Genomic DNA, 72,089 nt, shown 5'->3' on the forward strand with positions numbered 1-72,089 from the left:
CCGGGTGTTCAGGGTGAAGCCCCAGGTCTGAGCCCTGGTGTTCCTGTGGGGCAGAAGCCCTGAGCCCCCCGCCCAGTGCTCTGGTGCCCCAATAGTTAGAAGCCCCCCCTCCCAAAGCCACAATCTCCTCCCCACCCTGCGGCTGTAGCCCCAACCCCCCATGTGGCTGAAGTCCATAACCTCTTGTTCAGTGTTAACGGACCATTTCAGAGTTATGGACAACCTCCATTCCTGAGGTGTCCATAACTCCAAGGTTCTGCTGTATTAACTTTTTAACTTTTAATCCAACTTTTAACTTGTAGGTGCCCCTAGAATGCCGATGCCCCTCGGCACATGCCTACTATGACTAATTAGAAATCTGGCTCTGTCCTCCACACCCCGTCATGGACAGAGGCATTACTGAAAACAGCACTAATACCCCAAAGGTGCATTAAGGGCTCTGTGCACTGGAACCACAGCATCATGCTATGCTAGGGTCTTTGTGCTGTGGGTAGAGCCTTCATGTTCTATGTAGTTTCCTTGGCTCAGGTCAGCTGACATTGCAATTTCCAAAATTACCATTGTGATTTCCAAAACTGTCATCATCCTGCAACATGGAGTTATTCTTTTTGATATCTTAGGTTAGCAAGTTGTCAATATTTAAGAAATATCATAAAGAGTCCTAACAAATGACCAGAAAATAGTCTAAGCGGACTCTATAACAGCAGATATTTTTGTTGCCGTATGAACTTCGGATGGACAAAACTGTAGCAAAAGCTTATACTACACAGTCAGTAAAAGGAAGACACCCATGAATGTGATATACATAATGGCAGGTTTTAGTGGATTCTGTAGTATCTGTGATCCCTGTAGCATGGGGTGCCAGGATTCTGTTCTAAACCCACAAGTCTCTTGAGCTAAGAGAACTCAATAACTTATTAAGCTTCTGCAATTTATTATTTTGGAACCTAGTCCATGAAAAGACAAGATTAAATGATTCAGTCAATGTTGCAGAGTTAGCTTTTGTCATGAATGCTTTTGATGATATAAAAACACTCAATGACCTATTTATCATATTGCCTACCACTTGATTCATTGCAACTGTTGTCACCAACCCACTTTTCCCTTTGCTTTAAGACCACTAATTAATGCATTAACAGCAATAAATGCACATAAGCTAGCACACATATTTAGAAAGTGGCCAGGCATGCATTTACTAATGACATTATATTGTGTTTCTCTATCATGATGTGAGGATGTTTAGAGAGATAGGAATTGCCATACTGGAACAGATGAATGGTCTATCTAGTTCTGTATCCTGTTTCTGATAGCAGCCAATGGCAGATGCTCAAGGGAAAGGTGTAATATACCTCACAGTGCTGTACTATGTTGGAAAAATTTCTTCCTGACCTCAAGTAGTGATTAGGTTATATTCTGAACAAAGCGATTAATAGTTCACCTGCAGAAGAGGCTACTGCTGTCAGTAGCTGGTTTAGCACTTCAACAAACTTAGGTTTCAGGTATCAATTACTTACAACAGATCAGTGGTCCAGCTTTGTTTAAAACTTTGACAGCAAACATGTACTGCTTAATATTTTTTTTTCCACAATTTAAAATGATTTTGATCTGATTTATGAACCAAATCACAACACGGCTGCTACTCTGAAACCTAACATTAGGAAAACATTTCTAACTGTAGGTATTACAAGGGATGTTGTGGAATACCTGTCAATGGAGGTTTTCAAGAATAGATTAGACAAACACCAATAAACAGTGGGGTACCCCAAGGATCTGTACTGAGACTTATGCTATTCAACATATTCATAAATGATCTGGAAAAGGGCACGAACAGTGAGGTGGGAAAGTTTGTGGACAATACAAAATTACTCCCGATAATTCAGTCCAAAGCTGACTGTGAAGAGTTACAAAGGTATCTCACAAAACTGGGTGACTGGATGACAAAATGGCAGATGGAATTCAAATGTTGATAAGTGCAAAATAATGCACATTGAAAAAAAAAATCCCAGCTGTATATTCAAAATGATGGGGTCTAAATTTGCTGTTAACATTGAAGATAGATCTTGGAATTATCATGGATAGTTCTCTGTAAATATTCACTAAATGTTCAGCAGCAGTCAAAAAAACCAAACCAAAACAAAAAAAACCCTAACAATATTAGGAACCATTAGGAAAGGAATAGATAATAAAACAGAAAATATCATGATGCTATATAAATATACGGTATGGCTACCCCTTTAATGCTACATGCTGTTCTGGTCACCCCATCTTAGGAAAGATATATTAGAATTGGAAAAGGTGCAGAAAAGGACAAGAATATGATTAGAGGGATGAAACATCTCCCCTACAAGGAGAGATTAAAAAGACTGGGACTGTTCCATTTAGAAGAGAGCCAATTAATTGGGAATATGATAGAGGTCTATAAAATCATGATTGATGTGGAGAAAGTGAAAAAGGAAGAGTTATTTACCTCTTCACATAACACAAGGACTAGGGGTCACCTGACTAAATGATTGGCAGCGAGTTTAAAAACAAAAGAAAGTACTTCTTTACACAACATGCAGTCAACCTGTAGAACTTGTTACCCGGGATGTTGTAAAAGCCAAAAAGTATAACTGGGTTCAAAAAAGAATTAGATAAGTTAATAGAGGCTAACTGCACCGCACCGTTAAGTGGGCGGTGTGGTGCTGTTGTCTGGCTTGCCGGAAAAAGGGGTATATAGTGTTTTATGAGCAGTGGATGAGGGAAAGGCTTGGAAGCTGCTGGAAAAGGGGACTGGGTCAGTGTCACAATGTTAACTCATCCCTAGGGACCAGAAGGGCTGGGGAGTTGATAAGGGGAGTGGGAGAAGCCCCTTGTCCCCAAGACCAGACAGAGCAGCACCCCGGCTCCCTCCCTTTGGAAGTGGCAAAGCTTTGCTCAGGACCTGCTGTTAGCATCATGAAAGTCACTCATTTCTAGTGGGGCTGGGAAGGAATTTTTTCCCCCCTCACCACCAGATTGGCCTAGATGGAGGTTTTTTGGGGGGGTGGGTGGGTTGCCTTCCCACAGTGGATGCAGGGGGAGGATTTGTCATATTGAGTAGGCATGGGAGTGAGGCTATGATGTCGCAACTTATCACGTAAGTGTGGGGAGGATGTCCAGTGCCGGCACTCCATAGGGAAGGGATACGGTGAACAGATAAATGGCTTGGTAAATGACTTAAAAAAGGAGCTGTTTGTTAAAGGAGCAGAAGGGGGTGGGGTTTGGATTCCTATGACTGTTACAGCACGGAGATATCCTCCGCCTTCCTTATAGCCCACCTTAATCCTCGTTTGATAGGAGGGATGGTAAGGTCCCAGCAACGGGTTGCTGAGGGACTAGGATGGAAAAAAGTGGGAACTGGCAGAAACTCCTGGATAGATGTTGAAATGATCATGGGGTTACCTGCACTGTACACTTTTATCTGTTGGGTACTCCCAGACATCTAATAATAAAGTTACAGCCTGATTAAGCTATATTCAGTGTCACTTGTCCTTCTTTTGGAATAGTCAGACAATAGGTCCATCAATGGCTATTAGCCATGCTCTAGTGTCCCAAACTTGCAACTGCCAGATACAACTGGCACTCGCCACCATCAGAGACAGGATTCTGGACTATATGGACCATTTGGTCTGACCCAGTATGGCCACTCTTACGTTCTTACCTGTCAGGAATGATCTAGGTATACTTGGTGATGCCTCAGCACAGTGGGGTGAATTGGAGATTCCAGCCCTTCATTTTCTGATTCTAGAATTAAAATGAGCTGGCCTTATCCTGTAATTAGTTACTCATATATGTACAGATACTCCTATCTGGACTACCTTCTGTGAGATTCCATGCAGGAGTAAATCCACACATGCATTTAACTATACGCAGATTCAAGCCCTTAAAGACTCACTCCATTTCAGTCACTGCCTTCTATAGAAAGATATTAAATATTTTATGCTTAACTTTATGACACTTATACAGATTAAGTCTCCCAGCCTACATGGGACTCATTATAATTAAGAACTCGTACCGTAGTTAGTTTGAAAGTAAAACACAAAAATTAAAAAAAAAAAAAAATTAACAATGATTTAAAGTTTAAGAGGCATTTTAAGAGAACTAGTCGGCCTTCACATTAAAAAAATAAGAAAAACCTAATTTATTCTAGCTGATGATGTGGCCCTACTTCAGAACAACAGGATATACAAAACTATTTTATTGTTTATAAAACATTTAAATACACAATTGCCACTTTTGTTTTTATGAAATACCTGAAATCTAGAGACTTGATAAAACGGAATTTTCATCTCTAAAAAGGTCAAGCCTTAAGCACAGAGCTGTCTGCCATTTACCCTAGACATAGGTGAATAAAAAAAAGGTAACATCAGCTATGTTTAATTACTATCTGATAATGTGTTGCCAAGGTTTTAAACATGGGGGATCTCCGATAAACCTTTAGCTTGGGATAAACTGCATGTACCAGGGCTATTTGTGCTTGCAGAAAATATGAAGCTGGAGATGGGGGGTGATGGAAGAGAAATGAGGTCTAGTAGATTTGGGTAAATCTAATGTTTTTCTCCCCCATTTTAAACAAAAATGTTTTCCATAACTGTAGCCGAGGCAGGAAGCAAACTTATGTTAAGCTCCACTGTGCTAGAAACATTTATATTTTATTCTTTAAATATACTAGTTATATTCTGATTGCAAAATACATCATACAGCTTGGAAGGGGAATGATGAGCTGAGATAAACACCTGGGTCCCAAATCCTGCAAACATTTAATCATGAATAATGAATAACTTTATTCACATGAGTAGTCCTAGTGATATCAATGCAACTACTCACACAAACAAAGTTACATAGCTGCTTAAGTGTTTGGGTTCCTTGTAAGGCTCATAAGCAATTATTCTCTTCCCCGCCGAATATTTTGGTGCAATGTGTTCCATTTGGAAGTCAAGAAAATGACTTATAAAAACACTTATGCAGAAGAATCTCCTACAAGGACATTTTAGCAGGATCCAGGGAGTGGTGAACTCAATCAGAAGCCAGTGAAATCATCCCCTCAGGAGCTTGGCACATTAACAGGAGCATCCTTCACCCCCTGAATGCTGGTATTTCAGTATAAAACACTTCAAGCAGTGAACAAAACAAAACAAGCTTTCAGTTAATATATAGTTGCCCAATATCTACAGTACTCTGAATACCGTAATAATGCAGCTAAGGCCTGACCCAAACAATCCCAATCTTTGGGAAAACGCAAATCCAGACCAATTTACCTAGAGTCAGTTTAATATGAATTTATTGTAAAGAAGCTCATCACCAGCTGCAGGGGCTGAATTTTCTACTGTTCCTTAAATTATGTTATAGAAATTCAGAAAGCTGTATAAGAAAATCCAACAAGCACCCAGCTTCGCACACAAATGGAAAAGAAAGAAAAAGGTGGAGGCTGCATGAATAATTAAAAATAAAACATTTGTAGGGTGAGCAGTTTTGTTATTTTATATAATGTAGAAGTTTCCTATCATACTAAAATTATTTTTAAAAACATGTATAAATCAATGGCAGGAAATAATCTCATTATTTCTTCAATACATATGGTGATTTCTGCTCCCCCCCCTTTAAAAAAAAACCCAGAATCGGTCTAACATTAATTTACTGTTTTCTAGATTCCCTTAAAAATAAGAAATCAATAACATGATGCATTAAAAAGTCAAGCTATGCAACCAGCTAGATAAAGCACTGTCCTTCTTTCACTGAGTATTTTAGATATGGCCTATAAAATGGATCGTAAAAGATTTGGTGTATTATTTACATGGAGACAGCTCTCTTTTCTTTCATACACTGGAAATTGAGTGCACTGGGACACAGGGAGGCATAGAAGAGTAAAAGTGAAGCACTAAGAGGTATTGAGCAAACTTATTGATTAGCACAGTCTCGAAAAACTTTCCCATGGAACCAATGCAGTGGCTTATCCCCCCAGTGATTGCTTTGGTGTCCTGACCCTTAACACGGTGACCTGAAGTTCCAGTCTAAGTATCATCAATCACATTTAGACCTGTGTATCAAAAGAAAGTTACTGATGTTCAAAGTTTCTGATCTTGATTTTTTTTCCATCCTATACTATCTTTGTGTGCACCTCTCCTTCTGTGGGTCTCCTGCATGGCAAATATGTTTGTAAATGTTTCCTGCCATCTGGAGATAATTTTCAGGAAACTGAGGTAATCTGCATTGTGATAGTCTTTTTACCTCCAGGTTGGGAAGGCTCTCAGTGATCTGCATGTGTCAAAATGTATACACATAAAATTGTTTTATTTAACTGAAAAAGGGAATATCAACAATTGCAAAATTAACCTCCTTTTCATAGGTTTATAAATTAACTATAAACAGTCATTCCCAACACCCTCAATAAACATGGGGAAACTAATGTATTCTTGCCAAAACAATAATGTTTTACTGAATATTTAATGCTTGTCGGTTTATTTTATTTGACTACTCTTTAAACAGAGACTAATGAGACTATAAATTGGATGTTGAAGTTGGATAACTAACTAGAGAACAATTCAAAAGGTGAAGACAGAATGGAACTATTGCCCAAGTAAGGAGTGGAGGATTAGGTCATGCATAAAGGAAATATAGAAGTATACTGAATCAATATTAGAGAAAAACTAGAAAATCAGCATAAGGTATATTTAATCAGGTATTTAATGCAAACGTTGGACCTGATCCTGCAAACAGATGTGTTGGCCCTTACTTCAATACAAGGCCTGGGTCTCTACAGGAGTAAGGACTTGTCTACACAAGGAGATATTCTGGAATAAGAGTGTCTTGTGCATGTTTAGATGTCACTTTAAAAACTATTATTCTTTAAATCTATACCCTACCTCAATCTGAATTAACTTTTACATGTAGGTAAGTCCTTAGAGTCTCTTTGTCTTATTTTCTAGCGCTGCAAACACCAAGAAATGAGGCAAAAACAATATTATTAAAAGTGTAATAAACCTTTGAGCGTGTGTGTGTCTGAGAGGGAGAGGTATTGGAGAGTGGCTAGAAATACTTGGGCTATTTGAACTCTGTTGCTAAAGACATTGTGTGACCAGAAGTTCTGCAGCCAAGAAACTGAATACTAAGACAGTAAAACTGAAACACTGTATGGGTGGTGTTAATCGGAGCATTTTATTCAAAGACTATCAAATCTTGGTGGAATCGTAAGCTTTGAGAATGTAGGTAAAACTTGTCCACTGAGAAAATTTTGGTTTTTAAATAAACTGTTCAGATTCCGGAGACCAGAGAAAAGTGCTTAAAAAAATCTCTATATTTCTATTGTGCCTTTAAACTTAGTATGAGGATGCCAATGATCATTGTGACAGTAAGTGCTGTTTATCCCAAGTGCTGCCAAGAAATTAAACCTGGTGATATCTGCAATGAAACACAAAAACAATTAGTAAAAGAAATAGAACTCAGAGCATTGATTTTTTTCCCCCTTCCCACCCCTTTTTCCACTTGGCTACATGTATAGGCCGCTAATTAGTATGTCTCATTAATGGGAGATTTCAGACTCGCAATCAGTAAACGTTTCCACATTGCAAAGAAACAGAGGGAACAGCAACAGTGAAAAAATAGCCCTTCTTTCAGTGAGAAGCTCATTAAAACCTGTGGATAAAAAGTCTAAAGTTCCAGTCATCAGTAGAGAAGAGGGAACCGCTTTCAAGACTGAATCAATATGCATCTATCAAACTGTGGAAAAAGAACAGGCATAAGGTCCAGAAAGAGGAAAGCCTCCTTTAAAATATTGCAGAATAGGAGGCTAGGAGGGCCATGACAAAAAGGATCCTCAACCTGTAGTGGTTATTCTGCCTGCTGCATGTCTACTCAGTTGCTCAGGTGGCATCTGAATTGAAAACCCAGAAAATACTTAGCTCCTCAGTAATGAATTGTCCTTCCACCAAAAAAACAAACAAAAAAAACCCCACTTCTCTCTTGCTAAGTGACTGTTTAGAGAACAATGGATAAAATAGAAGATTTAGGCTAGAACAACAACTGTGGGGCAACCTGAAATCCGGCAGCTATTTCACTGCCTCTTGTACACAGGTTTGGTATACTGAATGTTATGAACCAGAGCAGGAGCAGATAAGTAGTAGTATCCCCATGTTGTCCTCACACCCCAAACAAAAACGTGGATGGAACTGGAAAAAATATGAATGAGAATAAAAAAGAAAATAGGACTTCTTCCCTGGCAAAGAAAATCTGTCTCTCTCTCTCTCTCTCTCTGTACATACACATACACACACAACCCCCTTAAAAAAAAACCCACAACAACCCACACCTTGAGATTTAAGAAACAGTGAGAAAAAAAACCCACTAAAATAACTGAGAATTAAAACTAACAAAATCAATATAAGGATGGAACCATTAAAAAAAAATCTTATGAATTAGCAATTTGTATTTCAAATACAAAACAATTGTGTTTATCATTTAATTGGTATTTTAAATTTTAATTTTGTTCTCCTTGAAAGTTATCTTTCTAACTCTTTAAGCACTGGTCTATATCACATGACTACTAATCCAGGGAAACAAAAAAACAAAAATATTAAGGGTAACATTCTCCTCTCAGTTACAACTGGGAGTTCCAGGCATATAAAGGTTGCAGAGTATCAAAGCTGAGATTTTCTTCTTAAATATAAACAGTGAATTTTGCCTTAAGGAGATACCAGAAAGTAAAACTTGCTCCAGTGAGGGTGAGAAGGAACAGCAGTTAGTGTGATTCTGAAAGGGGAAGAGAAAAGTGTCATAAATAAAGGGAAGGGTAACCACCTTTCTGTATACAGTGCTATAAAATCCCTCCTGGCCAGAGGCAACATCCTGTTACCTGCAAAGGGTTAAGAAACTCAGCTAACCTGGCTGGCACCTGACCCAAAGAACCAATAAGGGAACATGATACTTTAAAATCTTTGGGGTGGGGGGGGGGGGAAGAGGCTTTTGTTTGTGTTCTTTGTTTACGTGTTTGTTCTCTCTTGGGACTGAGAGAGGCCAGACAGAAATCCATCTTCTACAACCCATCCTAATCCAAGTCTCCAATATTGCAACCAGTATAGGTAAGCCAGGCAAGGCAGACTGGTTTATCTTTTGTTTTATGTGAATTTTCCCTGCGTTAAGAAGGAGGTTTATTCCTGTTTTCTGTAATTAAGGTTTTGCCCAGAGGGGGAAATAAACAAACACAGATTCTGTGTTTTGAATCTGATTACCCTGTAAAGGATTTTCCATCCTGATTTTACAGAGGTGATTCTTTTACCTTTTCTTTAATTAAAATTCTTCTTTTAAGAACCTGATTGATTTTTCATTGTTCTTAAGCTCCAAGGGTTTGGGTCTGTGTTCGCCTGTACAAATTGGTGAGGATTATTATCAAGCCTTCCCCAGGAAAGGGGGTGTAGGGCTTTGAGGGAAGACGTCTCCAAGTGGTCTTTTTCCCTGTTCTTTGTTTAAAACGCTTGGTGGTGCCAGCATACGGTTCAAGGACAAGACAAAGTTTGTACCTTGGGGAAGTTTTTAACCTAAGCTGGTAAGAATAAGCTTAGGGGGTCTTTCATGCGGGTCCCCACATCTGTACCCTAGAGTTCAGAGTGGGGAAGGAACCCTGACAACAGGTTAGAGTGAAAGCAAATAGCTGCTCTGAAAAAGCTGTCACATAGTTGATTACTTTTCACTTCTAGATTTTGGGTTTTTAACCATTCATTATAACTTCACTTTTGATTACTTAGCACTTTTCATCCCCACAGCTCTGGGTAAATTGGGGGAAAGGTATAGAACTTGCTCCATTCCACAGAAGAAATCAACATCATGTGTGTCTCTGGATAAGACTTATACTCCTTTCACTAGATCACACTTCTCTTTCATTGTCATTGCACTACATAAGGATCAGACTCAGTTCCCCTGGTGTGGAGTAATTTCTTGAAGCTGAGTGATGCTCCCTGGCTTATTCCCACCTTTCTTTCTCTTCCCAGCTCTCACTGTTTTTTTCTGTAATGGCACTGAATACTGGACCTGTTACACTCTGAGTCAAATTCAAAAATTATACATAAGGTGGTGGATGACAAATCCCCTTATTCTCAATTAGATTAATCTAGGCTTCTTTCCCCATACTCTGCTAAAGTGTAAGAGACTCTAAGCAGAGTAAATTGTAAACTAGAAAATGGTGCAAGATAAAGCAAGGGAGTCTCTTTTAAATTCACACCTACTTACACCTTTTTCTGGCTTCTTGAGTTAGGAATGTTTCTTTTTTTGTGGTCAAGTCAGGAAAAGACCAAGGAAATAAAATAAAACTGTAGTTTATTCCTAGATCATGTTGTACAGCCTGCTCTGCCTGGTACAGCCCAGTCTATGGGCAACTTGTTCCCTTCCATCTCCCATTAGCAACCTGTATCACAAAAGTGACAATCATACCTTTTAGTCTGGCTTCTTGAGACTGAAGGTGAGAGTTTAAAAGAGCCTCCCCTGCTTACACCTTCTTCTGGTTCTCTATATGTTAATTACATCCACTTAAACTCTCTTACATATCAATAGAACAGGTGAAGTAAGTCTAGGGTGTCTGTAAGAAAGTGTAAAGGAGGCCAATTAAGTTTAAAGGGTTTATCTTACACCACCTCACATATCACTTCTGAGTGTGCCCTCTTTTCTCTGCATTTTTCACCCCAGCTCACATAATTTGAGGGTACCAGATGTCACATGTCCTGAGGAACATGAAATCTCCTGAGTATCATCACCAGTGAACACAGATTTTTTGGGGTGTGAATTATGCATAGAATATGTTCCCCTACAAATAATCATGAAAGAGGAGTAACTGATCATATAAACGGTCACAAAAAAAAAAAAGCTGTTAGTTTGTTAGGGTTAGGCTGGACGTTGCAGTGTTTCCACAGCCTCAGTCTTGATGCCAGGCCCCCTTTGTTGCATTCCAACTCCCCCCCACCCCCAACCACTTTCCTATTATCCTACTACTAAGTCGAGATAATGAAGTTAGTCACTTTGAACTAATAGTAGGACAGTCCTTGGAATGGGCTGACAAGAGGTACTCTGATGGAAACTGGCTTTGAACTCCATAACAAATGAGAGCATGATACCTGTCATGCATCATAGACAGTTGTCGGACTTAGGAAGCAAATATAAAAAGTCAACCCCTATATCCATTCCAAAATATTATATTAATTACCATTTACTACTGGGGATAAAAGCCTGAGTAAGGAATTTTATCAAATATCCCTGATAATGTGTAAACCCTGAGTGAAAAATGTATGGCTGCTTTCCATAACAAAGACTAGCTGTACCCAGTTCTATCTTTCAGTAAGTTACAAATATCACCACCACAGATTCATAAGTCAGAAGGTGAGTAAATGCTCCCCAACAGGAGTAAGAGCTCCACAGTTTGGCTCAAACTTTAAACAGCAGGCTACTAGAAAAACAACAACAAAAGCTACAGTGCATTGAATTAGGATGGTATGAATTTGAAAATAGATATGTTTAAAATGATGTTAGCTGTAATGCTTCCATGAGAATGACAAATAAGAAAACACCCATGAATAAATTGAAAAAAAGCATGACTGAAATCAGTTTTATGCTCCGCTTTCAGTTACAGTTAGGGCTCCATGTCTCTCACGGAGTTTGCAGAAGTCACGGATTCCGGGACTTCTGCAGTGGCCAAGCAGCTGGCTCCAGGGCCAGCCACACCAGCTGCTGCTCCGCTGGCCCTGGCAGTGGTCCCCGGCCTGCCGGAGCAGCTGTGGTCCGCGGCACCCCGCAGCTGGTGCTGCTAGCCCTGGGCACCCCCTCTCCCAGCAGCGTCGCCTCCACATCCCAGCAACGCTGCCCCAACCCCCGCCCACCATCACCACCCCCTGTTCCATTTTTAGTATAAGTCATGGACAGGTCACAGCTGTGAATTTTTATTTATTGCCCGTGACCAGTCCTTAACTTTTACAAAAAATTCTGTGACTAAATCATACCTTAGTTATAGTTACTGGTGTGGTATCAGAGAAAAAAAAAAAGAACAAAACCTATAGGTTTCTCAGCATGCAATCTGAAATCAATGGGAGTCTTATGTATAACGGACTTTGGATGAGGACCTCATAATGAAATTCTAAATACATCTTTCCAGGGGCTAAAGGAGATAAGACTATGGCATACGATCTTGCAGCAGCTTAGTTTCAGGATTATTTCATAACAAAGAGAAGTGAGACCGATTTTATGGTTTTGTATAGAAGAAAAATATAACTGAATGGTACGATAAACGATGAGATGGAAACAGTTATACAGAGATGTGTTTCAGAACTAATAGAACCTCTGCAAAACAGAATTATGAGTTCAGGGATCTAGATTTCATTTTACAGAAGTAGTAAAGCAAAACCAAAAATGTAAATAAGGCTGCAGAAGTTAGGCATAGCATTGCAGTATGTTACGTGAGGAATATGAAAGTGCAATCTGTGCAGCTGGTATGAAGGAGCTGATCAAAGAACCTGCAAAGGATTTAGAAAACTATTGTGTGGATTTATATTCCCTACAGTCTCATACAACTTTTCTTCAAACATATGCTTTAGCGTTGAACATCTAACAGCCATCAAAAGCAGGATGCGCATATTGCATAAAAGAAAAAATTAAAAAAAAAAAACAACACACCACGTTCCATGGCCATTACTGATTCTTTAAAAAGATGCATATCTTGACGGTCGGTTTGTGAGTCCTCCCACCCCCAAGACAATTGTACATATGTAAGGGAATTAACCTGCATAATGGAAGTTAGAATGTCTGCATGCAAAACCTTAAACGAACCCGGCTAACAACTCTAGAACATCTGATTTTTTTTTTAATTGGGAAGATGTGTTATGTGTCTATTAACGTGACACTTGGAAGAACAGAAAAGCCAGCCAAAAAATACAGCATACTTGGGTCTTTCTAAGAAGTTATACTGCCCAAAAGCTAAGTAGGCAGCCAGTTAGTGTGCCATTGCTAAATGGGTATCTGAGTTGCACTGGGATCATTTGTAATTGCACAGCTACAGCCCAAACCATTCCTCACTACTTGTACATTTTTTCCCGATGTGGTTTTCCTCAAAAAGGATGCCTATTCCTGATAAGTCTTTGGGCCTCTTTGGGTCTCAGATGAAAAAAATACTTTGCTAGAGCTGATGTGGCACCTCCACTGAAGCAGCACAAAGGATATTGGTTCATATTTGTGAACTAAACAGAGTCCAGAGCACTCAAATGAATGGAAATATTTCCTGTTCTGACAGGATTTCTATTACACACAACAGAATAGGTGAATTGTTGAGTTAAGGGAGTTCATCAGGTTATGTAAGAAAATTTGACAGCAGAAGTTTGATGGAGAAATCCCCCTCTCTCCACCTCCGTGTAGTTCATAACTGAGCTCAGAAGGGGTTCCCTGCCACGTGGGTGTAGGGGGTGTGTGGTTGTGGGGTAGTGGGAATTGGGACAGGGCCAGATGATACACTACTTAATGGATCCTCTAGTCACTCCCTCCAACTTCTCAGCCTGAACACTGGTGTACGTCCATAGGGACAACCCTGATCTTTCATAACTGCAGGAGACTGGGTAAAATCCTGTTTAGCAAATCCCTCCAGAATGTCAAGGCTATATATTAGCTAGCACGGCCAGGTTTCACTATTATTATAAAATGAGTATTTTAAAAACAAAAATATAGTAACATGATGAAAGTTACAAACTTGGGTGGGGTTCTTTTGGCCTTTATTATACAAAGGGTCAGAGGAGATACAATTATGGTTCCCTGTGTCCTTAAAATCTGTGAAAAGTCATTGTAAAAATACCCTTCAATGCATGAAAGTTCATTGCGAGCAATTATTTTATACATATGTACTAGAAGTTACTTATAAATAAAATGGATGATTTGTGAAAGGTTATTACTTTAAAGTGCAATTGATGTCAGAGATTTACAAGATTTACTAATGAATATAATACTAATCATTTCCTTTTTTCATAGTAGTATGACTCCAAGTTATGTTTGCACATGCTCTTCTTCAAACCTTGTTACTTTAAAAAGATGCCCTTCTTCTCACTTCTTTAATAACTGAAAACCAGATGAACTGATTTTTCTGAATCTTTATAAAAGAGGACTCCACATACAGAATGGAAGCAAGCATGGGTGGTGGGTGAAGCTTCTGCTTGGGGACACTAGCTCCCTGCCCTCCTCCTCTGCCCTTGGCCCTGCCTACCCCTTCACCCCTGCTCTTCTCCAGACCCCACGCCCCCCACTCTGTCCAGGTGCCACCCGCTCCCCACTCGGCCTGCTCACCATGCGTCTCCCTCTTCTTTTCCTTCCCCCTCCCTTCTGGCAAGGGAGGAGTGGAGAGGATGATGAGCAGGGGAGGGGGAGGCAAGGAGGAAGCCCACACAAGGAGCAGGGGGGTGCCAAGCAGTCTACACCCTCTAGTGTAGACACAGTTTATGTTAACAGAAGGAGTTTTTCTGTCACCATAACACCACCTCCCTGAATGTCATTAGCTATGCTGATAGAGGTACTCCTATGTTGGCATAGCTGCATCTACACTGTTGTTTGTTTTTGCTGGCATATCTATGTTGGGTAGGGTGTTTTTTTTTTAAAATCACCTCTGAGTGACATAGCTATGCCAGTAAATATTTATAGTGCAGACCTGGCCAAAGAAATAAGGTTGGAGATGTGATACTTATCCCACCTGGTAGGAGAAGAGAAGAAAAAAAACTGCCCTAAGCACCAACAGGGATGACAGTTAGGGCGGGAACTGGAGGGTCTTGATTCCAAGCATGGAGGAAGAATATCTTACATACTAGCACAGAAAAACCCTAGGGCTTGAATGACAGGGGAAAGTGAAGCCTCAAAAAAGAGAAAAAGGAAGCAGGGGGAAAAAAAACAGAAAAAACATGATTTAAAATAAGATGTTAGGTTGTTGACTTATTAAAACTGGCTGGGCACACTGATTTTTTTTATTTGAAAATGTTGATTCCAACTACATGAATAGACATTACAAGCTATGCAGTTAATTAAACAATTAAGCTAAGAAGTCAATTAACTGAATGGCCATGTGATTGTGAGCCATAGTAATTAAGGTTTGTTTTCAAGCCTATTTTTAATAAGATATTAAAAATATAAAGATTTGGAGTTCCACGATACACACTAGGGAGATATTAAACTAATACAGTAGATGAGCAAATTATTTCTTTGATACCATCTCTTCCCGAGATTCAATAAAATTTTCCCTTTGAGATAAGCTAAGAGAGTGAATTTAAACCATAAGAAGGAATTGAGGGCAGTAAACAGAGAGGAGGACACACGGACAAGAAAACAAAAACATCTGAAGCCAAGAAACTTTAACAAAGATCTTAATGCACCACTCTCTGATCCTAACTGTGAAATAATTAATGGATCACATTTTACGTGAAGTAATGAAGTAAAACTGATTAATCTGGACATTGGCATTTAAGGAAGTTACCTGTCACTCAGTTGATAAAAAAAATATATGATCAAGTCTACAAGGAAATGATAAAACTCAGTAGATATTTACTTATGAAAAAAGCACAACACAGACACTGTGAAACATCCATAGAAGAAAGATGGACTTCAGTTCCACAAGTTTTACAGCTGGGAAGAGTTTGTTTCTGTCCCTCTGTTGCTGGAGTGAATGCTGTGTCCTGACACAAGAGGCTTGTTCCTGCAGACAGTCCACTGAAGTCAACTCAGACTCTATTGTACTCTGCACAAGCATGGTGGAACTACACAATCCCTACGTCTAGCTCAAGACAATATTGAGCTTCAGGAAGACACGATGCCTCTAAATGTTGCCAGTGAGGGCAATGACTGTGCCCTTAGCCCCACTTAGTTAACAATCATAGATTCCAAGGCCAAAAGGGACAATTACGAATATCTAGTCTCATCTCTTGCATAGCACAGGGCATAGAACTTCCCCCAAAAGAATTCCTAGGGAATATTTTTAGGGGAAAAAAATCCAAGCTTGATTTAAAAATTGGCAGTGATAGAGAATCCACCACAAGTCTTGGTAAATTGTTCCAGTGGTTTAACCTCACTGTTAAAACTTTACGCTATCTTTCCACTCTGAAATTTGTTTAGCTTCAACTCCAAAGAAGATGTATCCTGCCCCACAGCTAACTAGCTCCTCTGTCCAGTTCAGAAAGTGATACATGACCATGGGCAGTGGTGTTGGTGCCAATAGCAGTACAGTCCTTGTACTAAGAAGTAGAACTGGTTGAAATTTTTCTCATGGCACACTTTTCCAATGGAAAATTCCATTTCACCAAAACCTGAAAATTTGAGCTGAAAACCAAAAATGTAGATGTGGAAATGCTGTCATGGTAGCTCATGGGAATTATAGTTTGGTTACTTCATGCCCCCATTCTCCTGGGACTAGGATGGCCATGGTGCCCCATGGCCATTGGACTATGGCAGTTCAGCCAGAGAAGAGATTGTAGTGCATCTTGGGACTTATCAACTTGCCAGGGAACTCAGCTCATAGAGAATAGGAGCCTACGCTACAACTCCCAGGAGACAGCATGGTGTCATTTCTAATTGACATTTTTGGTTTGGCCAATTTTTTTTTTCCTAAAAGTCAAAAGGAAGGAGCCTTACCAAAAATTTTGATAAAAATATATTTTTCTTCATTTTCATCTAAATTTGCTTTGGGGGGGGGGGGAGGGGAAAGGTGATAAGCTGTACTTTTAATCCCCTCTATTGAGGAAAATGCTGAACGGAATTAGTTATAGTATCACAAAAAACAAACAAAAACACCATCCCTGCCTATTTGATCTCAGATAACTCAGAGGTTCACTGGCTAACTCAACAGAGATGCAGATCATGTGTGAGAAACCTCCACCAAGAAATGTAGTAGGACTGTTTGTAATTCTATAGTATAAATCACCTTTTACTCATTGGACCAGATCTCCAGCTTGTATAAGTCAGTAGATCTATGCTGATTTACACCTGCTGATGTTTTGGTCTTCAAAGTCTTAAAATCCAATAATAGGAAAGAAAGTGATGCCACAGAGAGAACTGGGCAGAAACAGGTGATATATATTCTTCCTCTTAGTTTTCGATGAATGGGGATAAATGAGGCAGTGCAAATGAAATGAAAGGTTGACTAATTTGTAAAATGTGTAATCGTTAACATTTATAATTTGTAATTTTCAGTAACTGTTTAAATTTTGAGGCATTCTTTTCCAGAATAATAAAATAAATTATCCCAATTTTCTTTTATTTGAACAAGTAAAACCTTGAAATTCAGCCTTTTGAATTGAAGAAAAATTTTAAAAAATGGAGAAGTTTAGACTTATAGTTGTGTTTGATCAATGTTGAAAGGAATCAGAAATGCCAACTCTCAAAAAATATAACTGTGACAAATATGGGGGTGCTAATGGTGAAAGCTGTATTCAACAATTTGGTTTACATGTTGAGCTTCTGGGATGGTGTGTTGGAATGTCAGCAGGGAGAAGGTAGTTTCAACATACTCCCTCACAGGTATGTACTGTCACAACACCAGTGATAACAAGCCATTAGGGCTAAACAAGACTAACTGCCCAATGAGGCAACTTTCCGAGGGCATTCTTTTTTATGATCTAGCTGGCCAAATGGGGTGGGGGGGGGGGGGAAGAGGGGGAGGAGAGCAGGAGGAGAGCAGTTTGAAGATGAAGAAAGATTTCAAGCGTTGGCCCTGTAGCAAAGATCAATATTGTAGTTGGTCCCAAATACACAGAGAAGATTTGGGCTTTCAGAAAAATCCAGCTTTCCAGAGAAAATGGGAAACTGACTGTTGGAGATATTATCTAGGAGACAGACAGAGACCAGGCAGCATTCCAAGAGCACCTTGGCTTCCTTAGCTGGGTCTTTTCTGTTCTTGTAACTTAAGAGAAAAGCTAGTCTAGTCTAACTTTGCTTCCAGTGAAGTGTAAAATTAGCTGAGACTAAATATGCATGTCAGATGTTTTAAAATTTCTTTTCACGAATACTTTGTTCCATAAATAAAAGAACTGTGTTGGTCACTGTCTCACTAGTCACAGGTTCCCAAAGGGAAGAAACATGTGCCTAAAATGCAGTTGGAACTGGAGAGTGATAAGTAGTTGGTATATATGATGTATCCTGACCCAAGTCCTGATCTAAGAGTGGAAGAATCTTGAGATTCCATTCCAAACCAGGTAAGAACAAGAGGCCCAAGTTCTGAGGCAGATGTTATCAGAGAGAGCAGAAAACAGACAGAGGTCTAACCAACCCTGTAACCATGATAAAAACTAACATTTTGATTCAAACATGACTAAAGAGTGCTCCCTTGGTCTCCCAAAGCAGAATCTAAGACTACGGAAATGAACAACTGGGAATATGAAACCCATTTCCATTCTTATTTTAAAAATTAAGAAAGGGGGGAGATTATATCTATCTGTTGAAATGAGCCTAGTAGTTTATGGGAAGATTTTTGAGGCATGAAGTTCCGAGTTATCACTATATTTCTTCTGGTTTTAAAGGGGAATATGATATTCTAGTTATGAGCCTAGATTACCCCACCAGAATCATCAGCCAAAATCACAGGTGGAGCACTGTAAAGAAAAGCACTGAAGATATAGATTCTATTGCTTGAAACCCTTTTCGTGATTGCATTATGAGAGATGATGTAGAACAGCTGTCGTCCCACTCCTTCTGCCGTTGAACTCACACTTGACTTGAAGGGGATGAACACTAGGCCTTATGAAAATATGATGTGGGAAACTCACATTAAATTCAGGTATACACCTCTGGATCTGTCTTTGAACACAAGAAAGAGCAGTGAAGCTGCCAGTAGTGACAACGGGCACTGGAGTCTTATTTTGGCTCTGGATCTGGGTGTTTACAACAAGAATAAAGGACAAGTTCTTCTCTTGGGAACAAAACCAGACTGAGAAGAAGCAACTCATTTGTTACATCAGACATCCCAGGAGCTTAAAGTGACAGTGGACAAACGATGACAAATTGAAGGACTGATAGCAACGTTTTAGTTATTGCTTGCTATCTGGAATTGGTATTACACACTGCTGGCGGTATAGGGCACTAATATTTCTCATATTTCTTCTCTTGTGCCTATAAATAACCTCTACCACAGATACATGGATCGTTAGCCACTAAATCAAAGTGGTGTATCAATGAATACAACATAGACCAAAAGAACAGCCAGTGTTGATATTGCAGAACTGGGGGAGAGCTCAGGGAAGAAAGCGGGGGGAAAAAATCACAGTACAACAGTGACAGATAATTCAGTGACAGAAAAAACTAGAGGGGAAGGATCCTTGCAATACATATGACTGTTTTAAGTGGAGGAAACATGACTGATTTCCTTAATTTCCTTTTCCTTCTTTTGCAAACTAAATGACATAACCTGCCTTAGAAACCACTAATATTAACCAACCTAGCCAAGGTAATAATCAACACAGCTACTCATAGCATTTGGGATTTCCTTAATGGTACAACTGAATAACATGGTCTAACTCATGCACACACTACCACTGCTAGTTAAATTGATTAAATTGAAAATGCTGCCAAATTCTGGCCATCCCAAAGATGTGTAAATAAACCCAAATTCTGGCTCAGAACTCTTAATTGTTCTTCACTTGATTAATGTTGTAAAAGTAAACAAATAAATTTATTGATGTAATCACATCCATTTAGTTGTATTAAATTAGAGGTCTTCAGCACAAAATTTTCTTCAGGGATTTGATCAACTGCTCTGAAAACACCACAGTAAAAATATATGGAAAATTGACAAAGTACAAATTCAAATAAGGATGAAGTGGAATTAAAAGCAGTAAACAGGTACAGAGGAAACTGATTGTGTTTAAGGGATCTGAAAGGATTATACAAAGATCAAGAATACTAGGGAAAAAATGGAGAGAAACCTAGTTAAGTTTCACCCTTTTACTGCTTTTAAAGGGAAAGAGGATCATTTTTCTACAATCTCTGACTCTTAGCAAAAATATACCTAAAATATCAGAAATGCAGAACTTGACCTGACAGAAGTACTACACTGAATGACTAACTACATGGTGCCCGTCATGTCATGTGGAGTAGTTCATGACCATGAGGGCAGACGGTTAGAAAGAAGAAGGACAGACACCCCAAACTTGTTGTTTGTTCTAAAATTAGATTTCACCAACCCAGTAATAATTGTGAACTCCACAGGCACAGTAACAGTCTTACCCTGGAGTCACAGACAGTTCCCATGGGCATTCCAATCTATCTTGCCACACAGGCAAGCTGGACTTAGGGCAGGTCTACACTAGCTGCATCTGGTGAAGACTCTATGACAACAGGAGAGCACTCTCCTGATAGCATAATTACTCCACCTCCACAAGAGGCGGAAGCTATGTTGGTGAGAGTGTGTCTTCTACCAACATCGTGCTGGTGTGGACAGCTCTTAGGCTGCTGTAACTTGTGTCACTTGTTGTGGGGGGAGGGGAACAAGTCTTTTTTACACCCCTGAGTGATGTAAGTTAGATCAACGTAAGCAGTAGTATAGGCCTGCACTTAGTGATAGTTCGTTGCTCTACACCAAAGATCACAAATGATTCAGGTTGCTTCCAATCCCAAGAGACCAGTCACTTACCCCAGATCAAATTATACCTCAGATATCACACTAAAGCAGGGGTTCCCAAACTTGGTTCATGGCTTGTTCAGGGTAAGCCCCTGGTGGGCCATGAGACACTTTGTTTAATTGAGCATCCGCAGGTAGGGTCGCTTGCAGCTCCCAGTGGCCACGGGTCGCTGTTCCTGGCCAATGGGAGCTGCAGGAAGCAGTGGCCTGGCCTGTGCAGCTTCCTGCAGCTCCCAGTGGCTGGGACTGGTGACCCACAGCCACTGGGAGCTGCGAATGGCCATACCTACAGACGCCCAGGTAAACAAAAGTATCTTGCGGCCCACCAGGAGCTTACCCTCAGCAAGCCGTGAATCAAGTTTGGGAACCCTTGCACTAAAGACAATGCTTGAAGTCAATCCTATAATAAATTAATTAAAGGACTTAACTAGGAAAAGGAAATGAGAGAGTTAAAGCAGTAAAACACATTATTTATATGTACACACACACACACACACCCACCCACCCGTTATAGTCTATGGTTTTAAAAGTCAATAGAGTTCTAGTAATCTGTCAGTACAGTATGTCTTTTAGGGCTAACCCATGTTGACCTTGGGAAACTCTGCTTCTGTTTCCTACCTCCAGCCCTGTGACAGTCCAAACAACAAAGAGAAAAATTGTGTTTCCCTGTTTTATCCCCTTCTTCCAGCATTCAAGCTGATTGGACTGGCTTTCTTGCATGTAGCACCTTCATGGGTATGAGAGAGCCATTAACCAAGTGTTTGCATCATGATGTTCCACAATGGCCCATTTAGTTCTGAGAGTCCTCCTTGATGGTTGGTGGATTAATCCTCCTAACTGGGTTCACAGGTTCGGAGCAAGCATTTTTACAGTTATAAGGCAAAATTTGCATATCCCCTTATAGCATGGGATCACAAGTGAAATTAATGCATGCAGCAACTTACAAAAATTCCATAGAGTCTAAACACATTCTTGTAAGTCTAATACCTATCTTGAACAACACTAACACAGCTGAGCTGGTCTGGTTTCCAGCTATGAATTTGTCAGTGCTCAGCTGACAACCTTAGCAAGAGCTGGCACCTGGTCTGTCAGCATCACAGTGCCCTTCAGGAGTTTGCTACACTTAAACACACCCATTGTTTGGTTATCTGTGGTTGGTTAGATACCGAATTAATAAAGACAGACTCTGGTTCACACCTGTTCTTTTACAAAATAAATTATTAATCCCTTGATACTAATCAGTGACTGCAGAAGACAAATGCCAGATTTTCTCCTGTTCTATACAAAATCCAATGAAGTTGATCTGTGATTAATTATGGTTTTCAAGCATAGCCTTCGGCGCAGATGTAAAAGTGTTGGACAGTAGATGTGAATTAACCATATGGCTAGAACTCTGTCCTCATATCAAATAGCCTTTCACCCTCAAAGTTTCTTTTGAGTATATGCAGCCATGGTTCATTACAGTTACACACATTAGGTGGAATTATGAGGCCAAACAATTACTGGCTTTAAAAATCCAAGTTTTATGTTTGCCTGGAAATGCCCTAATTGCTATTTCAGTGGATACAACTCAAATTTTTAACAGTCAATCCAGCACATTTACTAAAATATATCCCCCCCATCAATCACAATAGAGGATATACCAATTTTCAAAGTCCTTCATTATCCCCCTCAATGAAATGTTGCACCTTACATATGATGATTCAACATCAGATATTGAAAATATCCACTTCTTCAAGCCTGCATAAACTTTAAACCTTCCACACAAAGAAAAACCTAGAAGTTTGTTCTGACGACAGTCTATAGTAGCAGAAGAATGGAAAAAGAAAAAGGCAGAATTTGGGATATATTATTACAAAATAAGCTTTGGGGCATGTGAGAGGAAGGAAAAACTTTTTTCCCCTTCCTCTCAAACCTGTTCTGACATGTTTTCAAGATTGATGTGGTTCAGTATTTAAAAATATACTAAAGACCTCTCTTGCCCACCTCTGGAATTGAGAAGTCCTCACTCCGTATTGGACAAATACATTATTGGATTCCACGCAAACAGCAAATGAGACCAATTTATAATTCTACAAAGAGACAGGCAGGGGAGTCGAAAGAAATATATAACATAGACACGATCATAAAACAACAGAAGGCTAGTCAGCCTTCCTTTACATGCTGTGTATGAGAGCATTTTCAAAATTCTCTTTAACTTACAGTTCTTCATTGTTGACAGTTTATTCTAATCATTAATATATAAAAATTCATAAGTGTGTATCCTGCAATGCTCTAGTGTACATATGTGAAGATAATTTTGATGATGAGGATGAAATAGAGAGAAAAAGGCGGTTCAGATGCCATGGAAACTAAGCCTGTGAAAGAGAAACCGTATCAAAGAGAGACAATTTCTTGTGTATCATAGCTCATGAATTCAGCTGGATGACCTGCTTGCAGAATTTTGTCAATATTTAAGCCCTTTTTCTATAAACAGACTTTAAGGGTTTACTAATCTGTTACTCAAAATTATTCAAGGAAGATTTTTTTTTAAAAAAATCACCCTATACTTTTCTCCTACCAGCTATTAGTTAGAGTATGATTGGTCACATAAGTTCCATGATGTTGTTTCTGCTTTCTGAACAGATTTCTAATGCATAAAGAGCTTTCAAGATGAGCCCTCCTCCATGCACACATAGCACAAATATTCATGCTGGATGTGTATTACATGTTTGCATATGTATGTGCATACACATGCTGTTCAAATTCACAGAAATAGCTGGGACACCTTCTTGTGCTTTCATGAATGATTTCAAAAAGCAAACAAAGGACTGCAAATGCCTTAGCAAATTTACAGTTTTTATCTGAATGGATGTTCATGAACATGCTTTTACAATATTAACCAGTTCTACTCATGACTAATCTGGGCATAGATAGGACCGTAAATTCTGTCAACCAAGACACGAATCCTATGCACACACATCTTGTCACAAAGTAAATTAGAAAGCAAAATAAGATTTTGGTTGAAGATTGCATTGCAGCTGGTAAGAGGCAATCAAATGGAAAATTTCTCTATACTTCTATGACTCCCATCACCACAGTATGTGAGTGTCTCAATCTTTAGTGTTTATCCTCATACACCCCCTGCAATGTAGGGCACTATTATCCCCATTTTACAGATGGAAAAGTGAGGCAGAGAGAGAGAATGACTTGCCCAAGGTCACACAGGAAGTCTGGGGCAGAGCAAAGAATTAAACCCAGTCTCCAGAGTCACAACCTAGTACCCTAATCTTTCCTTTATGCTAGAGAGCCTATTTGATTGCACAAAGTACCCTTTGATCATATTGAGAAGGTTGAACATTATCCAAATAGTTGAAAATCTTAGAAGGCCAGATACGACCCATCTATCTACCTCAAGGATGGGCAGTGGAAGGGAGGCCAGACCTCTTATTCCATTTGCATTGTTGTTTATGACTGCAGCAACTGCTTCCTCCTATCGTCCCCTGCACTGCCAGACACTCCAAATGGGTGGAGGAAGCAGGGCCAGAACACATAACCAAAGGTCATGATGGTGAAGTGTGCTGCATCCCCTGAAGTGGTATAGCATTGCACGCCCCTGATCCCCTCAGATCAATACACTCAGGGCACAATTGAGTCCCAGGCAACTTACAGTAGGATATGAACTTGGGGCCTGATTTTCAGAAGTCTTAAGACTCCAACAACTCCAACCGAAGTCAATGGGAGCTGTAGGAATTTTCCTCTTCTGAAAGCCAGGCCCTTGGTATATTAAAAATTAGTCTCCATAGCTTCTACCCCATGCCAGATCCAGCAATCTATAGAGGGAAGAGGATGAGGTCATGAGAGTTACAATTAAGACTGATATGCCATTGCTTCTATACCCAGCTCAATACCCTTAGTCATTCCTTCATGTCAGTTGCTATGTTTGGTACTCACTACTCAGACATTTAAAAATGATTTCTGGTAATATATTATATAGCATCAACTTTTCCCTTTCACACTCTCATTTACATAGAAACAGTATTGCAAATGAGAACATAACTGATTCCAATTCCGATTCCAGATTTCAAGTAGAGGGGACACATGGGGCAGATTGCTTTTGAGCATTTATTTACATGGAATGTAGTGAAAAGGTTTAATTTTAAACACACACAGTTTCTGTCAAGACACATACATTGGTATGTGACAGCAATGGTAGTTGCTGGAAGAGTTATGCTATTTGTGTAATCAAGGTCACCAACCCCAGAAAGATTTTGCCTTTTAGAGACTTCAGTAGGATCCAGTTACTGTTATTGTAAAAATGTCAACAAGTTGACAGATAGAGGACTTCAGGGCTGTTTGGCATGCCATGTCACACCAGTGGCCACTACTACCAAGTGTAACTTGGAAGTAAAGCTGGGTGCTATAGCCTAGCACAGTAGTTTGCTCTGATTAACTGCCATAAACAAGGGAAAGACTTACTAGTCTCTTTTATATACTCCAGTGTTTAAATGACAGGAGGAAAAACATTTTTTAAAATAAACTGTTGTAGGATTAGCTAGCACAATGCACTATTTCAATAAGCAGTGCTTCCTCCCTGTACTCGGAATCTAAGGACACATAGTATCTTAACATTTTACATTGATTTATCTTTTTCCATTTAAAAATGCAGCTCCATTGAAGGTAGCTTGTTTTTTGTTAATCCTATTTCACAGAATGAGCTTTTATTCTTTGGCTTTACTGAAAAGAAAAATGTTCAGACATATTATATGCTGTACTACTGACTCCACTGTGTACTGAGATTACTGAAAATAGCATCTTATACTGAGGGACAGAGTTAAGCAGCTCTGAATGATGTATTTTCTTATTTGCTGCTGGGCATAGCTGTAAGGTGTAAATAAAGATCTTTATTTGGACACAGAGTACAACTATGCCCGCAGTTAAGATGCTTTCCTATTTGTGTAATTTCCTTGTTCCTGAAGATATACAGTACTTCCTCCTGGTTGTTCCAGCTAATAGGTCATAAATGATGATCCTCCATTTGAGACATCACAACCATTCTTGCATGTATCTTTAAACATGAAATGGTTTTAGACAAGAACAGATGCAGAAGAACACACTGTGATATCTGAAATAACAGCAGAGACTGATCTGACAGGAGATAATCTTACAGAGATGTGCAGGTAGCACAAATGAAACAGCTGTTTCAGACATTTATTCATTTTTAGCATGGTATTTATCTAAATGCCTTACGTAACATGACTCGAGTTGTATTCTGATAAAATATTAGCTACTACAATAGTTTGTGGAGGATTGTTGGATTGTAATATCACTTGCTCTGTTATAGCTACTGTACATGATTACAAGACGAATAGCTCCAGAAAAAATAGTAAAGTGCTCTGACAAGTAATAAAATTAACCTTCAAGGGACCCTGAGAGGTTAAATGGCTTTTTTAGGGTCACAAAGAGTGTGATCGGCAGAGCTGGGATTAGAAATCAGGAGTTCCTATCTTCTTGTCCTGTGCTAAATCCTCAAGGATTATTATTGACTAATACATAGATACATATTTGCAATTTAACAGGCTCTTCTACAAGAATTATCTTAAATCATAGTGAGAGCAAAACATATATGGTCAAAAAGGATAAACCAGACCAGCTGCATTAGCTCAGTTTCAGCCTTTGGTTAACAATCACATGCATTGTCAACTTTTGCTGCGGGATGGACTTGATGATGAATAGTGCCTTTTTTTTCCCTCTCTCATTCCTGTGGCCCATATATAATGCTTCAGAAAGGCAACCTTCAACATGACATACCTAGCCAATGGGGGGTGGGGGAATTCCTTCCTCATAAGTAATCAGTGTATGCCATGAAGCCAATATTTGATTAATTAGAAATATTCAGAATAGTAACTTTAAATTTTCAAAAGAGCCTAAGACCCATTTTCACAAATGATGTAGGCACTTATGAGCCTTTGAAAGTTAGGGTCCCAAATCACTTTTGAAAATGAGATTGAGGTGCTTTTGTAAATTTCATTCTGTATTAACATCACTGTACATTACTAATATATTGCATGTTTAACGTCAGTGGACTGCAAAGCACTTTACAAAATACTGCGTGTATGCAAAATACATCCTGTAAGACTGCTTAATTACAAGAAATGTTTAGGATTTTTAGGTTATCCAAAAAGACAATAATATTATTACTTCCTACACTAATGACTATAAATATTTCACTAAGAGTACAGGTGATAAGTTCTGTCTCTCATCTGAAGCCAAGACTTTCCTGCCAGTAATATTTTTATTTTCCCAATTTGGTACGAATGGGTTGCATAACTACTTCCTCATCATCAGCATTGAAGACTTATCCAGTAACATATTCCATCTGATAACAACAAGTGCTAGGATGTACAAAAGGCAAGCCATGAAGTACGTTTACTTCAATACACCAGCAGATATGGATGGCATAAAGCCAAGATTCACGTAAGTTCTATGGCACTGTATTCTGTACCTTTGTCAACTGTAGGTCCTACTGAAAATAAGAGGACATAAAGGAATCACAAATTGTACCACCATATGATTATACGGGCGAAACTTGACGACAGGACACTGGTCGGAATTATTGAATGCAAGGTTTTCAAATAACTAGTTCTGGTGCGATGCAAATATGGGGCCAAATTTTCAGCTTGTCTTCATAAATGCATCTGCAATCTAATAACAAGTGCAAAGACATGTAGTTGCACTGGCAAGTAAAGTAGCTCCATATAAAAATGATAACTTCTGCACATAATTACGTGATTTGACTATGGAGATATATGTTTATATGCACACACATGTAAAAATCACTATTGCCAGCCACAAGCATTCAAAAAGCATGCATCAGGCCTGCAAAAATTATAAGATTGTCTTAAAAATCATAATATTAAAAAGAGAGGATTCTATTTACCTTCTTGTTTTGGAGTCTACGTTTCATGATTTCAAGCTTTTCTCCACAGAAGGCCAGTCATTTCGGGATTATTTTTTTTAAATGAAAACAGATTCTCACTTAACCCCATGACCCAAGAACCAGAACTTTACATATAAACAACACCAAATACTGTAAGACTCCTGATAAAATTATGAGTTGGCAACAGTGAAACTTTAGGAAGACCCTTGGGTAAGTAGTATAAACAAGTAACAAGGGGGAAAAGGAGTGGAATCAGTGGTTTGCTGACATTCAGCTAAACTTTAATCTTTTCTTCCCCTCACCCCAAAGAAATAATTGCTATTTACAGGAGCTCAACATCATGACCCCGTCTTGCCACTCACCTAAGAAAAAGAAATACTATACAATGCAGCACACCATGACACCTAGTCTGTCAATGAGTGAATCTTTGGGCTTCCAAAAGTGCATTGCATCATTAAAAATAAATCAAAGTCTGTAAGAGTTGACATATTGTGGATGTTTTCTTCACCCCACCTGCTTAAATTTGGCACCTTTTCAAAGTGAAACCACCATTCATTTCATGCCTAAACCTGTCAGACTCTTTCCCTCTACTTAATGCTATGGGACCCAAGATTCTAAATTTGGGGCATTTAAAAGCTACAGAGACTGGGCAACTAACTGTATACAAAACTTCCTTTAAATTACAGGTAAAGGTATAAATAATTAAGTAAAACAATTAGAATGTTGTAATTAAAAACACCCACATATTCAAAAGCTTGGAAATTCGAAGTTAAAATTTAAAAAGACTGTAGCAGTACACACATCTAAAAGTCAGGAAATTAACAGTTAAGGTTTCAAACACAAGCCTAAATGTGCCCTATATACACACACAACACATTGTTCACTTTTCTTCTTGGAGGTGCACTACATAATATGGCCCCTGGTTTCTATTCCCAGGTCTGCCTGAGAAGGCCTTTTGCAAATGTTTAGTTTGTAAAATGGAAGGGACTAATACTTGCCTGCCTACTAAGGCCTGAGGCTTAGTAATAAGGTCCGAGACGTGCAGATAATTATTAACACCAGCCAGTGGAAGAGATGAGACAGGATGCATTGCCAGTCAGGATGAGAAACATTTTCAGAGACTCCCATCCCATCCCTGGAGCAGCCAACCCACTGCAAAAAAACCCAGCCAAGCAGCACAGCAAGGGAGGTTGGTGCCTTGGGAGACTGTCCTGCCTGCCTGCCCTTAAAACCAGCCCTGAGCCGAAACAACAATGTATGGTCTCCTTCGTGTGCCTACCACACTTTCAATCTACTTTAGTCATAAATATTTAGGTCAGAAGGGACCATTATGATCATCTAGTCTGACCTCCTGCACAACGCAGGCCACAGAATTTCACCCACCACTCCTGCGAAAAACCTCTCACCTATGTCTGAGCTACTGAAGTCCTCAAATCGTGGTTTAAAGACTTCAAGGAGCAGAGAATCCTCCAGCAAGTGACCCATGCCCCATGCTACAGAGGAAGGCGAAAAACCTCCAGGGCCTCCGATGAAGTGAGCTGTAGCTCATGAAAGTTAATGCTCAAATAAATTTGTTAGTATCTAAGGTGCCACAAGTACTCCTTTTCTGTTTGCTCCAACAAGGAGCTTCTGTTTCTCCTTCTACTCTCCGTGCTTCCTCTTACTTTAACCTCAACATTTCCTGTCGCAAATTGGGGTTTGTGAATAGGCATCAAGGGATATTGACCACCCCACCCTTCTCATATTGTTAAATGGGAAGGGGATCTTGGCTTGGTGGAAGGAGGCTTGCGAGTTTCCAGTATGGAAAAATGGGGTCCCAGGATAGTAGAGATTGAAAACCACTCATCTAAGTGAAAAGGGAAGCAGCATTTGCTGCTACTGCATTGTCCTTCCATCTAAAATTCTAGCTTGCTCTGTGCCTCTGAACATGCTTAGTGTCACTGGCATGTAAGGAGCTCAGAATCTGGACTATGCTCAATGCAACTGAAACATTCAGCGCTTTTACCAAACTGCATTTAGCATATGCAAATAGTGATTTTTTTATGAGACTTATAATTACTGACAAATCCAGATGTATTTTCATGAGTACCACAAAAAGCACCTGACACCATGGCTGTCCTTGTGCCTAATTTAAAGCTCTTGCTTCACACCTGGATGTACTACAGCTCTTCAAGGGAATGGTTGGAAATATTTTTAAACATTGGTAAATTTTTCTATAATCTGATTCTCGAAAATGGTTGCCTCAGGCTGTTTCAGTGAAAGATGGCCAAACACGAAGCATGGAATATTTCCAACAAAACAAAGTTTGGCAAAGTCATAAACAATGAAAAACAGGAGCATATAATGAAAAGTGTTAGGCAACCTTAACTTTGGAGTAACTATCAGCTCTACCCATTACGGTACTCATGTCTGTAAGACTCTTGGAAGAAAGCTTAGGCAAAAAGGTGGGTTTCACATTTATCTCAGACAGTGGTGAAACTAGATAGCTTATCTGGAAAGGAGTTCCATAATCTTAGTACAACTTCTGTATCTCACAGTCACAAATCTCCCTTTGTTGTTCCAGCGTAGTGAAGCCATTATGGGATGTCATCCACAGGCAGGGGAGAGTGGAAATACTGTGAAAAACAAAATTAGAGATATGTGCTCAATTGTCAATGGAGAGTCAATATAGAGTGTGGTGAATTGGGGTGATGTGTTCTTGTGGGACATTGAGGCTGAGCAGGCGGCCTGCAGTCTTCTGAGGTTGCTTCAAAGCTTCCTTCCTAGAGAACTGCAGGATTCAAGTCTAGATATTACTAATGAGTGGATTGTTGTGCCCTGCCCAGATCTGAATTTTGAAAGTATCAAGTGCCATCATTTGGACAGCTGCAGTTAGAATGTATTAAAGGGAATAAACCTGTCAGGAATGGAGTGGACTAGATGATGAAATAGAAATAAGACAGTAATGATGTATAAGATCTAAGTGTATGATAAAGTTGCTTTATTTCTTATGCCCTCCAACCCCAGCTTTTGATACTGGGAAGAGTTAATCTTGAGGGACTCGATGCCATATAGGCAGTATAATGACAACTCACAGTAGTAGAGCACGAAACAAACAATGTGAACAGAGGGAGCAGGTGTCTAGCTCTGTGAAAAGAAAGACGCAGCTGTTTTCTTCCTTTGACATCTAGCCGATATAACAGTACCACTCAGCTATTTGCCGAAGATTGAGCATAGGGCTTGAATACCGTATACACATCTAGGAATGGCACAGAATAGAGACAGTTAAGATACTGATTTGTAGTAATTATTGAGCTGAAAGTTTACTTTACAACAACATAGTAGAATGAACACCAAAGAATATGCAACTCCTTAAGACTAAGGGTTGTCACTGTGCTGCTTACCTATAGCTGCTAGTAATGTCACAGTGACAATAAGTACGACTAGAACTCAGATTCACCTGTTCTTAAAAGCCCAGGCTCCTAACAACTAACTTCAAAGTAGATCTCCAGTATCTCTTAGTAGTGTAAAACCAGTATCAAATAGTTGCACAGTTTTGATTCTGTACAGTAGAGGACAGTAGAAAACGCACATATTAAACAGCTGATTAAAATATTCTGCTTCCCCCAAATTTATCATCTAAGATTTCCTCGCTGGATTTGACTGGACTAGGTGCAATCAAATGTACTCAGGGGGTCTGTGAATGAATGTCAGAGTGTGTTGAAGGACCAATATGGTATAGTGACAGTATCAAACACTTAATATAGCAATCTTATAATTATTATTTAATCACAGTGCCTCTAAAGACATTGAATCTGTGCCACAGTGTTAAAATGGTTAAGAGTATGGATTCTGAATTTTATTAACTAGAGAAATTAAAGTAAAAGAAAAATTATGGGGGAAAATGTTGGTGATAACTAATTATATTAATTTAAAGAAAGAAAAGGAGTACTTGTGGCACCTTAGAGACTAACCAATTTATTTGAGCATAAGCTTTTGTGAGCTACAGCTCACTTCATCGGATGCATACTGTGTTACTCTGAAACCTATATTAATTTAATACATAATATTCCAGACTTATCAATATAGTCAATTATGTATATGAATTTAATACAAGTCAAGTGGCAATCTTATCCAGTCCTATTTTGAAAAGAATTTTGTTGTATTAAGTATGGTTTCGGTATTATGTGTCATTTTAATAAAAAAGACTTTCCCATTTAATCTTCTATGACCATAAGTATAATGGTCCAAATAAAGTTAATGCCAACGTTAATCTACATAAGTCATTTATTACTTCTATATTAATTTGATCCAATAGTAATTCCATTCCATTATTAGGCACACCTACCTTTCATAAAAAAAAATCAAGTATCAACCCCAAATTCATGTTATATTAGAGCAGCTTGAATAATTTAATGAAATATTTCACACAGCCACCCTTAACATCACTCATTTAAAAACTCTTTGTGTTTAAAATGTTCCATTTAAGGCAGCTGATGATTCAACTCACTATAGTTAAGTTTCTGTGAGATGTTTGACTTCGTACCACACAACATTTTGATCAAAATACTAGAATGATATAAAAATAATATGGCACACATTGAATGGTTTAAAAACTGGCTGACTGATAAGTCTCAAAATGTAACTGGAAATGGGAATTGTCATCAAGAGGGTGTATTTCCCATGGGATCCTTCAAGTACTGGTTGCTGGTCCCACATCATTTAACATTTTTATCAATAACCTGGATGAAAACACAAAATAATCACTGATAAAGTTGGCAGGTGTTAACAAAATTGGGGGAGTAATAATTAATGAAGAGGATAGGTCACTGATTCATAGCAATCTGCATTTCTTGATAAACAATATGCATTTTAATATGGCTAAATGTAAACGTATAAACGTAGGAACCAAAAAAGTAGGCCATACTTATAGAATGGTGATGGTTCTATCCTGGGAAGCAGTGACACTCTGAAAAAGATTTGGGGGTCATGGTGGAAAATCAGATGAACATGAGCTCCCAATGTGACTCTGTGGCCAAGAGAGCTAATGAAATCCTGGCGTTCACAAACAATGGAATCTCGAGTAGGAGCAGAGAGGTTATTTTACCTCTGTATTTGGCATTGGTGCAACTGCTGCTGGACTACTGTGTCAAATTCTGGTGCCCACAATTCAAGAAGGATGTTAATAAATTGGAGAGGGTTCAGAGAAGAGCCATGTGAATAATTAAGCGATTAGATAACATGCTTTATGGTGATAGACTCAGGAGCTCAGTCTATTTAGTTTACCAAAGAGAAGGGTAAGGGATGATTTGATTACAGTCAATAAGTATCTACATGGGGAAAAATATTTAAAAATGGGCTCTTCAATCTAGCAGAGAAAAGTATAACATGATTCAGTTGCTGGAAGTCGAAGCAAGACAAGTTCAGACCAGACATTTTTGTCAGGGATGATAATTAACCATTGGAAAAATTTACCAAGGATCATAGTGGATTGTCCATCCAGGGACAGCCCTGGAGCTACTTAACAGCTGTGGACATGCAATTCTAAGATTTATCACTGATCCATGATCATTTGATAGACCCTATGCCAGTGTATGATAGGCAGAGCCGTCCCTTGGGTAGGGCGAATAGGGGCGACCACTCCGGGCCCTGCGCTTTGAGGGGCTCCCGCAGGCTGGTGCAGTTGACCGGCAGAGTTGGTCCCAGAAGACTTAGGTGCGGGAACTAGGAGTGTGGGGGTGCTGCCGCCCCACATGCCCGGGGTCCCGGCCGCTGCCCCACATGCCCAGGGCTCTGCCCAGCTGCCGATGCAGAGTGGAGGCCCCCAAGCCAGCAAGGGGCTGATTTGTCCCAGGCCCTGCAGCCCCCTAGGGATGCCACTGATGATAGGCCTAGCATAGGGTAACACTTCCATGCCCACTTCCTTCCCCTGGCACCACCCACTCCATATTAAATTGGGTAAGGTGGCAGTAGGGTGCTTCCATATGACAAGGGAATTCTCTGCCTGTTGAGTGGTGCAAGGGACCTAGACCTGAGTACAGAATCTAACCCATCAGCCAAAGGAGGAGTTTATACATTGTTCAGTTCATGGTGATATTGTAATAACAGCTATAATACTACAGACTTCTACTACTAGAAGTAGAGATGGGTACTTGAAGGGTGGTCTGAAAATAAATATATGAATTGGCTGGGTACAGCACAATTTCACCCCAACGGAACATTGTTTCTAAGAGTTTTAGGTTACTGGAGCATGTATACTTCCACAAGCAGAACTACAATTTTAGAGAGATGGGAAACCCAGAAGAACTGTATAGCCAAGGACAAAATATGTACAGTCACAATCATTTTAATTTTCTAAATCATGATTAGCCTCTCCAATGCTAAACTATGAAAGCAATGAAATGTCGATAACTGGCACCTACAAAAACAAAAATTTCTGTTCAACAGTTAACTTTCCAGTGGCCCTGACTCAATCGCTCGACAGCAATTTAAGGATTAATACATTTAATGTATTTATTTTAAAGTTCACCCTTGAATTACAGATTTTGAGATTAAAAATCAAATATTCCATGCAAGTATTGTTCTATGGTACCCATCTGGAAGCAGAGTATTTTCTCCTTAGATGATTAAAAATTTATTGACATTACTTTCTGTCAAGTTCAACTAAGGGGATTTTCACCAAGCAAACTTTTAATATTGTGCTTGCCAGAATGCATCAACAGACTGAGCAAAAGGTAATCTTAAAACCACAAGGAACATTTAATATTACAGCTAAGACCATGGCATTTACATTTTCACTTTTGCTTACTTTTAGCTTTTCCAGTGTTACAATGGGAAAACTAAATGCAGATAACACAAACACCCTTGCATAAAAACAGTGAAATGTCACAGGCCTGATAATTAAGGGATCTCACAGGTTGACTGACAATATCGCCAAATCTGGTTTTCCTCATATATCATCTGACAGCTCATGGAAAAAAATTGAGAAATAGTCCTAAAAAAGAAGAAATTTTCCTCCTGATAGTTGTCCACTTTGTGTTAGGCCTATGCTCTAAAATTATTTTCTCAGGTAGGGATTTGAAGTCTCTGGTACCACCTAAGTCCTAGGCTCTGATGAGAGCATCTAAAAAGAGAGGCTAGGTCTCCTTCATGGAAACAGCAGATCAAGGGAGGTTCACCGCATGGCTGCCATGCAGGAGGGAGAAGAATCAGCATTCACATGCATTTAGCTCAGGGTGGAAGAGGCCAATCAAGCTAGATACCCCCACCAGCCCTCAAATGCCTCCAAAAAGAGACCAACAGTTGTGGGCAGGGCAATGGGATAAGGAAAACAGGATAGGAAACTATGACACACAAATAATGTAGTGGGAACCAGTAACCTCCTCCTCCCACCTTCCCCACTCGATCTGTCTGGTACAAGACAGTGAATGAAGACGAGGACAAACAATGCCTCCAAAAGCATTGGGGAAAGGGAGGGGAAGGCGAGTTTTGCTGGTCACTTTGAGGATGAACCATTTTTCCCCTCCTACTCAGAAGTAAGAGGACCCAACATGAACCTGTATCTGGCCAGCCTCTTTCTTATCCCACCCTTGGTCCTAAGGTGGGAATTAAACTCTGGACTAGAATAAGTTGGGTGTAAAAAAAGTCAGTTAGATTTTCAGACAGCTCCCACTCCACTCGGAGCTGAAGGTGCTCAGAACCTTTGAAAAATTAGCCCATTTCTATTTAGATGCCTAACTTGGGGCATTCATTTAAAAAAAAATGGCCAGTGACTACAGCACAGCCAGTAGCTATGCTACTTTGAGCATACTGTTCTGCTAACATGCCTCAATTCTGATTTGGAGGGACCATCTTTCAGGGTGAGAAAAGAACGTGATCCTCTGCCCAGCCTTCCAATAGCAATTAAAGCCAATTGTGAGGATCTGGACTGGCACCCACATAGCGTCATTCCCTGTGGGATACAGAACAGCTATGGGATGCTAGAGATCTCATGCTAGAGATGCTGTGAAATGCTAACAGCCTTGAAAAAATGTGAATTTAATCTAAAGGGTCAGATAATTTGAGGAAAATTCCCATCCTCCTCCTTCAGGTGTATAGGGGACTCTCTGGCAGTAGAGCTGGCATGGCCATTATGACTATCAATATCATTTATATAGAATTTGCCGTCTTCAAAGCAACGTATAAAGTAACTAATTTATCATTTCAATACCACTAGAACTAGGTGAGTATTACTCTTTCTGTAAAATTGGGGAAGTAAGGACTGGATGGAGGCCATGAGTTGATAGAAATGCTAGGATTAGAATTTGAGAATCTCAGCTTCTAGTCCTTTTACTTACTTCTCTAGTCTGGGCTGCCTCTCTTACTGATGGGTGAACCTCAACAAAAACACGGTTCAGTTCAAATAAGCACTTGAAAGTGGTCTTGTAGTTTATCTAAGATATCGAACCTTGCGAGGCCCCTGCTCTTAAAAACTTATCTCTGTTCCTATTTCTTTTCCTGTCTCTTTCCTTTCCAATACAGATACTTGTCCCGTTACTTCTATAGCAGCACATCTTCAGAGTCAGATTCTAACCACACTTCCCACTAAAGATTGTAGGATGCCTTGGGCCCTTCTCAACCAACCAGAAGAAATCTGTGATTACTAGACTATGACACCTAACATTTTTTACAGAAAGATTATATGATCCAGTTGAGTTTGTGCTCAGCCCAGCACTTCCACTTGTTATGCACTTGATTGCACAGTGAAATATGGTTTATACCAAATTCCCTTTCACATGAATTAAATTTCAGCGGAACACTGTTTCCCTCATAATGAAAAGTCTCAGTTGCTATAAGCAGCTATGTTATATCCAGTAAAAAAAAATGACTAGGAAAACAATCTTTGATTGGATAGTCAGAACACGGCATGGGATGTTAAAAGAAGACATACATACAGACCCAGATGTGGACAAGAGTAAAGTGGTGTTACAGTGAAAGGTGCTAATGGCTACCAGAAAGGGGTCACTGATGTATAAACATTCAGTATGACATTGTCCATAGAAAGGCTTGACGATGGCATACAGTAAAACCTCCCTTGGGGAGTTAAGGGCATTGTGTTGGTTAAAAGCAGTCCACTGGGCTGGGCTGTTGGATCTTTCTGAGCATCCTTGTGTTGCACAGCTGCCCAAAAGCAGTGGGTTAATGGCCTGAACCCCTTTTCCAAACCATGGAGTTTGAGGGACTTGGACTAAGTGAAGGGGCAAAGGAAGAAAAAGAAGCACAGAGTGCATTAAAGTAGTTAGAGCTGTTCGAATTTTATGAGTGTCCTGGATAGACAGAGGCCCAAAGTAGCTGCTTCCTGGGACTGGGCAACAGTGTCCAGCCTAAGGAATCTGTTCACAAGGGAGTTGTCCATGTGCAGTCTGTTACCACCTGTCCTCAGAAAAATAGGAAATATGTACATGTTGTAAATAAACAAATTACAGTAAGAATATCTGCCTTTCCATCAATGGATTTCTGCTCCAAACAAGAAAGTGACCTACAGGACCACACAATCAGCTATCACTTTCCACAAGGACATCAGTGGAAGTACTGATAACTAACAGGAGCTTAGCTATGGCAATCATCATCCACAGCCAGATTTTTACACACACACACACACACACACACACTTCCTAGAACAATTAGAATGAATAGCATGGTTTATTATGAGTAGCACCAACCATCTGTACTGTCCTTATTGTGTGAATATAGTGCTCCTCTTTCCTTTCCCCCAAATTATTCATTCTTGCACAGAGATCAGATTTCAGCCCCATAGATTCAATCCTGATCTCAGATAACTAAAATATCCTATTAAAACCCTGTGCACTACATGCATATATAGTAGACAATGTTATGAGACGAACAGTAATGCACTCAATTCCTACATCTATATACTCAGAATTCTTCTCGGAGTCTGTTTATTACTCTTATTATTAAAGATTTAGCTTCTGAAAAGCTAAACACTGAATTACATTAGATACTTTTCACTGTTTGCAATAAATTGTTGGGAGCCTTTGCTTGTTCTTTATAAATTTCCTCAAATTATACCATTCCATAAAACGAGACTTATAATGGCTCAACTTTAGTAGATTTTAAATTAATACATAAGTAGCTCATTATATTATTATAAAACATTCCTTTTACATATAAAATGTGTTAGCATTCCTTGTACAGCTGTTAATCTAATTCAGACACACAAACTATTATTCCACATTAGAATTTCACTGAAATTGTGCTGCAGAAGTTGTTTATCCTTTGTTACTATTTGAATTACCACAGTTCCTACGAGTCCTAGTCATGGATGAGGAACCCACTGTGCTGTACAAACGTAGAACAAAAAGATGGTTCTTACCCAAAGAGTACACAATCTAATAAAAGACAAGAGACAATAAGTGGAGACAGGCAGGAAGACAGACAGGGGAACACAAGGAAAGAGTATTGGTCAGCATGATAGGCAGTGGTCTTGGCACACCAGCAACCTAACCATCGTCAAGTTGTTTGCAGGCATCATGGCAAGAGCGTTTTAAGTAGGAATTTGGAGGAGGATAATGAGGTAGCTTTTTGGACATTAACAACAAGCTTGTGGGGCAGCATGGTAGAAACCATGAAGGTGCTTGTTTGAACAGTTAACAGGAGAGCTATGGAAACTGACATCATGGGCTGATTGGAGCAGGGAGTCAACATCTCAGAAGTGAATGAAAAATGATAGCCAGTAGAGGGATAGGTCCTTGAAATGGAGGACAAGTAGCTTACGTCTGAGGCAACAGAGAAGGGTTGGCCAGTGGAGGGATGCAAAGATAGGGATCCCATGTTCAATGTGCTTAGCTAGGAAAATTATCTTTTCAGGAACATTCTAAATGAATCTGAGCAGGGCAAGATTGCTCTAAGATACTGCAGTAACTGAAATAAAACCCTTACAGTTATGTTTCATGTTGGAATATTTTGGGACATGCTAAATTTAAACCAGAAAACAAAACAGATAGGTTATTCTAAGATCAGTGTGATCAAGCAATAGGTTACTGCTAGGGGGTATCAAATATAACAAAAGGAAAGTTCTTTTTGTTCATCATATGTGCATGCATCTACATGGATTATTTAATAAAGAATCTACTTTTCCCTGCATTAACTCATTAGCAACAAAATAGCAATACACAAAATTCATGACAGTGATTTGGGACTTTGTCTCCTTCTCCCATAGAAATACTTCTGGAAGTGCATGCACAGGCAGGGAAGGAGATGAGTAGTACAGGTGGTTTCCTACCTCAACAGCTCATGTCTCAGGATGAATTACTGTCTCTCCCCACCAGTCTTCCATGGAGTCAGGTGCAAGAACAATTTCATGTTTTTCCCACTGCCAGTGTGCCCCTCCCTAACTGCAGATCCTGAATGCTGCAGAGACGTCCCTTTGAGGTCTTAGGTAGAAGGATGTTGCTACAGCAGTAACAGACCCTCAGCCCAGCAGTAGGGGCTGGAACCATCAGAGCAAAGTTTCCATGCCCCTATTGTTAGCCAGTCTATTTGGCCCATATCAACCTAAACCATTACTCATCTCCTGTCTTCTGCTTCCTGCTCCACAACACTTACAAGTGAACGTTACTGAAAAAAGCAATGTAAAGCTATTCCATATTGATAGAAGTCATCACATTGAGAGAAAATACTTGTTATATGTGTATTTTAGTAGCAGTATATAGAAAGAGGGAAGTATTTTATCATCAGTGTTGTGCCTATAACACGTGTTTCAAACAAATAATAAACCATGCTACTAGTAGGCAAGTCCTGATGTTTCCCTTGAAAAAACTTTTCCATTTTCTTACTGTAATATACTGTAAATGAACCAACAGCATAATTATGAGCATCAGAGTAGGCCATTTTTAGTTTAAGTTTCTCCGTCTGCCTTTTCAGACAACGTTGCATAGAAATAAAAAAATTGATAGTTTATTTTACATATAGAATTAAAAAGTTAGAATAATTTATAACATGGACAATTTCTGTATTTAATTTACAAAATCTTCACCCCAAATTTCCGCTGGCCTATTATTTTTAATCTAGAAGTCCATGAACATATGAAAAAAATGTTTTTAAAAATTATATGGTATTTTGGATATACAATCTTTCTTCAACCTACCAACTCCTCTCCACCCATCCCCGCAACTCAGTTTAGTGTCAATAACTCCACTGGATTCTGTATATAAAAACATACATATGGGTCCAAGAGGATCAAGTGTCCATGTTTTCTCTGTTGGGCTTGAATGAATGTTAGCATGTTCAAGGCACCTATTCACTAAAGCTTGCCAGCCACAAGGTTAGTTCACTGCAGTCCCATCACAGTCTCTTTCTGTGCACAAAGAATTACAAGCTACATTTTAAAAGATAGGCGTAACTAGACAGACCTGTAGTGGTTGTTTTTCCAACTTGAGCCTAATCATAAATGGCACCATTTACCTGTGCAAACAAGCAAATATTTGCCCTTCTATTTGCCAGGGTCTGAATCGCTGGTGAACACCTAGTTTCAATTTTATACCTCCACTTTACAGATGATAGAATTTGCTCTACAATCAACCCCTTTTGGTTTCAACTTATCAGTAATGTTACAATGGCTCCAAGAAGCAGGAGGCTTGCTCTTTGTATTTTTCTACCCCAATATATTCTTAAGCTTTTTGTAATGCTTTCTGGCATCTGCTATCTCGCTAATATGAAAAGTAAGGAAAAAAATGAAAATATGTTTTTATATTTCATTATGATGAGGCAGAGCCCCATCTGCCTTGCTTGCTGTGTTAACAACTTGTTTATCTATTTAGCAAAATTACAAACATTTTCTAAGCAGAACTGAAGATATATATTTTCCTGTTTCATTTAAAACATTTAGGCTTGAGCTGTGGTTCAACACTTAAATGTTAAAAAAATTGGAAATGGACAAAAATGCATTTGAAGATTAAGCAAAACAAAATCCAATACTTCATAATCTTAATAAAAAGTCTTGCATGTCACAACACTATTCCCTGCTTTTGTAAACATGACACAAATCTTGATATCAATATTCTGAAACTAATATGCATGATAACTTCAAGAATGTTCTTTTGCTTGGGAATGAGCTACATGATTAGCTGGTGTTATGCCATGTTAGGCTATTCCAAATAAGCCTCACAAAACAGATTAAAAGTTCATTCTGTAGAGTTTTGTAATTTATTTATTTTTATGTTTTATATTAGCATGTGTAATCCTTGGTTGGGCTGAAGATTTCTTTTTAATAATTAGAGTATTTGTATAGTACTTTGCCATACTTTTACAGGAAGGTATGTGTATTAGCATGAGGAAGACCCTTACTCGTGACATCTGCAATTGAACAGCCATAAGCCGCGCGAGTAAAAAGCCCTGTGCGGATATAAAAATATGGATCTCCATCCAATCCAGATCTGCGGTAATTAAATTTTATCTGATCCACACTCCACCTTCTATATTGATCCACATCTGCACGCACACCAACACCTTCTAGAGTAGCAATTCCTAACCAGGTTTCTGTGGCCCAGCCAGCTCCAGGGGGGCTGCGGCCCCACAGTGCCAGAGTCCAGTGCCCTGAGCCTCTCACCAGGTCTCCAGATCCGGGTCTGTGGGTGGACCCCCTGAAACCATGCCCTTCCAGAAGGCTGCACACTCCTGTTGAGAGCTATTCTTCTAGAGCCCTGTACAGATAAAAAATGTTGATCCGCATCCGCCATCTGCAAAGATGGTAAGCAAAGAACCACATGTGTGTATATTCACAGATTTGCAGGGCTCTACTTCTTAGTGCCTAGTAGTGGCTAGCTGCTGTGTTTAATGTATTTTCTTTAACAACCTTTCACAGTCAGATATGTCTGGCAATCAAGTTGCATCAGCAATCTGATCTTGTGCAGGGCACTGGAAAGGGAGACAGGAGACCTGGGCTCTCATCCCAGCTCTGACTCTGACCTGCTCTGTATTTATTTATTTAGAATGCGCATAGTCACCTAATCAAGTGATGGCATGTTCAGTGGTGTGATGCAGTTCTTCTAGGCCACCGCTGAACCTAGTCAGCAGGCATTCAATCGACAATGTGCGTCATCATCTGCACAAAGGGCTGTCTTGAAGGCCCCCAGCGATACTGGTTGGCTGCACAGAGACCTTGCCCAGTCCGGAACCTGTTCAACAAGGACCATTGGCGACAGGACAGGTCAAAACCAGGCAGGCAAATTGTGGGGTCAGTGATGAGGGACTGGTTGGGAACTATAACAGATATCCATTCCTCTTGCCAGAGTGTTTCCTGGCGTGGTGGATGAGACAATAGGCAGCAATGGATCAGCACCCTCATCGCGCCACCCACCAGTACCTGACAGCAGTCGGGGAAGCTAATGATCCAACCAGCGAGCTGAATTCCACGAGCACCAGCGCAACAAATCCCGACATTGTCATCACCGACAACCTCAACGTGCAGCCCGGTGACTTCTATGTCATCGGTCTAGTTCTATGCGTTACAACTCAACGTGGAGAATTTGTTGGCTGCCAAGAGTGATTTACCTGCTCTGTGACCTTAGGCAAATCACTTCTCCTCTGTCTCTGTTTCTTCACTATTCTCCCTTTAGGTGTCTTTTCCATTTAGACTGTTAACTCTTTAGGACAGAAACAATTTCTTATTGTGTATTTATACAGTGCCTAACACAATGGAACCCAAATCACAGTTGCGGCCCATAGGGACTACCATAATACAAATAATAAATAAAGTAGTTCACGGTAAAAAGATTAATAGTTAAAGCTTTTACACTAGAGAGGCAAATAAAATATCAGTAGATTATAATAAACCTTTACATTAGAAGCAAGATATTCTGTAAACAACATTAACAGGTGAACAATACATTTCCTTCCACCTGACTTCTCGGTTTAGTAGTCAGTCAATTCAGTCAGTCTATTCCCAAATATTGAGGGAACATGAAAAAAAGTAGGAGAGTGCAAACTAGGTCAAGTGGAAGTCTGAGACAAATTCAGACCTAGTGTTAGAGCATTTATCTTTAATTTCAGTGAAGCTGAACCCATTTATACAATATCAGGTTCAAAATTGTCCCTCCATATTAGTTTTGCTTTTTCCATACAAAATGTGGCTCTCTCAAAAACTGGCCTGAACATTGAAATCTTCAGATTCATGTAAGATCACCAGTTGCTAGTGATCAAGCATGAAAAACCATTGTTGTATATTATTTCTACTACACAAGTTAGGTGGACTATTGCTAGATCCAAGGTCTCATTTTAAAAGTGTTTTCTTAGCCCTTATTGAACGGTTGGAATAATTAGCCTTGCCACAGAACAAAAGAATAGCACAGCAAATGGCTCCAAGCAACAAACAAACCTAGAAACTGAGACAGAGCATAGTCCACCCATACTTCCGAAAATATTTGCTGGAATACATAACCAGCTGAAGACTACAGATTTCAGTGAAAATCTAGGGTCTATGGGTGAAATCAAAGCCTTATTGTGTATTTCTATACTTTAATTAGACACCCATGGCTGGCCTGTGCCAACTGATTCAGTTTAAGGGACTTGGGCTAACAGGCTGTTTAATTGCAGTGCAGACATTCGTGCTTGGGCTGCAGGTCAAATTCTGTGACCTCCCACCTCACAGGATCCTAGTGTCTACAGTGCAATTAAAGAGGACCTTAGCACAAGCCCTGCTGGCGTGGGTCAGCCAGAGGTTTTTAATTGCAGTATAGTCATAAGATGCCACAGTTTTTCCCACATTTCCATAAGCGACGCCATGGCTGACTGAGCCATCACTAGTCTTCCTACTTCTTTGGAGTAGCCTCCCTTGGTTGGATGTGTGTGATCCCAAAAAATGTAATTCATTTACTGCTTCCACAGCTTGACTGTTAGTAGGGAGCTTTAAGGGAAATTTAAGTAGTGCTGACAGGATTAAGGAGCACATAGGGACAGACCCATGCACATTAATCTCCTGAATGAAGCGTTGGATTCCTCAGGAGGGAACATAGCCAACTTCCCCGCACCATCTCTTCTGTTGCCTATAAGCAGGGGTTGAACTAGGTGTGGAGCAATTGGGGTTTATCTCCAGACTTTGCCCACAAAATAAACTCTACCCATGTGAGTCATTGGAATGAGGTGCTTCCATCCTATTATTATTAATCATGTCAACCTACTTGCACTTCATTTTCACCACATTCAGGAATAGTCCATATTCCTCACTAAATGTTTTTACATGAGGTCAGACTAGAGTGATATGGTGGTCCCTTCTGGCCTTAACTTCTGTTGTTCCATCATCTGTTGCATTTCATCAATAGCTGCAGCAAAGAACACCAGATCTTCAGCATACCTGAGGATGATTTAAAAAGTATCCACCAGCAAAAAACTCAGCTCCTTTTACTTTTTTCAAAACTTTCCAGGGCTTGTCTTATAAATGTTACATACATGTTGAAGAGACTCGGGGACAGAATGTGTCCTTGTCTCACATGCTGTTCAATGGAAAACCACTCACTGTAACCTGCTGCTGTTTGCACCATAATCTGTTACTGACAGTAGAGACTTCCACAGAATTCAATGAGATGCTTTGGAATCCCCATGTCTGCCTATATCCTCCAGAGATGGTTACATCAGATGGTATCAAATGAATTGGAGTAGTCAACACTGCTTTTAAACCAGCCCTAGTTCAATTCCACCCTTTTTCTCCACAAGTAGAAGTGCCAAAGAGGAGGAGGCAGCAGATAATTTCTTGAACCGTCTGGTAGAAAGGATTTTCTTTGTCTCCTCTTGTAAGGATAATATTTATAGTGTTAGAGTAGATTCCCAGAAGTTGTTTTTATGCCTCAGATGCTTCAGCTGGGCTGTCATGGTTTGAAACATATAATCAGTGGGTGATAATTCTACACGATCACCTTTCTTTGGTAAAGGCAGAAACGTTTCCTTTATCCCGCCAGCAGGCCAATTTTTAGTCATCCTTACACGGTTACAATTTTTCTACATGAGATCAATACTGTGATTGCCAATTATTTTTAGCAATTCTGCTGGTGTGTGTTATCTACCTCTGTTGCTTTCATAGACTTCATTTTCATAATACTATGCACCACTTCCTCTTTCAGTATTGATGGTTCCGGCTCCTAACTCTCTTAGCTGTCATCCTGTTTTGAAAGTGGCTCTGATGAGATATACAGATTGGCACAATAATCTCTCCATCTGCATTTGATATCATTGTCTTCAGAAATAACTCTGCTATCATGATCTTTTATTGTGCTCAGTCACAGGGAAAACATTTTAGTAAGTCTGACCACTATAAGCATACACAGTTAGTATTATCCTTCTCTTTATAATTCTCATGTTCCTCACATTTTGCCCTGCTATATTTACCCTTGTCTCATTTAATCTGCCTTTGAATGTCTGCAGAATTTCTTCTATTCTCTCCTGCATTCTTCAGTCTCCAAACCACTTTCTTTCACTCTGTTTCCCCCCCCCCCCCCCCACCATCTCAAACACTGTGTTGTAGTCCAACATTGATTTTTTGGAATGTGTGCTTTTGGTGGCTTTGAGGCTGATTGGAATAAAATGAAAACTAAGTTTGGTCTGGTTGCTCTCATCTTTCACCTGTAACAATGACTCAAACCCTTTCTTCACAGAAGTCATGTAGATTTTGGACCAGTCCAGATACAGTAGACCTGCCAAACATTATCTTTTTAAGATTTATTTGTAATGTTTGAAGCTAACAGTCAATGGTCTGATCTGCAGTCTGCACTCAGGAAAATATTTGTCCATTGGATGCTTGATCTCCAGCATATATGTATAATTACATAATCAAGTTTGCCATGCCATCAGGTGACATCCATGTATATAAATATCTAGGATGTTGGGTGAGGATGATATTTGTAATGACCAGACAATGAGAGCAGCAGAAAATGACTAAATGACTTCCTTTTTCAGTTTGTAAACCCAAATCATTGTTTCCCCTTACTTCTTTATGACGCTTATAGCTCCAACTTTCACATTCAGATCTCTAGTAACAAGGGTGATGTCTTTGCTTGGTGGTTTAATGAGCATCTCTTCAGACTGTTCATAGGACTTAATCGTGTTGTTGTCAGCTACTGTTGTAAAGGCACAAACCTATGTAATTGAAAGATTGACTAGCTTCACTCAAAGGTGAATTGTAATTGTTCTATCACTGATTGGATATAATCCAAGCATACACTTTGATATCTCCTTGGACAAGATAAATGCAACCCCTTTTTCTCTCACTTTCTCAGAACCTGAGTGGTACATATATCCATCCATCATCGTAAAGTGACTGCTACCGTTCTATCACAGCTCTGAGATTCCACATATATCTATCTTGCATCTTTCCAATTCTTTGGTCACAATACTGAGCTTCACTTCATACATACACCTCACATTCCATTGTCCTACTCTGTTCATTCATTTATGAAGGTCCAGGTCATTTTTTAGATTTGGTGCAAACATAAGGTACTGCACTTTCTGAAGGATTTCTTAGAGCACCATCATAACTGCAACCAGTACTCTTAAGAAGATACCATAAAATCTAGGTTAAAATGTACTTCTCACACATTGGCTTTATGCATAAGTAGTATGGGGAACTGGAATGTGTTTGGGAAAGCAAAATTAAGCTCCCATACAGCTCCTCCCACACATTGATTTCAATCTGTGGGTTGAAGTAGCAGCTATACCTCTCTTTGCCAATTTGTCTCAGACATCTCTGGTTTCACTCCAATGCCACATTCATACGGGCCCAGGGAGAGCTTGTGTAGAGACTCAACCCATGAGGCTAGAGGCCCCAATTCAATCATGATCCTTCCACAGAGCCCTATCGAGAGACTAAGTGTTGCAGAGGACTTTGTGCAGAGTCCACAATAGACTCTGTTTTACCCTATAGGAACAAACCTGTGTAAAGGGAATAGGGTTTTGTTTTGTTTTTTGCAACAGGTTATTGGTTTTAAAATATTTGTATTATGTATTGGAAGGGGTCAAAAGTTTTCTGCAAAATCTTTATTTTCCCAATGAAAACTAGATTTTTAACTTATATTTTCATAGAAAGTGCCTGCTTTCCTCAAACATGATAATTAGATTTTTGTTTTAAACTAACTTTTCTGGGTAGGAATTTTTTGGCTGCAGAAAAAAGTTAAATTTTCAGTTTTGTGATGAAAAGTCATTTTTTTCCAGGAGAACATTCCCACCCCTCCATTTTCCTATTAGTTGTAATAAAGACACAGATATAGCATAAGGAGAAATTTAAAATGGAGCAGTTCTATGTACCAATACACAGGCCTCTAAATGGTAGTCAAAAGAAAGCAGCTCCACCGAGTCAGCCAGTGGAGGGAATATTTACATCTGGGTAGATGTCACATACTACACAGGAGAACAGTAATTATATATATACATATAGCATATACACAAGCTGGTTCAACACATTCTCCCCTAGTTTACACAAGGCCCATTCTTGAGCTTGATGAGTTAATGGGAGAGTAAACAGGTTTTTAAATGTATTTCTGTGCAGCAGGTAAATAATTTTATTGCACGCGGCCTGTATTCATACAACTACATCAAGAGGAAGCCTAGCAGTCTTTTTCAAACTCTGGGGGAAAAACAAAAAAAACCACAGTCACAGCCAAGTGAAAGATGATAAAGGTGAAACTTCACTGTGAACATCACACATTAAACTGAACACACATGTATAAGGAATTAATAACTCCCTTACCTGCAAAATATCATAGAATGCTGCATCACTGATACTTTGCTGATTTCGCTTCAGCAATTTCCCCTCAATTGCTTCCACTGGTTGCCAGCCTCACATAAGTAACCTTGATTCAGCACATCAGAATCAACCCTTCCTATCAGGCTGGAAGGCTGAGAAAACCAGAGGGGCAGCAGGAGCTGTGTACCTAGCAAAGAGGTTATATCAGAGGGAGAGCAATCAGCTTGCAAATGTGCAACTCCAAGATATTTTTTCAGTTTATCAGTGAAACTTCTGCAGAAAATCCCACCCAGTAAACTACATATTTTTTTCTTTATTAGATAGCAGAAGAGGAGTGAGGTACAAAAGTAAGATGGAAAATGAAAGAGTACATTTTCTCTCTTTTAGTATACATTTAATTTTCTCCACTAGCACCATTTAGGTGGGGGGAGGGACATTTTTAGTTCAGATGTTATATGAAGCATTCAGAGTCTCAAAGTACATATATTAGAACAACCAGCTTCATCTTTCAGTGCATTGAAACTACTGAGACAGCAACAGAACAGTGATTAGACTCACCAGCCTTTAAATCTAGGAGTCCCTGCACTCCCAGATAAGTAAAAAGTGCAGTATGTAGAAAGGACTGTGGGAGCAATCAGGTGGTGGAAAGTGTATAAATGATATAATACCATGCCTATTGCTGTTTGTTGGTAAACAATGAAGAAAAGTTGGGGCATACCATCACACCCACTATCATGGGGACCCAAAGAGCAATACCATCTTACTATTACTTCTTACCTGCGGTTCCACTTCTGTCTGCTTTCCTATGGCTGGTTTCTCTCTCTGTTCTCTGGGGACTCAGGGTTGCATGTTGTCAATTAGGCTCATTAAGATATCCTGAACACTAGCTGCCTGATTGCAAGCAGAGATGCAGGTGAGTGTTCCTGTCTGAAGTCTCTGCCCAGACTGCAAAGGGATCTTGCTGATTATAAGGTAGAATGTTTACTCCTTACCTGCTATGCGTGATGTTGAATTCACAAAGCTTGGTTTTGGGGAAAAATATCATGCCACAGTTATATATTCCCTCTCTTGTTTCCCTTCATTCCTTCTCCCCCCAAATACTCAATTAAATGCTCTTTGTGGCATTGACAGCACCCACGCTTAGCAAACAAATGAAACAAACAATAATCATTAATAATAATAATAAACTGGATGTGCAACTCTACATGCTTCCTTTCCTTTCAGTCTTTTCAAACCCAACCAGGCCTGCATTTGCTCAGCTGTAATGTGCTGTGCATTAATCTAATTATATGATACAATTGACAGTAGTCAGGCTTCATCCAAACCACAGTTTACTTTAAAATCAATATAAATCAGAAACAGCAGCAAGCTTCCTGCATGAAACAAAAACCCAGGCTAACATCATTCACATTAAAATGGTAGAAGCACTTTATGAAAAATAAATGCAAGGAACACTAAAAAAAAATATTTAGGGGGACAGCAATTCTGTAATCCTTGTCAGAAACAGTGTACTAAGTCTGCTGGATGGTATCATTAAATTTTAAAGAAGAAAATTTCCACTCCCCCGGGTTTCCAATAACATGGGAGCTTCTGAATGGATGAGATTTGAAAAGACATAGCATGAATGACAGCCTCGAGAATCCCAGCTCTTAAACATTTTGCACCTTTGTCATTTTTTTCTTGCTCAGTGGAAAATTCACTATGTCAAACAGAATGAACACATAAGGCATGATTAGACAAAATGACTGTGCTTAAGCTTCAGAAATAGACATGTTTTGAATTCTATTTTTTCCCCAGGTTTGAAGTAGAATCCTTCTGTATTATCTGCAAGTGAAAATTACTCTAATTTTAAATAAGTAGAATTTGTCAGCTTTGCAATGTTCAGACCTGCTGCTTCTAGACACTGGCGAAGTTTTATTAATTTATTATTAAATATTATTATTTTATTATTTATTTCATTATTATTGTGACATATAATCAAGATCAGATATGTTGTAAGAAAATAAATCAATGGAAATATGACTAAAGGTTAAGCAGAATCATAGAATATTACAGTTGGAAGAGACCTCAGGAGGTCATTTGGTCCAACCCCCTGCTCAAGGCAGGACCAACACCAACTAAATCATCCCAGCCAGGGCTCTGTCAAGTCGGGCCTTAAAAACCTCTAAGGATGGAGATTCCATGACCTACCTAGGTAACGCATTTCAGTGCTTCACCACCCTCTTAGTGAAATAGTCTTTCCTAATATCCAACCTAGACCTCTCCTGCTGCAACTTGAGACCATTGTTCCTTGTTCTGTTATTTGCCACCATGGAGAACAGCCGAGCTCCACCCTCTTTGGAATCCCCCCTTAAGGCAATTGAAGTCTGCTATCAAATCCCCCCTCACTCTTCTGCAGACTAAACAGGCCCAGTTCCCTCAGCCTCTCCTTGTAAGTCATGTGCCCCAGTCCCCTAATGACAGGTTTCAGAGTAACAGCCGTGTTAGTCTGTATTCGCAAAAAGAAAAGGAGTACTTGTGGCACCTTAGAGACTAACCAATTTTATTTGAGCATGAGCTTTCGTGAGCTACAGCTCACATTTTTGTTATCTTCCACTGGACTCTCTCCAATCTGTCCTCATCCTCTCTGTAGTGGGGGGCCCAAACCTGGATGCAATACTCCAGATGTGGCCTCACCAGTGCCAAGAATAATCACTTCCCTTGATCTGCTGGTAACACTCCTACTAAGGCAGCCCAATATGCCATTAGCCTTCTTGGCAACAATGGCACACTACTGACTCATATCCAGCTTCTCATCCACTGTTATCCCCAGATCCTTTTCTGCAGAACTACTGCTTAGCCAGTCAGTCCCAGCCTGTAGCGGTGCATGGGATTCTTCCTTCCTGAGTGCAGGACTATGTACTTGTCCTTGTTGAACCTCATCAGATTTCTTTTGGCCCAATCCTCCAATTTGTTTAGGTCCCTCTGTATCCTATCCGTACCCTCCTGCGTATCGACCTCTCCCCACAGCTTAGTGTCATCTGTGAATTTGCTGAGGGTGCAATCCATCCCATCATCCAGATCATTAACAAAGATGTTGAACAAAACTGTCCCCAGAGCTAACCCCTGGGGTACTCCGCTTGATACCTGCTGCCAACTAGACATTGAACCGTTGATCACTACCCATTGAGCCCGAAAATCTAGCCAGACTTCTGTCCACCTTACAGTCCATTTATCCAATCCATACTTCTTTAACTTGCTGGGAAGAATATTGTGGGAGACTGTATCAAAAGCTTTGCTAAAGTCAAGATATATCACATCCATTGCTTTCCCCATATCCACAGAGCCAGTTATCTCATCATAGATGGCAATCAGGTTGGTCAGGCATGACTTGCCTTTGGTGAATCCATTTTGACTGTTCCTGATCACCTTCCTCTCTTCCAAGTGCTTCAAAATGTTTTCCTTGAGGACCTGCTCCATGATTTTTCCAGGGACTGAGGTAAGGCTGACCGGTCTGTAGTTCCCCAGGTTCTCCTTCTTCCCTTTTTTAAAGATGTGCACTATATTTGCCTTTTTCCAATCATCCAGGACCTCCCCCAATCTCCACGAGTTTTCAAAGATAATGCTGCTAATTAAAAACCAATAGCAACTTGCTACTTCTTATACATATAAAGCCTCATCCAACTCCTCCTGAAATAAAAAATGCTAAGATTTTTCAGAGGAAATTCAATGGGATCCTCAGAAAAACTTAGCCCAGTGGTTCCCAAACTTTTTCCGCTGCTTGTGCAGGGAAAGCCCCTGGTGGGCCGGGCCGGTTTGTTTACCTCCTGCATCTGCAGGTTCAGCTGATCGCGGCTTCCACTGGCTGCGGTTCGTTGCTCCAGTCCAATGGGGGCTGCTGGAAGCGGTGTGGGCCGAGGGACATGCTGGCTGCCACTTCCAGCAGCTCCCATTGGCCTGGAGCAGCGAACTGTGGCCACTGGGAGCCGCGATCAGCTGAACCTGCGGATGCGGCAAGTAATCAAACTGGCCCAGCCCGCCAGGGGGTTTCCCTGAACAAGCGGCGGAACAAGTTTGGGAACCACTGCCTTAGCCTAAAGATTTTCCATTGACTTTAGTGGGCTTTGGATCAAGCCTCTGTAGGTTACCTGTATAACATATTGGTCAGATTCAGACTTCCCCATACTTTGGGGGTATTTTGATCTATGGTTTTGGTTTGGCCTGTTATAGAAACTGAACATTTTGACTCTAGATTTGGATCTGAACTTTGCCAAAGTTCAGATGATTCAATGTGAGAGTTTGGTATAAATGCATTTCTTGATTTGGATAGGGAACGCCTACCCAAAAGCCTACTGGCAGAAGATCTTTATAACAAGAAAAAAAAAAAAGAAAATGGTTACACCAGTGGTTTAATAGCTCATTTCACTGCCATGCAGAAAAAAAATGGAGCACTTATTTCCTAGCATTGAGGAGTGGGTGGAGACATGTAAGTGTGTGTTTTGTAGGAATTATATGGTCAAACTAGAGGACTGGGACTCAAGAGATATAGGTTCAATTCCTGGCTCTTGCAGACTCCCCAGGTGACCTGGACAAATGACTTTACAGTTTTTTGTCTTTCCTGTGTAAGATCTTTTGGACAGGAAATGTAGATAAGAGTTGTAGAAAAACATTTTAGATTATGTTATCTGTTAGAGGCCTTCACAATCATTTTGATTTCAAGGTTTTTCTGTAAACACCTACTTGTTCCTTCATAGATAGATAGATATAGATATATAGAGATAGCTATAGATATATATTGGGGGGAGGGATAGCTCAGTGGTTTGAGCATTGGCCTGCTAAAACCAGGGTTGTGAGTTCAATCCTTGAGAGGGCCATTTAGGGAACTGGGGCACAAATTGGGGATTGGTCCTGCTTTGAGCATGGGGTTGGAGTAGATGACCTCCTGAGGTCCCTTCCAACCCTGATATTCTATGACATATATATTCCCTAGTATTCAGTAAGAAGGGAGTTTATCTATTTCCTGAATGCAAGGGAGCTTAACCAAAAACACTTAAGCAACTCAGTCAAAATATTGATTAAAAAGTCACAGAATATTTCTGTGAAATAATTATTAACACTTTAAATGGCTGGCAAATGTTTATCGATTCATTGAATGTGCTCATAATGGAGAGAAGCAATATTAATAAGAACAAATGGTACAAATGAGAATTTTTCTAGAGTCCTCCTTAACTCCATCTATATTGGTAGTATTCTCATTGTTACAACACATCCCAGTCCTTTGGACTACAAACCCTGAGGGTTGAACCTCTTCTACAGATGTTTAGCACTCACTGGTGTGTTTAGTGTGACATGCTGGCTGGAACAGCGGAACAGAAAATAACAATGCTCAGATAGTTTTAGGGAAAACGTTTCAAAACTGAGTGCCTCAAACTAGACTCCTCAATCCACATTTAGATATTTTAAAAGAAGTGACCTGGTTTTGAAAAGCACTGCACTCCCGCAGCTCTTACTCATTTTAATGAGATTTGTGGCCACACAACTCTGCTGAAAATCAGGCCTCTCTTAGTTAGTTGTCAAAATATGGATTTTTGGCCTTATTCGATAATTCAGAATGAGAGAGAAAAATGTCTGTTGAAGCCAAAAAGTCCTCATATAAAAAGACAAAGTTTACAAGCTCAAATCCAAATGAGAAGAGCATCCTCTGCTCTCTTCAAGCCATTTGATTAGGTCTAAGTAAATGGTTAGAGTGCAAATCAAGTCAGAATGAATTACCTCTGCTCATGTCAGCCAAAAGCAACATGAGTGCTCGTAAATTTTGATTTGATGCTTGTGACCCTAAGGCCATCCTTATGCCAGAAGGCAAGGGGCTCCCAGGTATTTAGCAGTGAGTTTCAGCTGGCCTGACTAGCTCAGTGTACCCCAACTCAGTCTTGTTATAATTTGTATCTAAAAGGTGTCATGTAATATGTCATTGGAAAACTAATTACTCACTGATCTCTAATATTCTTATGTGATGTATCACTAATATTTTTATGTGATGTATGTATAGTCAACCCACAAAGGATTATACAGATATGCTGGAATTATGACTAAAATGTATTTAAACCAGGCATGTCAGGGGAGTTGATAAACAGTTTTTTTCCAGACAAAGGAATGCACTTCCAACTGCTTGAATGTGTCTTCCATGTAAACTGAGCAAGGGATGACCAAAGACAAAGAAAAGCACATTTGTATTCCAGGCAAACAAAGCCATCAGGAGAGCAAGAAAAAAAAAAGTCACTACTTAATCTCAACGGGGGATAAACCTGCTTCAAAAAGCCTTCCAGCTTCTTGCAGCAGATTCAATGAACTTTGAGAGTTATACTTTTCAAAGGTAGATTGGACTATAAAGAGGGGCAGAAAACCCCTGATTTATCCTTCACTGAGGAGAAAACAAAAACTAGGACCTGAGTCTCGATGCGGATCCTGACTAAGAGCTAGGCAGACATTGGAGGAAGAGGGAGACTGGTGAGGAAACTTCCTTGAACAAAGACAACAGCTTGTTAATTAGGTCTTAATTATTACAAAGTGTATTTTTACTTTTGTTTGCAACCCTTTCTATCTTTATCCCTTATTCTTGAACTCATTTAAAACCTCTTTCTTTTTCATTATATAAATTTGTTTTACTTTTTATCTACATCAACCAATGTTGTGATTGAATTGATGTGGTTTCTTAACTCCAGTCAAGATAGCAAGCAGCTGATCTGTATCTTTAAAGGAGCAGCAAACTTATCTTCTGTGAATGTACAGTGATAGGGGCATTTCAGATACACATCTCTGCGGAGTTCAGGGGCTGGAGTTCACCGATTGTTACCTGCTAGGTAAGGTTTGGGGTGGGAGAGGTCTGGGGAGTTTGCTGGCAAAGCAGATAAACTGGTGTGTCAGGAAGTTGTCATCCACTTGCTGAGGATAAGAGGGGTAGCACAGTCTCTCACTGCTCTAGGTATCCCCAGCAGTTTGTCACAGTGCCACAACACAAGCTTATAATAGCTCTATATTCCTGGAATTCATCCCCTGAGAATGAGGAGGAGATAGCATCATACAACTTCTGGGAAAGATTCCCTTGAGCATAAGGCTCTTCTGGGCAGGTGGTGCAATGCAAGGAAAATTTTGCTGAAAACATTTTTAATATCAAGATGTGGCTGAGGTTACTGAACTTTGCGGTTAGGACCAAACTCCTACATTTGGGCGTGTTTACCAACCCCTATAATATCAGATTTCCTGAACACCTTGCCCGCTGCTGTTTATGTTACACCACAGGATAAGATTTCAGCACTGGTCAATGTAGTATGTTCGGTCCACTGATGTCTCTCTGCCAGGTTGTTTCCCCTGCAATATTCTGGCAGGCTCTGAAGTGCTGAATGCACGCAACTCCCCTTGAAGTCAGTAAGAAAAAATGGTTATGTACAGTGTACAGAAACTGCTGTTCCTTGAGATGTGTTGTGCACATACACATTCCTTTGGAGGTGTATATAACCCAAATGCACTTGAGTTGGAGAATTTTGCCAGCAATACCACTAGGCGATACATTCATCCCCACCCTCATGCTCAGAGCCAAGGATGTAAAAAGGGCAGGGCTTCCTTCTCCCTCTCAGTTCTTCCTTGCCGACATCTAAGTTCCAAAATATTGGGGAACTGCACAACACATCCTGAAGAACAACAGTTACTGTACATTTAAGTAACCATTTTTCTCCATCAAGTGATTGTGTACATATGCAGTCCGCTGTAAGTGATTCAACAACAGTTCCCTTGCAGGTGGGACTTCAGATTACTTGAAAAGAGACTGCAGCACTAATTTGCTGAAATTCTCATCATCCTGAGAAGCTTGCATGATAGCATAGTGTCTGAAAAAGATATGTACTGATAACCACATTGATGCTATGCAAATATGTACTATTGGCATGTTATTCAGGCTGGCTGGCAAAGTGGAATAAGCCCTGGTGGAATGGGCATTCTTGAAGAAAGGAGGAGCAAACTTTGCTAGATTATAGCAAGCTTGATACAGTCAGAAATCCAGTGATATACATACTTGGCTGTAACTGGTTGTTCTTTAATCCTCTCAGTGAAGGCTACGTTCTATAATGGAGTGCACTCACACCTCTGAGCACCCCCGATAGACTATGTGCATGTGTCAGCCACTGCACTTGTCAGGTGGGTCTTTGGTGACACAGCCCTCCAGCCAAGTCACACTCTGTCCATGTGCAAAACAAACAAACCCCTTCCAGGGGTCACAATCCAAAATGTCCCCAATATCCTGCAGCCCTCCCTGGTTTCACTCTTCTAAAACAGTCCAACAGGACCCATCATGGTACCCTCGCTTGGCCTGGCTTGGTTGCAAGGTTCCTACTCTGGAATCAAGCAGCACCTCAAGGGTTTCTTCCCTGGGGACTCCTTGCTACTACTTGAGTTCTCAGCCTTCCTGCTGAACCATTCCTGTTGGACTCAGTTTGCTGACCACAGCTCCCTGCTGAGTCAGTCCCAGGACAGCCCCCTTCCCTGGGATGCCACAGTTCTAATTCCCTTCCTTAGGGCATAGCCACTTCCCCTAGTGGCTGGTGGGGAGGGGAGACTCAGTCCCACCCTCTGCTCTAGGTCCCAAACCAGGGACCCTTTAAGTATAGCAGCCCCAGCTGTGTCCCTTTATTAATTGTTGCTCTACATTTCCCTGGGCCTCCTCCCCATAGCCCATTTTACTTAAGTACTGGCAGCCAGCCAGAAGTTTCTTTCTCACTCATCCAGTCTCTGACAGTAACTACCTGCTTAGTCCCAGCAGCCAGCCAGGAACTATTCTCAGGCTTCCCTGGACCATGCCAACAACTAATATGTCCAGCCCTTTCAGCCCCTGCAGCCAGCCAGGCGCACCTCTTACTCCCCTGGTCCCTGCCAGCAGACTGAACTCACTCTGGCTCTGCAGCTCTTTTTTTGGGGCTTTCTGGACCCTGATTGGCTGCTCCCTGCAGCCTCTCTCATTGGCTGCTTTCCCTGCAGCCACTCTAGGACCTCTCTACTGCTCCTTTCCTGGGATCGGTGTGGCAGGTCCCTGAGACCTCCAGCAGGGGGCCTCTGGGCTTAGTCTACCCCAACATACAATCTAGAAGACTTTTTGATCTCTAGATTAAACATTGTGGAGATGGGTCATCTAACAATGCCTCAAGCTCTGACACCCTTCTCACAGATATAATTGCTACTAGAAACACTGTTTTCATGGTAACAATGATAAGGAAGTTGTTACTAAGGGGTCAAAGGGAGAAACCATTCAATGGGACAAAACTACACTCAGGTCACTATGGGTACCGGGTCACAGACAGTAGCATACATATGGGTTTTTTTTTTTAGATTAGAGCAAGCTTATTTGTATCAGTCTTTCATCAGCTGGAAGCGCTGTGTTCCCATTGATTTATTTCTGAAGTGAAACAATTACGATACTGTAGCATTCATGCAGGGTTCATGCACTTGGCAACATTCAGGGCACACCCGGAGTGTTGTGTAGGAGCAGTGCACATACGGCTCCTCTCAAGGGCATGAACCTTGGAATCTTGCCCAGAGGACATGAACCGTGGGAAGCCTCCCAGGACTGGGCTCAAGGCCCGAGAGCAAGGAATGTGGTAGATAGAAATTAGTAAATAAGAATATTAAACAAAGCCAGTGTATTCCTTTTATCTGTTGGAGTATGTAATGCGCAGGAGGAGGGAGAGAAATAAAAGAGAGGGTGAAAAGCTGACAGGCGGACCAGCTCGTCGGCAGACCAGCCTGCTTGCTTGCTTAAAGCCTTGTTCTGTCTTGTATTTGAACCGCAACACGATACCACTACTTTGGGTTCTGAAAACCCTGGGTAACAGGGCCACCCTTCCTGGGAGCAGGAGTCTGCAGGACAGCTAACAGCTTATGTGGATTGTCTTGCACATGTTCTGCCTGCACTTCTAGAGAAGCAACCTCTCTCCACATGAAGTCCTAAAAGACCTTAAAGTCTGCAGGTAGAGGTGAAGTTGACTCCAACGTGATAGCCTTGTCAGGAGAAGAGGAAGACATTTGAGAAGAATATCTAGGGGTTCTTCTTGGTCTGTGGACTTCAAAGGGCGTGGATCCAAGGAGCTTCATTAGTGGCTTCGAGAGCTGGAGGGTGACTTCCTCTTGGATTGTGCAGCTAATGGCAGTCCAGAGGGCCTTGAAGTAGTCAGCAAGGCCCAGTATGGCTTAGGGTGTAGTTAGATGGTGTAGCTGTGGTGAGTGCAGCAAAAGGGGACATAGTAAGTCATTTGCCATAAGAAAGGCTTGCGGCACCAACAGTGGAGCTAAGTTTGCAGCGTCTCAAGCTGGTGCTGGATCCAACATTGCTGAAGAATAGGATCTTTCCAGTAAGGGTGAAGTCACTGGTGTTGATGGCCATGCCAGAGTCGACCAGACCTTGACTTGGCCTTTGAGGACTTTTTAAGCACCTCTTTGTGAGATGAGGAGTGCAGCCTATCAGCCTCAGAAAGTTTGGAACGCTTCAAGGAGATTTTGGAGAAGACAAGATCTGTTTCTCACACAAAACCAGCTCTTGAGCCATGGCAGCAAGAGAGGCACTCCTTGTGGAGGGACTTGCTTCTCTGTTCTGGTAAAAGTCAGGCTTAGAAGAAGGACACATTGCCTTTTTGAGGAGATGAACCTTAAGGTAAAAATCCTTCGGTTTCTTCAACCACAAGTGGAACAAGGTACAGATAGGGCATTTGTCCCCAACATGTGCCTGACTCATACACATTAGCCAACTTTTACATCTATCTGTGACAGGGATAACAGCCCTGCACATGGCACATTGTTTAAATCTGGGAAATTTCTGTACGGCAAAAATCCTTAAACCACTGTCAACTAACTAACTTCTAAACTATACCAACTGAACTATAGCTATGTACAAAATGAGAAATTCTCTTTCTAAGATGGCTAATCAACACTCAGGAATAATGGAGGCTCAAGAATAATGCTCACCCCAGCTGGTAAGAAGGGACTGAGAAGGAGGCAGCAGCCATGCCCCTTTTATGCTTTTGACTCTGAGCGCAAGGAGGGTGGATTTGCATGCACCACCTAGAGGCACTGCTTGTGAAAGTTTCCAGCTCAAGTGCATTGGGCACACATACTCCTACAGTGGAATGTATATGTGCATAATCACTCCAAGGAGAAATGGAAATACACTGCATCTCCAGGATTTGGAGATTCAGGTACTCCAAGACAATTCTGCCTGCTTCACTGGACAACAGATATGTGACTGTATACAGAAGGTTTTACAGACACTACATTTGATATACAGTAGTCAACAAACAAATCAAAATTGGACTATTAATCTGTGAACATTATTCTGAAATGTATGCAAGTGGCATAAATAAAGTGCTGTGCAGTTGGAAATGAACTGACTGCCTATACAGTGCTTTCAGAATCAATTTACAAACGGTGGGGAGGATGCACCTACATCGTCATGAATATTCAGCACGTGATCATTCTCAACAAGATATTTTTCTCCTCTGAGAGAGCCGCTATATTAACTAATAATTAGGACAGTAGAGAGCTTTTTGATAAAGACTCAAACTCAGGAGCAAACAAGCTCCGCCTAGACTGCAGTCTCTCCTTCTTTTTCATCCCTGACATCTACGTCGTACCCACCTTTTTGCTGCTGACAGAATTTATCTGGATACTTCTTCTGGGGCAAGAAAGATACTGACACCAGCAACCTTTTTGAGCAAAAAGCCCCTGTAAATGATTTCATTAGAATGATGTATATAGGCAGTTTGATTATCCTACAAGCTATTCTAGAGAATTATAGCAAATGTACAGAACCAAGGATTTACTTTTTGTGTATGTTAGGAAACATGCATGTATTTTGTTCATTGACATCCTGCTTAGCTTTCATCTTCACCTTTTTAACAATCTGTACTTAAAAGCTAGGGGCATACTATCCTTTATATATTGAGCCAATAACCCTCATTTTAATTTAAAAAAATCATTTTAGATTGGTCTGAGCCATTTCAAGTGTCTCAGCAATTTGAAAAATTCAGAGACCCTTGGAATATATGGGATTCTTGCCAAAATTCTACTAACTCTCCCCCCTTTGTGCCAATAAAAATACCCCAAATTGCTAATGGCTAATAGCAGCTCTGTTCCTGATCTGTCTATTCCAGGCCCTGTTCATCTGAAGAACAATAGACTTAATTATGTAAAGGTCAGATAGACCAGCCCACTACCTTTGGCTTATTAAAATGCCTTCAATTTCAGTCTTCCAGTCTCAGAGCTGCTAGTATTATACCCCAGCCCTTTGCTTATGAGTTCATTCAGCCTACATCGTTCCATGTGAATTAAGTACTTTTATACATTATTATAGGATTTCTTTTGCTTTCTATTACACATGAGCTTAAATCTACCTTCCTTATTCATGCTACACAAGTGGTCCAGGTCAAATCAATGGGAGCACCATTACTTTCAGAATAAGTACTACTCAGCATAAATAATCATGGTAAACATTGGCCCAGGATGATTGCCTTTTAAAGTACAATGTCACAATAATATCCCCACGTGAAGATTTTTCACTTTTTTAATCCTTGCAAACTTAAACCCTGATCCTGCAATGAGCTCATTGTGGTCAGACCCTTCATCTTACTCCTGGACTTATGGAGCTAAAAATACTTATACATATGAATAGTCACTTTGATTTTATATTCTATACATTGAACTATGCTGGCTGCTTTACACCAGCTGAGGATCTGACCCATTGAAAGGTTTGACCATATAGGGCTAGCTCCTCTGGATGAGTAGAGCTTGGCACAAGATTGGGAGGGAACAGAAGGCCTGTCCTAAGGATCTGGTATACTGTGCCAAATTGTCCCCTCAGGTGGGCAATAATGTAGCTCCTTTCCAATATTCTGCTCTAGTGAAATACACAGCATTCCATCAACAGGAGTTCCATACACATGGTGAGAGCATTAGCAGAATACTGAAGTGAAGATCCACAGTGCAGATTTGAGAGAACTTTGTTTGTAGCACTTAGCCTATTACACAGAATGAGAATATATTGGATTAAAACACCCAAAGCTCTCAGAAGAAAACTACAGAGCCAAAGATTTATTTTGTATATTAGGAAATGTACTTGTATTTTGTTCATTGACATCCTGCTAAGCTTTCACCTTCATAGTCCATTTTTATAAGTTATATTCTATGTTAAGGTGAAAGCAACATTAATCAGGTTCTTACAACAATTTAGGAAGGAAAATATCCCTTCTGAAAAGTCTGGGCTGATCATTCCATTTCAACACTTTGCTTCTCTGGTGTTTTAAAAGAATCTTGATTGTCTGGCTTTTTGTTCGTTTTTCATTAAGCTGATTTTGGTTGAACTCAAAATATTTTTTTCTGTGTGTTTGGAGGTTTTCTTCATGGAAAATTATAGCTGATCATGTTACTGGGGAATCCACTGCAAGGAACAGGACTGAACAAAGCTGTTCACCTCCATTCTGCCCTCTTATCACACTTCGTTGTGTTTAAAGTTGAACACATAGTTCAGGTATTTGCTGCATTGGGGCCTAGCACGAAAAAGGCTAGAGGCAATCTTACTTTCCTTGCACATAGGGGAGCATGGAGACCGCTCATTCTTACAGGCAGGAAGCAAATCATCTGCTTCTCTCTCCCTTTGCAACAGGTGATGGAGTTGACAGGACACAGAGAGAGGAAAACAGGTGGTGCTATCCAAAGAGATGGAGAAGTAAGCACACCGCTGCGTACCAGAAAGCTGCAGGAGAGAGTGTGCATTCTGAAGCACAATCTGCCTCATGCCCATCTAAGACTGCCACTGAGGCCATGAGGCTGTGCAACACCCCAGTTTTGGCTGTTTGGTAAAGGCTGCAATCTGACCCCAAACATATGCAGTTAATATTCCAGTATGGTAGAATTCTTTGAATGCTTACTAAAAACAGCATCTCTGATATGGGAAATGATTGTCGATAAAATAAAGCCAAAAGCAATAAGAATCAGATCCTGTAGTGATGCAATAACAACATTACTGATTTTCTGTCGTATTGATCTTTTCCCGTAGTCTTCAGAATAGACTTATTTTATTGGAAATGTTGAAAATGTAGCATTTTATTGTGGGTAAACATTGACTAGGAAATTGCCTTTGCAAATGACTTAGGCCGTTAATAAATTGCAGGTGAGAACAGAGCTATGCAAATGGATGTCCCAGGAGGTCTTGTATCTGATGTATGTAGTAGTCAAAACAAGGAGGAGGTGATAAAATATGTTGTCATATAAAGCGCCAAGTGTTTACGCAGGTGGCTAGACTTGCAAAGCCTCCCTTTTGTGAATGTCTGAGAGGAAAAAAAGCAGTGATCTTCATATAAATGGCACTGTAAACCATATGAAAAAATAAGCTGTATAATGAAAAAAAAAAGGAAATAGCAAACAAACAGCTAAGAGGAATTCTGAAGAAGATACATTTGAGACTAGTGTCGTCACACATACAAATCTGAAAACTTGAATGTTAAGCAATCACATCTCCACTGCTAGAGAGAACATTAGCTCAGTCTTTGGCTGGAATTCTAAAGTATGATGATACTCACTCACTGGTAATTAAGTTTAAAAAAATGTCACCCCGAATCAGAAGGGTGAGCATGTGAATTGCACCTAACAAGAATGTGCTACCAGCATCAGGCAGGAGTCATAGTCATGTGGACATAGCTAAAACTGGCTGTTTTGTACATAGGAGAGACCGAAAATGACAGAGCAGTAGTAAAAAGAAAAGGAGTACTAGTGGCACCTTAGAGACTAACCAATTTATTTGAGCATTAGTCTCTAAGGTGCCACAAGTACTCCTTTTCTTTTTGCGAACACAGACTAACACGGCAGGAACCAGAGCAGTAGTAACAACTGAAGAGGAACTGCCAGCATCAGTTATATAAATGTCTCTAATAGGACAACTGCTTGTCTAAATTTACTGAAGTCCACATGGCATGCAAGCAAATGAGCTTGCTGCTGCTTCTACAGAAGCTGACCCAGCTTGCATTAATTAGAGCTGGTCAGAAAATGCTGATGAAAATAAAGATTCAAAGAAAAATGCAAACCAAAATTTTAGCAATCCTTCCCCCACAAACCCTCTGCCCCCCTTTTCAACCACCTCTTGCACTTCTGGAAATATATTCAGTGGCCTGCTTCTCTGAGGTAGGAATACACCCTCCCACCTACCCATCCACCTGCTGAAACTGACAGACAGACGTCACTGAAGCTGTCAAAGGAATGCTTTATCACAGCCTTCACAGCTTGGTAAAGCTTTAGTACAGGCTGTTGTGGGTGGTGGCAGGGAGAGAATAAAAAAGAGCATGAGTTAAACGGACCTGTTGGGTGCTCAGTACTTTTGAGAATCAGGTCACCTATTCAGGTGCCTAAATATGAATTTAAAAGCCTAACTTTATGCTCCTATTTTTGTATATTTTTACCATGTATTTTAAAATCTGGGTCTATATACATAGCCATGTATAATGCTCTTTGGTGTACAGAAGAGGGAAAATGTTCAAAAATTTCCTGGACTTGCTCTCCTTCTCCTTGTTCACTCTCTTCTTAGTGTACTGCTCTCACTTCAAAAATGCTCTCTTTTTCTTTCTCTCTACCCCTGACTCCCCCTCCCGTCTTATTAAAGTGTTTCTAACTTCCTCATTAATTCATTCAGGTTTCCTTCCTATTTATAAAGCTTAGATCAACCGTGTAGGAAAGAGAAACAATTACATGTGACTAAGGCCTTGTCTACAGCTGTACCGATGTGGCAGCACCACTGTAAGATCGCTCGTGTAGCTGCTTTATGCTGATGGGATACAGCTCTCCCAGTGATATAATAAAACCGCCTCCAGGAGCGGCGGTAGCTATGTCGGCAGGAGAAGCGCTCTCTCGCCAACATAGCGCTGTCCACACCAGCGCTTCTGTCAGTATAACTTACGTCACTCAGGGTCAGGGGTGTGTTTTTTTCACACTCCTGAGAGATGTAAGTTATACCAACAAAAGAGGTAGTGCTTAGCTATGTATCAAACAGCATAAACAATGAATCACAAAATGACAGATACTTGTATGAATACTCAGAATGAAGAGTTAATGAACAATCCATTGGCTAAAGTTTGTTCACACAAAATATGTATTAAAAAAAACTGTGAATGATAAACATTAAGACCTGTACATGGATAATTCATAAACAGCAAAAAAGGCTGAATTAGCCAAATAAATTATTTGTTGTGAATTGTTTGCCTTGCTCCACTCCCAACTCTCCCCTGCAGGCTTGCATATCCCTTCCCCAATGGACAATAAACTGCTAACAAGAATCATCAGCATTGCAGTCAACATCGGTACATGTATCATCACCTGTGATGGGTTGGATCACAGAGACCCATTGGGTCTGCCAACTGATGTGCCAAGACTACTTCTTCCCCTGCTTTCCCTGCCCTCCCAGCTTGGGACTTCAGTGCCCTGCCTGGTTTGTGCCAGACCCGCTAGCCTGCTGGAAACCCAGACCCAGGTCTGAACCATGTCCCCTAAAAGCTGTAGGCTTAATTGAAAGCAGTTTAAGAAGTGTTCCTGTCTTTAACACTCAGATGCCCAACTCCCAATGTGGTCCAAACCCCAAATAAATCTGTTTTACCCCGTATAAAGTTTACAGAGGGTAAACTCATAATTTTTTTGCCCTCTATAACACTTATAGAAAGAGATGCACAGCTGTTTGCCCTCTCCCACCAAGTATTAATACATACTCTGGGTTAATTAATAAGTAAAGAGCGATTTTATTAAATACAGAAAGTAGGATTTAAGTGGTTCCAAGTAGTAACAGACAGAACAAAGTGAATTACCAAGTAAAATAAAATAGAACAGGCAAGTCTATGTCTAATACAGTAAGAAAACTGAATACAGATAAAAACCTCACCTTTAGAGGAATTCCAGTAACCTTTCTTTTACAGACTAGTCTCCTTCTAGTCTGGGTCCAGCAATCACTCACACCCCCTGTAGTTACTGTTCTTTGTTCCAGTTTCTTTCAGGTATCCTTGGGGGTGGAGAGGCTATCTCTTTAGCCAGCTGAAGACAAAATGGAGGGGTCTCCCAGGGGTTTAAATAGACTTTCTCTATGCAAAGTCCAGCTCCAAGATGGAGTTTTGGAGTCACATGGGCAAGTCACATGTCCATGCATGACTCAGTTTTTACAGGCAGCAGCCATTGTCCATATGCTACCTTGAACATCCTCATGTAGACTTGTTATGTAGATTGGAGCCTTCCAACATCCATTGTGCGTTAGGTACTTCTTGGTTGGGCACTTAACTTGCAAATTCCTTTCTAAAGAAGCTGACCAAATGCCTTACTAAGGCTATTTAAAATCAAACAAGTATACAGCCAATATTCATAACTTCGAATACAACGACACATGAATACAAATAGGATGAATATATTCAGTAGATCATAACCTTTACATAGATATGTTACAGGGCATATGTAGCATAAAACATATTCCATAAAGCCTTATGGGGTGCACCGTCACACCATCGTTCCCTGTTAGCAGAGCTCCAAAGGAGGTTGGCTTCTGGGAGAATTCAAAGACCCTTCCCTAATGGATCGTGTGTGGGGTCACCTCTCTGCACAACTTCACCATATTAATGTCCTGACTGGGGGAAACATCTCTTAAGGGCACTCCACAGCCTTTATTTAAAATGCCTTTTAAAGTAAAGATGGTGGAGAAAGTGAGGGAAATGACTGTGGTAGCAGCCTCCAGGCGTAGTTTGGGAGGATGAGGTGCAAGCTTATCTGCACAACTACAAGTGCACTATCCTGAGCTGCTACACACATCCTATTCCAATCTCCTATTTGGAAGTAGCACAGTGATTACAAACTGTGTAACTGTTTTATGGAGGTGGACAAACATTCATTAGGGTGAGAGAGACCAAAAATGAATTTTCCATTTGTGACCTAATTACAGTTTGGATTTGTCTGTGGCATCCAAGATGTTACTTGACTTGATTCGCACTGCCCAATGAGTCGCAACACTGCCAACAGGAGGAACTAGAGAGAGATGAGAATGTTATGGTGACTCAGCCCCTCAGAAGTACAAGAAGGTTTCAATGAACCAGGAATCACTGATGGAGCCTGCAGACCCAGAGTGAGAGAGAATGAGTGAGAGTGATGACTCAGTGGTTCAGAATCCTGTCTGACTATCTGCCAAATGCTGAGTCAGATTCACAAAGAAGAAATCACCTATTTTTTCCCTGCTGTAGCTGCCTCCCACTTAGTCGTTTTACAGCAATTAGGAATCAGAGCAGGGGGCATATTACAGCCAGCAGCCACAGAGGAAATATAAAAGAAAGAAAAGCAATAAACACAGGGAGAAACATACTTCTCTACTGTGTCTCATTAAGAGATACTGTACATCACGCATTCACACCCAGACTTGCCTTCCTCACACATAGACCTGGAATTATCTCGCTGTTTATTACGGTAAAGTATTGACACCAGAAATGCTGAAATAGAAAACAAAGGAGTTTTGTAAAAAAAGAAACTTTGTGCAATCATTACTGAGAAACAGATCCCCCCTTTCAAACCTAATCCTCCATTGTTTGGTGTTGAGTTCCTCATTCAGGGTCTTTGTATCACATGGAATATTTAATATTCCATATAATATTTAGACTATGTGTACACTAGTGAATTTAACTGATTTAGCAGCAGTTGTAGCAAAGGTCTCATCAGCTTCTAGCATTATTACCATCATGTCAGTGTCTCAGACTTACAAAGCAAGGACTTGGTTGTTGGCAGGTTAAGAACTATTAATTGAGGAAAAATGACAAGAGAACGAAAGCCTTCATGCCAACAAAGGGCCAGGATGTTGCAGCATCCAAGGCCAGGGCCGGGCTCAGAAATAGAATTCTGACAAGATACTCAGGTGCAGGAGACAAGAATATCCCAAACCCACACCAACTAATTGAGTACAACATGCATTTAGTAGTGACAATAACAGATGAAAACCCGAAGGCCAAAAGGAGCCTGTTAAGGAAAGCCAGCTCAACTTGCAATAACCTGAAGACTGTTTTCAAATATCTAAAACTGAATGAATCAAGAGAAACTGCTCTGCAAGGAATACAGACCAATAAACAAATCTATAAAATAACAAACCGAAGACCATGAGTATAGAAAAATAAACCCTCTCTGAAATATGATAGAAAGATATGGAAAAAAAAAAAGAAACAAACAACCCCCTTCAGGGCTATCAGGAGGCTGTTTGGGCCTCCACAGGAGCTCAGAATCTGAGTGGTTTAAAGGAGGCTTAAGGACTAACTTTGGCCTCACTCCTCCTGCTCTGGATCATTCCAGGAGAAGCAACATGGAATTTCTCAGGTTTCTTATTCTTTAAATTATTAATAAAGATAAATCCCAACAAGCCGGTAAATTTGGCCCATTCAGTGATATGCTGGGATCCCTGCCCTCCTCCTGTGAGCTTCAGGCTCATTTTTAAATTCACAATGAAGAGAGAGAGAGACTGTGAAAGAGAGAGTGTGTGAGTGAAAGTGTGTGTGTGAGAGAGAGGGAGAAACTTAGAACACTTCTGCATTTTCTTACAGATATTTCACACACCCCTCTTGGAGTCTGAGCATCTGAAGGTGTGTGAGCCTTGTCATAGCGCTCCGTTACAACACAGACATGCTTAGCTGCATTGTTTGCCAGTGACTAAACCTTAACTTCTATTCTGTTTAATCAGTCTCATCATACTGAAGAGGATTGTGTTGCCCTTAATGGAAAAGCTTTCAAGTGATAGATGGGAATGAATATAAAACAAGGGCAAGAAGGGTGAAGTACTGTCATTTAATCAGTGTGTAAATACTAGCTTTCACTACTTTCTAATGCTACCTTCTCTTGATTCGATAGCATTCAAGCCAGCTCATTATTTCAAAACTATCTAGAATGTGTATCCTTATCTGTGCCTATTAGACCGATTTCTAAACTCTCTCTGACTGAAGTTCATCAGTAATATGCCTGAAGTTTTGCACACAAATAAACCTCTTAAAGGCTTTGCCACAGGCCAACATACTAGACAACGATAGTGGGCTATTTTTTTCTGTCAAAGATGCCTTTTTAGCTATGCTGGGAAATAGGGATTCTATACCGGCCCGTGCATACTTTACTATGGCAATTCTATGGACAAAAAACAATATATTCTACAGAAAACTGGACCAAAATTCAGTTGCATGGCCCCCTGGCCCTATGTGGCATTCTGGTGTGTCAAGCTGGACATTTTTTTGTCCATTAAGGTGATTTTAAAAAGTATTTTACTAAATTATATATGACAACAAACAAGGCAATCTGCACAATATTGCTATTTTTATACTCGTACTCAGTTCCATTAATTTTATGCAACCCTCCCTCCACCCAGATTTTCAGATTTTAATGTGCTGCAGGGTTTTTTTTTACTGAAAACTCATACAACCGTTGGTGATTGTGTTGGTGGACGGGTGGTGGTTTTGATTACTAAACAGGAAAGCATGGATGAATATTAAGAATGCAGCTCAGGATTAGCCAATCAGAATGGTATATGAAATTATTAGTATGATTTTCAGAAGTGCAATTGGAATACCCAGTGCATCTGTACTGAACATTTGCACATGCCCCTTTGAGTGCTCTAACCTCTTGATTGCATACACCTGGGGTGGTTTTCATGCTGGGTTAAGGGCTCTCCTCATGAAAATCTTGCAACTGTATGTAGCAACCCTGGACAAGTACAGCGCCTATATTAGCCATGCAATTTTCCCCACCCCACCCTGTCTAGGGGAGGCAAGGGTATGTTACTCTCCATTTTCATCCAGTCCTTGGCCTCTCTTCTGAGACTGCCAACAGCTTCCAGAAATAATGGTTCTTTCAGTGAAATGCATTGAGACCACTAAATCAATTCACACATGCCATCAAAAAGCTGCCATGGTCATCAGTAGGCACTGGCTCAGGCCCATAACAACGACTTTCAAACATATATAAACTGTGGTAGGATTTGAACTAGACATAGATAGTAAAACTTGATATCACAGTGACTGGGGCTGGTGGCTAACATTCAAGTCAATTACATTAAAAAAAATGAAATGCAAAAAGAAAACAATCTGAGCTTGTGTTATTAATTATTGTGTCTTATATTAGAATGGTCTTTGGATTATTGCTTTGAAACAGCTAGACACTCCTTCACGATGTCTGTCTGTCTATTTCAGGTATTACTAAATCTCAGTGCATCAAGAAAATTCGTAGCTGCTTCTCTTTACATTGTGCTAGTAGAGGTCAAGTGGTAAGTATATTTTACTCAGTGAGATACAATGACATCTCATACAGTACCATCTTGTGATCATTTTTCTTGTACTTTATTTATTCAGGAAATCTAAGTTCAGACCTTGAATCCATTTTTCACTGTTTATTAGCCATTTTTCTAGCTGGATTGAGCCACTTCAATTTACCAGCTTGTCACACAGTGAGTCAGTGGCTCTACATGATTAGAAATCAGGATCCTCCTAATTCCCAGTTCTTTTCTCTAACTAGCACATTGCAGGGTCTTGGTAGAAGAGGAGATCTATTTGTCAGAAAAGGGGACTGGCAATCAGGACACCTCCATGTAGATTCTATTCACAATACTACCATTATTAATAGTGTAGTTGGACCAAATACTTACGGCCTGTTCTACCTTGTATTGAATTGGTGCACTAGTGGGGAAAGCCTCTTTTCCCCAACTTGTCTGTGGAGGAGCAAGGTAGCACTTGAGAGAATATTACGTGGTAGGGCATGGGTCTGCTGCTGGGACCACATGAGAAAGTCAACAGCATGGACTAACTAGGGCACATTCGTCTCCTTTTCAAAGCAATAACAAAATGACAGCCTGACAGCACATCTTCTCCACCCCTGAAACATATGTATTGTATTGACACAATACATTTTTGCACCATACTTATGACTAATATTGCTCTCTTTCAGCCCCCACTTCCTCTTCCTCCTCTCTTCAGACCCTTTCACCTCCCACCAGGAAGAGCAGGATTTTTATCCTTAACTTTTCTGTGCCACAGTTTCTTCCTCTGGAAAATAGGGATAATACCTCCTCATGGTGGTATTTCAAAGCTGAATGTATTTGTGCTTGTGAAGAGCTTGAGCTCCTCCCATGGGATGCAGTGGTAGAGCCAGGTTTTGAAACTGGGTGAGGAGGCAATGGGGCGCTGAGTGGTGCCAACTTCAACTATATCATCGTCACCTCCTCGCCCCACCAAGGGGGCACTGCCAGCTGCAGCAACACCATCCACCCTGGCACCACAACCCTAATCGTGGCCCTTATCCTGGTGCAGAGGGGAGGCCCAGGTTGGATACGGGGTTGCAGAGTGAACTCACCCTACACTCACCCAACAGTGGCAGCTCCTGTCCTGTGGGGCTGGGCCCAACTCCCCACTCCAAGCATTGTGATCTGAAGCACAGAGTCACAGTGCCACTCAGGTTTTCTCTAGTGGCCCCTCCATTGTGACTGTGACAGTAAGTGGTGCTGAAACCCTGTGACAGGTTGCAACACCACTTAGTCTGGCAAACTGCCCCGTCACCCCCTGGCACTTAAAGACTGCTCGCCCCGTTCGCTCTGAAAACTGGTGGGAGGCATTACAGAAATGGGAAGTGGCTTATGTAAATCAAAACTTGGTTAAAAACTTGCTGGGTTGGGGTCTCTGGACTTTTAAAACCATTTCTTTCTATCTCAGTAGATGTGACTTTACCACCCCAAAGATTCACTCTAAGTTTTCAGTTTGGAGAAGCCCAAAATATTGTGTTTTGCCATGACTTTGATCACTCCCACCCCAAACCACCCTCCTCACAAAATCTTTCCCTGTGCCCTGTCTTCATCATGGAAGGAAGGCAATGTTCCCTACATTATCAACCCAAAGTGAATCAAGCTTTCACCCATGACAGCTTTCACCAACAGGGCATTTGACCCTAAAACTTACCATTTGCTGTCATATGAAGGGTCCACTTACTGGTGGGCTTCCTTCCTCCATCTTCCAAAGGTCTCTATCTGTTGACCAGTGATTCATGACCTGATCCTGGAGAGGATATGAGATAAGCTTAATTCCTCTAGTGAGTGTAAAATTGCTTTTTAATAATTATGAGTAAAGCCAATATAGCTGAAATGCAAGTAGGGGAACATACAGTTTGGGTATTAATGTTAAGGAGGTAGGCTTGGCAGTAACCTAGGTCCATTGCAGCGTATAGTAGTTCAATTGTTAGAAATGTTTTAGCATAAGGATATAAAAGTTAGCAAAAGCAGCCTGACTTAAGGTTATAAGATTTAGCAATAAGTGCTTTGTGAAAAACAAGTTAACCAAAAATAACAGTTTATGCTTGAAACTATGGGTGCTAGGAAATTTTTAGTATGTGCAACCATAAGGATAACTGCACTAATGTATTGGAAATATTGGGAAAATGTGCAGAATTGATGCAAATACCTTTTAAGAGAGAGAAGGTGGGTGAGGTAATATCTTTGACTGGACCAACTTATGTCCATAAGTATGGGCTGGATGAATGCACTATAAGGTGGGTAGAAAGTTGGCTAGATTGTCGGGCTCAACGGGTAGTGATCAATGGCTCCATGTCTAGTTGGCAGCCGGTGTCAAGTGGAGTGCCCCAGGGGTCGGTCCTGGGGCCGGTTTTGTTCAATATCTTCATAAATGATCTGGAGGATGGTGTGGATTGCACCCTCAGCAAATTTGCAGATGATACTAAACTGGGAGGAGTGGTAGATACGCTGGAGGGCAGGGATAGGATACAAAGGGACCTAGACAAATTGGAGGATTGGGCCAAAAGAAACCTGATGCGGTTCAATAAGGATAAGTGCAGGGTCCTGCACTTAGGATGGAAGAACCCAATGCACAGCTACAGACTAGGGACCGAATGGCTAGGCAGCAGTTCTGCGGAAAAGGACCTAGGGGTTACAGTGGATGAGAAGCTGGATATGAGTCAGCAGTGTGCCCTTGTTGCCAAGAAGGCCAATGGCATTTTGGGATGTATAAGTAGGGGCATAGCGAGCAGATCGAGGGACGTGATCGTTCCCCTCTATTCGACATTGGTGAGGCCTCATCTGGAGTACTGTGTCCAGTTTTGGGCCCCACACTACAAGAAGGACGTGGATAAATTGGAGAGAGTCCAGCGAAGGGCAACAAAAATGATTAGGGGTCTGGAACACATGACTTATGAGGAGAGGCTGAGGGAACTGGGATTGTTTAGTCTGCGAAAGAGAAGAATGAGGGGGGATTTGATAGCTGCTTTCAACTACCTGAGAGGTGGTTCCAGAGAGGATGGTTCTAGACTATTCTCAGTGGTAGAAGAGGACAGGACAAGGAGTAATGGTCTCAAGTTGCAGTGAGGGAGGTTTAGGTTGGATATTAGGAAAAACTTTTTCACTAAGAGGGTGGTGAAACACTGGAATGCGTTACCTAGGGAGGTGGTAGAATCTCCTTCCTTGGAAGTTTTTAAGGTCAGGCTTGACAAAGCCTTGGCTGGGATGATTTGATTGGGGATTGGTCCTGCTTTGAGCAGGGGGTTGGACTAGATGACCTCCTGAGGTCCCTTCCAACCCTGATATTCTATGATTCTATGTCAGCAATCAGAGTCCCAATTATGGGTACTCGGAAAGACACATATGGATAAGGGGGCAAGACACAAGTAAACAATGGTCACACGTATGTAAATGTATGAAAGAGGGGGTATAAAATCTGATGCACAATGTCTGAAAAGGCAGCAGCCCAAACGTGCACAGCAAGCTAATCCAAGGCTAACTATCCCGCTCCTTCCTCTTCAGTTCCCAG

At 40.5% G+C, this 72,089-nt stretch overlaps 1 long non-coding RNA gene across 1 annotated transcript; it reads right to left on the reverse strand.

The window, feature by feature from the left end:
- Positions 1-7,151: 7,151 nt before the first annotated feature.
- On the reverse strand, positions 7,152-48,396 carry LOC122464262. Its single transcript, XR_006288208.1, has 3 exons — positions 48,022-48,396; positions 47,248-47,431; positions 7,152-7,419 (listed from the first exon to the last, which is right to left on the reverse strand). It is a non-coding gene; the product is annotated as an uncharacterized LOC122464262 (long non-coding RNA).
- Positions 48,397-72,089: the final 23,693 nt, after the last annotated feature.

This window comes from Chelonia mydas, chromosome 2 (genome assembly GCF_015237465.2).
Source record: "Chelonia mydas isolate rCheMyd1 chromosome 2, rCheMyd1.pri.v2, whole genome shotgun sequence".
Lineage (NCBI taxonomy): Eukaryota > Metazoa > Chordata > Testudines > Cheloniidae > Chelonia > Chelonia mydas.